The sequence below is a fragment of the Daucus carota genome, chromosome 5, assembly GCF_001625215.2.
Source record: "Daucus carota subsp. sativus chromosome 5, DH1 v3.0, whole genome shotgun sequence".
Taxonomy (NCBI): domain Eukaryota; kingdom Viridiplantae; phylum Streptophyta; class Magnoliopsida; order Apiales; family Apiaceae; genus Daucus; species Daucus carota.
Window position 1 is genome coordinate 43,136,015 of NC_030385.2, and position 66,121 is coordinate 43,202,135.

General features: G+C 34.2%; 10 protein-coding genes across 28 annotated transcripts; 4 read left to right on the forward strand and 6 right to left on the reverse strand.

Moving 5' to 3' along the window:
• Positions 1 to 964: 964 nt before the first annotated feature.
• Positions 965 to 19,204, forward strand: LOC108223384 (isoamylase 3, chloroplastic). 2 transcript variants are annotated; one of them, XM_017397615.2, is made up of 25 exons: positions 971 to 1,327; positions 1,614 to 1,659; positions 1,750 to 1,815; positions 3,911 to 4,068; positions 4,858 to 4,954; positions 5,518 to 5,754; positions 5,848 to 5,883; positions 6,009 to 6,113; positions 7,140 to 7,244; positions 7,805 to 7,939; positions 8,054 to 8,140; positions 9,746 to 9,800; positions 10,659 to 10,722; positions 11,970 to 12,069; positions 13,309 to 13,409; positions 14,264 to 14,315; positions 14,651 to 14,713; positions 14,877 to 14,966; positions 15,056 to 15,128; positions 16,290 to 16,369; positions 16,849 to 16,953; positions 17,027 to 17,122; positions 17,237 to 17,298; positions 17,478 to 17,586; positions 18,482 to 19,204. In XM_017397615.2, exons 1-25 carry the CDS (start codon positions 1,227 to 1,229, stop codon positions 18,593 to 18,595), a joined length of 2,337 nt encoding a protein of 778 aa, XP_017253104.1. In that variant the 5' UTR covers positions 971 to 1,226; the 3' UTR covers positions 18,596 to 19,204. The 2 variants fall into 2 exon arrangements, with proteins under 2 accessions (XP_017253106.1, XP_017253104.1); XM_017397617.2 differs by lacking the exon at positions 5,848 to 5,883 and having other exon boundaries at positions 965 to 1,327.
• Positions 19,205 to 20,341: 1,137 nt separating this feature from the next.
• LOC108222078 (classical arabinogalactan protein 7) lies at positions 20,342 to 20,698 on the forward strand. Its single transcript, XM_017395965.2, has one exon. It carries the CDS (start codon positions 20,342 to 20,344, stop codon positions 20,696 to 20,698), a length of 357 nt encoding a protein of 118 aa, XP_017251454.1.
• Positions 20,699 to 22,152: 1,454 nt separating this feature from the next.
• On the reverse strand, positions 22,153 to 23,107 carry LOC108222391 (zinc-finger homeodomain protein 2-like). Its single transcript, XM_017396308.2, has one exon. It carries the CDS (start codon positions 22,965 to 22,967, stop codon positions 22,374 to 22,376), a length of 594 nt encoding a protein of 197 aa, XP_017251797.1. The 5' UTR covers positions 22,968 to 23,107; the 3' UTR covers positions 22,153 to 22,373.
• Positions 23,108 to 25,535: 2,428 nt separating this feature from the next.
• LOC108219661 (GEM-like protein 1) lies at positions 25,536 to 30,861 on the reverse strand. Its single transcript, XM_017393150.2, has 4 exons — positions 30,371 to 30,861; positions 29,907 to 30,008; positions 28,051 to 28,322; positions 25,536 to 26,032 (listed from the first exon to the last, which is right to left on the reverse strand). The coding sequence occupies exons 1-4, from the start codon at positions 30,654 to 30,656 to the stop codon at positions 25,853 to 25,855; spliced, it is 840 nt and encodes a 279-aa protein (XP_017248639.1). The 5' UTR covers positions 30,657 to 30,861; the 3' UTR covers positions 25,536 to 25,852.
• Positions 30,862 to 32,232: 1,371 nt separating this feature from the next.
• On the forward strand, positions 32,233 to 40,711 carry LOC108219171 (uncharacterized). 18 transcript variants are annotated; one of them, XM_064094477.1, is made up of 12 exons: positions 32,233 to 32,477; positions 32,589 to 32,648; positions 32,751 to 33,048; positions 33,138 to 33,188; positions 33,548 to 33,900; positions 34,001 to 34,202; positions 34,480 to 34,530; positions 34,683 to 34,724; positions 35,540 to 35,583; positions 36,458 to 36,501; positions 37,404 to 37,498; positions 37,821 to 40,711. In XM_064094477.1, the coding sequence occupies exons 8-12, from the start codon at positions 34,688 to 34,690 to the stop codon at positions 37,925 to 37,927; spliced, it is 327 nt and encodes a 108-aa protein (XP_063950547.1). In that variant the 5' UTR covers positions 32,233 to 32,477; positions 32,589 to 32,648; positions 32,751 to 33,048; positions 33,138 to 33,188; positions 33,548 to 33,900; positions 34,001 to 34,202; positions 34,480 to 34,530; positions 34,683 to 34,687; the 3' UTR covers positions 37,928 to 40,711. The 18 variants fall into 18 exon arrangements, 4 of the variants coding, with proteins under 4 accessions (XP_063950547.1, XP_063950548.1, XP_063950546.1 ...); XR_010292386.1 differs by having other exon boundaries at positions 34,480 to 36,501; positions 37,821 to 38,107; positions 39,155 to 39,248; positions 40,156 to 40,711; XR_010292385.1 differs by having other exon boundaries at positions 34,480 to 34,916.
• Positions 40,712 to 45,662: 4,951 nt separating this feature from the next.
• On the forward strand, positions 45,663 to 48,940 carry LOC108219989 (transport inhibitor response 1-like protein). Its single transcript, XM_017393607.2, has 3 exons — positions 45,663 to 46,330; positions 47,083 to 47,596; positions 47,702 to 48,940. Exons 1-3 carry the CDS (start codon positions 45,831 to 45,833, stop codon positions 48,467 to 48,469), a joined length of 1,782 nt encoding a protein of 593 aa, XP_017249096.2. The 5' UTR covers positions 45,663 to 45,830; the 3' UTR covers positions 48,470 to 48,940.
• Positions 48,941 to 50,661: 1,721 nt separating this feature from the next.
• LOC108222424 (uncharacterized) lies at positions 50,662 to 52,802 on the reverse strand. Its single transcript, XM_017396346.2, has 6 exons — positions 52,247 to 52,802; positions 52,037 to 52,126; positions 51,911 to 51,952; positions 51,676 to 51,805; positions 51,167 to 51,268; positions 50,662 to 51,070 (listed from the first exon to the last, which is right to left on the reverse strand). The coding sequence occupies exons 1-6, from the start codon at positions 52,472 to 52,474 to the stop codon at positions 50,970 to 50,972; spliced, it is 693 nt and encodes a 230-aa protein (XP_017251835.1). The 5' UTR covers positions 52,475 to 52,802; the 3' UTR covers positions 50,662 to 50,969.
• Positions 52,803 to 53,776: 974 nt separating this feature from the next.
• LOC135146698 (uncharacterized) lies at positions 53,777 to 55,642 on the reverse strand. Its single transcript, XM_017398682.2, has 6 exons — positions 55,359 to 55,642; positions 55,155 to 55,253; positions 54,998 to 55,039; positions 54,761 to 54,890; positions 54,211 to 54,312; positions 53,777 to 54,117 (listed from the first exon to the last, which is right to left on the reverse strand). The coding sequence occupies exons 1-6, from the start codon at positions 55,584 to 55,586 to the stop codon at positions 54,005 to 54,007; spliced, it is 714 nt and encodes a 237-aa protein (XP_017254171.1). The 5' UTR covers positions 55,587 to 55,642; the 3' UTR covers positions 53,777 to 54,004.
• Positions 55,643 to 56,850: 1,208 nt separating this feature from the next.
• LOC135146699 (uncharacterized) lies at positions 56,851 to 59,863 on the reverse strand. Its single transcript, XM_017398685.2, has 6 exons — positions 58,835 to 59,863; positions 58,555 to 58,653; positions 58,393 to 58,434; positions 58,160 to 58,289; positions 57,290 to 57,391; positions 56,851 to 57,177 (listed from the first exon to the last, which is right to left on the reverse strand). Exons 1-6 carry the CDS (start codon positions 59,060 to 59,062, stop codon positions 57,074 to 57,076), a joined length of 705 nt encoding a protein of 234 aa, XP_017254174.1. The 5' UTR covers positions 59,063 to 59,863; the 3' UTR covers positions 56,851 to 57,073.
• Positions 59,864 to 60,008: 145 nt separating this feature from the next.
• On the reverse strand, positions 60,009 to 65,130 carry LOC108224120 (uncharacterized). The gene is given in 12 exon segments (XM_064094795.1): positions 60,009 to 60,314; positions 60,428 to 60,529; positions 60,818 to 60,947; positions 61,057 to 61,098; positions 61,228 to 61,326; positions 61,445 to 61,716; positions 62,997 to 63,065; positions 63,177 to 63,278; positions 63,945 to 64,074; positions 64,169 to 64,221; positions 64,224 to 64,395; positions 64,526 to 65,130. Coding segments are annotated over 12 exon segments (1,503 nt in total). The 5' UTR covers positions 64,754 to 65,130; the 3' UTR covers positions 60,009 to 60,210.
• Between the last annotated feature and the right edge of the window lie 991 nt (positions 65,131 to 66,121).

Genomic DNA, 66,121 nt, shown 5'->3' on the forward strand with positions numbered 1-66,121 from the left:
TGAATGAGCTCGTAATGAGTGGCTTGATCGAAGGGATTGCATTCAATGCTGCGCTACTGATACGGTATGAACATGGTGCATATCCAGTATTATCCGGGTCGGGTCACATAAATATCCGAAATATCTTTTCATTGTGTTAATTTGAATGAGGAAGAAGCTGGGTCGATCCAGAGCTTAATGGGTTGATCCAAGAGCATGTGAAATTACCATATCAGCCTTAAAAAAATGACTCATGCTTTAAGAAGTATATAGATTTGTGTTAATATATTTTTAATAATTCATAAATCATCAATAAATCATAATTATTCAACAAAAATTTTAAATTTCTAATTTATTACATAAGTCACGTCAAGTTTTTAGTCATAAATTATAAACTCGGTTAAACGGGCTCTAAACTGAAAATGATTTGATTTTGTAAACACAATTGAGCAAAATCGGGTTAATTTTCTCATCGAAAAGGCCCATCTAACAGTGACCATTAGAGCAACTACGGACACGGCCCACCTTTCACCGTTAATGGATCCAGCAGCTGGCATGTCTGCACAAGATTGTCTCCACTCTCGAGAACATCTTAACCCGCATATTTTTTACGGAGTATATGTTATGAACCCGACATCAAAAATTTCCTATCACCCCTATTCTTGAATTCTCTAGTTAATTAGCATATCAAAATTTATTCTAGTCCATGAAGTTTTGATTTTTCGTTTTTTAATAAAAAATTGGCTAGAGCTAGTCAATTTTTTGACAAGAAAATTTTTATTATGCTTTTTTATAATTAAGATATCAGATTATTTTAATTCAGAAACTTAAATAGTAAACCAGGTAACTCAAGAACGAATGAATTATTTTTTCAAAAAAAAAAAATAAACATGTCCGCAGCTGATCTAATGTATTATGAGGAGCCAATGCCATTTCACATGCCGTTGTTAGAACCAATACACGCGTCCAATAGAAGATGCTAATTGACGCTACCCTTCACGTGGCACAACAACAGGAAAGGAGGCATCACGCTTTTCTCACCTCATTTTCTTGGAACCCCAAAAGCGTAACCCCATCCCAAAGTTGCCAAAAACAACTCCACTTTTCATTAATCATTCCCTGCTCTCTACTCCACTCTACTCTTCTCAACTATACATACATTTCACCTGTATGTATATAATATATTTCCCTATCAATTCTCTCTGCTTTTATCCCATCACAATAGTAGAGTGATTTTGTAGAAAGATATGATTCATTCACCTTTCTGTGATTCTGTTTCGACGAAGTTGATTTCTTCTTCCGTTGGTTGTAATTATGCGGATAATTCGATTTTCTCATCGTTTTCGAGGTAATCGTTTCGTTATACTTCTTAATGTATTATGCTGATTTGTGGTTTAGTTTAGTTTATGTAATCATTTGCTGCTCATGTGATCATTTGCTTTGTTTATAGTTTATTGAGTAAATGATGTTAGTTATGATTTCCGAGTTGTGCTTGTTTTGTGTTTGATAGTTTGATTAGTATGATTGTTTGAGTTATGGATTCTAGTCACTTACGTGCCTAGTGTTTTTACTTTCGGTGTAATTATTTGTGAAGAGTTTTGGTTATATTCATTTTAATCGAAAATGTATGACAGGTTGAGGTTGAGTAGAAGCAAATCTAGGCAAAAGAATTCCACTAAGGTAGTGAGCTCTTGATTCGCTTTTACTGAATTTTGTTTTAATATATAGATCATTCTGAGAATTGACATCCGGATACGAATCTTGGTTTAGGTTAGAGAAGGAAAGCAGATAACTACTAGAGTACAAGCTCGTCACGCTGGAGAACGTGTAGTTGAGGTATATATCTTGTTTTGAGTGTTTGTAGTGCTCATCTTCGCCTTAAAACAGTGAAATGTGTAGAACATGTATGATATCCGTACCTAAAATCACTGTGCTGTTCCTCGTTGATAATGGAATACTTCTTTCTTATTTTCATAAAGCATATGAAGACTTGAACTTCTATATAAAAGAAGAATGGTAGACTCTAGGTGGCAATATATAGTTGGTCGTGTATCTAATAAATGGAAACAGGCCCATTTATGCATGTTTACCACAAATTAAAACTTGACGATAACATTTATGAATTATTCGGACCCCTCAATGTTATCAAAAGTGAATCAAGGCACAAAGCGAACCCGAGGCGCAAAACTTCCCGGAGCATAGGCGCCTCAGGCCTAAAACTCCTAGAGCCTAGGGGCAAAGCGCAAAAGCGAGGCGCATTTTATAATTTTTTTCTAGAAATATTACTCGGGATATATATAAGTTTACATCGGTTTATAACATACTCCCTCCACCTCAAAATAACAGTCTTGTTTGACTTTTCAACAGTCAAATTGACCAAATTTTGACCGTAAATAAAAAAAATTATTCTTTTATAACTTATTAACTTTTAAAAAACTGAAAAATACATCTTAAAGTAGATCAAATATGTTTTATAATGATCTAATTTATAAAAAATCTAAATTATACAATACATGTACATTGTGGGTCAAAATTTGGTCAATTTGACCAAGTCAAATCAAAACAAGACTATTATTTTGAGATGGAAGGATATTAAATTACGCTTTTAAGGGTGAAAATAATTTAATATACGCTTTATAATATATTAAATCATACTTATACAGGGACAAACGATACTAAAGTTAAATATTATAATTCAAAATTTAAGTTTTATAGGCTATAAAGTTAAATTTTATATTCAAAATTTAAGTTTTATAGGCTAAATTCCAGGCTCCCGTCTTCCAACGTTATTAGTGGTGAAAATTTCATCCATCATCTTCATCAAAGTCGTGTTCATCTTTAAAATCCTCAAATGCTTCAAATTCATACTCTTGATCCAGTTTTCAAGTCTTGTTCCCCTTCTTCTTTGTCCTTGTCTACGAAAAGGCAATGCCTCATATGTGTAATCTTTCTTGAACCTGAAGCATCCGTGTCATTCTGAACCTTTCTACTAAACATCTATTTGCGGTGGAAATTTATCAATCGCCAGAATGAGGTATTTATAAGTTACAATCATCTTGCTTGAGTATTGGTAGTCCACACAAAACCTCCATGGGCCGTCATTCTTTCCAAAAGGAGTATCGGACTAGAAAAATAACTTTTTGATTGCTAGATTATATTTATGTCTATGTATGCCATGTCTAGTAGATAAAAGCCTTAATCTCATCTTTCTGTGATTGAGGATACCTATAAGGTCGTAAGCTCACTGCTTTGTGCCTGCCTTTAAATTTGATGGCATGTTTATGACCTGGTAATCATCCCCTTCAGCATATAAAAGACTTTAGCATGCTGTTGATGGATTGACACTAAATGTGATGGATCCTTATTAGTGGGTCCCTCACCCGTTAGTAATTGTAGCCATGAGGTGATTACATTCAACCAAGTACCTGTCACTCCCTTTCCGATTTGTCTTCTGGCCTCTAGTATATTTGATTAAAATAATATAGATAACTTCAATTGTAATTACGTAAAATCTACTGGCATGATTATTAAGTCCAAATTAATGTAAAACAAAGCTGATTACTGATGTCAATGGAAGAACGTTAAGAATTTCTCACTTATCAGCAGCTCTTCTAGCTGACAAGAAGGCTTATATGTTACTTTATGCATTGATCAGTTGTCCAGCTCTCATTTCTATAATATTCTTATGTAAACTAAACTTTTCCACCAAAATGGAAGCAACATTGAAGCCCTTCTTACTAGTGACATACTGTATTTTCTCACTCCTATTGCATTTGATGAACCTACAACCATTATTTTCTTACTCATTAATTGTTTTTTTTATAATCTGCAGAGTTTATCATGCCTCGACTTCTATAACTAGCAATTTCAACTAACAAATATTAATTCATTTCCCTTCTCTTTATGTTCTGATGGCTTATGCTTGGTCTAGGAAAAAGCTATAGAAATGGTAGAACCCAGCTTGCAGTTTAAGGTTTCCCCAGGCCAGGCGTATCCGCTTGGAGTGTCGGAAATAGAAAATGGAATCAACTTCGCAATTTTTTCACAGCATGCAACTTCGGTCACACTCTGTTTGTCTCTTCCTGAGAGGTAGATTTACTTTTTATTTTATTACTTGCTTAAAAAATCCAAGTTTATTTTTAATACAGCAAATATGGTTTGCTTCTTCAATTTTGAGTCGTACTGGGTATGGAAGTAGCCTATTGTATTTCTCTACTACTTTGGTAGTATGAATTTCGCAAGGAACAGACCTGGAAGAACATTTGAAAAAAAGAAAGGAAAATGATTGCTTGTTGCAACTTTGATGTGAGGCATACACTAATTTTTATGGATATGACAATGCACGGAAACAATCTCGACCTCTGTGATTAAATATTGATCTACCTGATGAATTTTATACAGTATATAATTTGGTGATACATTTGCAGCAAGGTTAACAGAAGTCAAAGTATTCAAGCTTTATGGAAAACTGAAAACACATCCTGAGAATGCCACCATAAACTAATTAGAAGTCTGAATGGTTAAACAACTTTTATCAGAATTAATGCATAAAAATTTAACAAAAATATAGAAGAATAAAGTTTCAAGGAAATTATTAGCCCAAATTGAAACTCTTACTCTGAATTAGAAGTCTAAAAGCTTAGACATCCATTAATCAAAGGGCGAAAATAGCTAATTAGGTATTAGGCTGCCCAATTATAAGATGATAAGAATAAGACGCATAACTTAAGTAGAGTGTTTTATTGTATTAGGAAAAAAAAATATGCAAATCAGATAAATGTACAACTATTTTCTAATCCTGCATGTAATGCTTTATTGTAGTAGTATTCATTTATATTGATCTCCCAAATTTGTATTCAAGTACCAGTTTTGTTTTAGGCGTGCACATGATTTCCCTGATGATGATGAAATGGTCGAGGTGATTTTGGATCCTCGTGTGAATAGAACTGGAGACATATGGCACATACATGTTGAGGTTATCTTGAGTTCCAAATATATTTTTTCCAAATTTGTTCATGTTATAGTTGCAAATACTATATATGCCTGGCCAAAAAAAATGTTTTCCTATGCTTACAGCTCACCGTTGTAAAAACTTTTGAGCCTGGAATGATGTATATTGAATAAGAAATAGCTGCGTTGCTTGTGATGAAGTGTCTGCAATAACATGATCGTATTATAGTGATTTCTTGTTATCATTATCAACTTTGAAGATTTTTTTTTTTTTTTAATGGAACTTTGAAGGAATTAGTTAAATTACTAAGATGTCTTTGCCATTGCTTTTGTTGTTTATGAAATTCATGTACATTGTGCAAAATGGTTATAGTTACTTATTGTTAATAGACTTTGAGTTAATTTCTACCCATAGTGTTGATTATATTTTGAAAATGCCTCTGCTAAGGAAGTGCATCATTGTTTAATTTTGATGATACATCTGCAGTTGCACTACTAATCTCCATTTGTGTGTGTATGTACATCTTGGGGGATACTTTTGCAAGGTTTTGTAATATTTGCAACACATGGTAATAAATTTTAATCTAGGATCTACCCCGGAGCAACGTCCTATATGGTTATCACATTGATGGTCCTCCAGCTTGGCATCAAGGTCATCGATTCGACAGAAGCTTGTTACTAATTGATCCCTATGCAAAATTTCTTGAAGGACGCCGTATTTTTGGAGATGTTAGCAATAAGATGTCCAAGTTTTTTGGAACTTATGACTTCAGTGGCTTGCAATTTGATTGGGGAAACAATTACAAAATTCCAAACATACCCGAGGTGAACTGCATGATTTGCTTAGTTAGCTTTATCTATATTGTAGTTTAGAATATTAATTCATGATTTGCTTAGTTAGCTTTATCTATATTGCAGTTTAGAATATTAAAAATATCGCTGACAGCCTCTCATGTAAGATTGCAACTCAACTTCATATATGTGTGAGTGTGTGTGTGTGTGTGTGTGTGTGTGTGTGTGTGTGTCGTATAAGGTAATAGGTAATGTAAGTATTAATTTTAGTTCTATTTTCTTTGCAGAAAGATCTTGTCATTTATGAAATGAATGTACGTGCATTTACAGCTGATGAATCAAGTGGGTTGGATCCAAACATTCGAGGCAGCTACCTTGGTTTAATTGATAAGGTAAGCCTTTTGCTTCAGATCTAAACAGTAGTCTAGTTTGAGCACACTCCTTGAGGATCAATATATGAGATACCAACTTTCTTTTTCTCCTTTCTCTTTACCACTGGCATTATATTTCAGAGTATGGTCTTTGTTCATTATTTCAGAATGCTGTATGAAAAGTAATTGCTACATGTATACAATTCATTACCTCGTTCGGCACAGATGATGTAGTAGAATTTATTCTGAAGGAATAAAGGATATTTACATCTCAACTTGATGCAGTTGATTAAACCAAACCCTGTAAGATTACCTCTTCTAGTTAGTCTCATACTATATATTGATTTACTATACGGAATAATATGTATGTATATGTGATACTACTGTAGTAATGTATATTATCCTATACAGCCATCATCATCACCACCCACCATCACCGACACCAACATAAACTAACATAAACTAGGATCATCACCATTTATTGAAATAATTAATTTCGTTATATCTTTTATATATGGTACAATATAATGATCTCTATAACCTCAATGTTTTCTTACAGCCTTCCATTTTTTGTTCAAATGTTTTTTAATCCTTTCACTGTTTATTAAATTTGTTGCATTGTATGAATCTGTTGATTTTAAACCAACAATTGTAACCACATCCGTAAAGGACATCACAGTTGTATATATACATTATGAACTGTCAAAAATGTGGAGATTACTTTTTTGTATTCTTGCGGTATATGCTTTATATTACAAGTATGCTTGCAGTGTATGCTTTATATTACAAAAAACTATGGGGTTGCAGTTGTTTTGGCTTTATCTGTGAAAAAAAGTACCAAATAGTTGGAAATAAAGTAGTTGAAAGATAGATTTTGTGTATCTAACTTTGTTCTATTTGTGTATTCCAAATTAATGGTTAAAATTTCGAAATTCATAAAAGTGTCGATTAGAATGCATCATCTTGTTCCTTTCACTGTGCGACATAAAACCATATAATCTCATTTGTGCATTTATTATTTGTCCTAATGTTCCCAACATTTTGTAGATCCCCCATCTTTTGGAGCTCGGCATCAATGCAATTGAGTTGCTTCCTGTTTTTGAGTATGATGAGATGGAACTCCAGAGACGTCCTAATCCTCGGGATCACATGGTAAATTTCAGATATATTTATTGACTATAAAACTAGGCTAGCAAATCGTTGGTGAAACTGTCAAATGTAATCCTCCCTCCCCAAACACCCAAATCCCTCTCTATCCCTCCCTCATAAGCGGCAAACCACCCATGGTTCCCAAACCTTTTGTCAACTCTATTTTTAGTAGTATAATTTATATAAATGTGAAGAAGGGTGCCATATGATGGGAGATACTTTCAGCTACTTACGGCGTTTTCAGCTATAAGAGTTACTTCTGAATATGAAATTCTTAGATTAGATCTCTTTAGGCAATGTGCTTCCTCAAGAGCTCCCCATTTGACACAACCTTCTAAATCGGAAGTAACCTGGTCCAGAGTTTCATCTCCCTCCCTCTACCTAAAAGTTTATCCTCTCGAAAGCTCCTTGTATGTAGATTTTGCTATCAACCTTATATTCTCAAGAATTGAGCAGACACGTAGATTTTGCTATTAACCTTATATTCTCAAGAATTGAGCAGACACGTGTTTTATTGGAAATTTGTTGTGTTTGCATGCTGGCTTGGATATTAATGTGTAAAGCTCAACACATGGGGTTATTCTACAATAAATTTCTTTGCTCCTATGAGTCGCTATGCTAGTTCTGCTGGAGGACCTCTTAAAGCTTCTCGGGAGTTTAAAGAGATGGTTAAAGCTCTTCATGGTTCAGGAATTGAGGTATGGCGCGCGTTTTGTCAATCTCCATTTAGGAGTTTTTTGTTGCTATATCTGTCTATGTTCCTTTCTAGATTTAATTTTGTGATTCAAACTTCCTTCTTACCACTTCCACAGGTCATTTTAGATGTTGTTTATAACCATACCAATGAGGCTGATGATGCGAACCCTTATACCACTTCATTCCGTGGAATAGACAACAAGGTGAAGCTAAACAACTCGACAATATTTCTTTGCCAGCTAACAAACAATTTAATCATTCCTATGCCTGAGCATCTATAACATGCTTCTAAAGCTTATTACATAATTCTTATTTTATTTATATGTATACTTGTAATTTTTCCTATTATATATAGGGCCAGGTTCCCCTAAGAACCATTTTTCCCTCTTCGAACCAAGTGAACTAATTTATGTTCTAGCAGACCATAGTATGGTGTTTTATCATTTTTTGCATAATTTTTTCTTTTTCATTTTTAGGTTTAATAATAATGAAATAAATTGTGTTTTGCCAAAAAAAACTGATTTACAAAAGACACTGTGTTCTGTAGGAAAATTTTATATACAAACATAAACACTGTGTTCTGCTGCATAATACAATACACTGTGTTCTTTTGCTTGACACAATATTTATTAAAAACATTGCATAATTGTTATTTTTAAGAACAATGTTCATTAAACAATATATAGACATTTATTCAGTTACAAAATATATAGTACTATATTTTTTTTGTGAACCACATAAGAACTAGCTTATAACCTGTTCAATGCACGGGTGACTTATAATACTTGTTCTTTTGTTGTGTATGTTTTAATATTTGATTTTATTCTGAAGATACATATGTGTTAGAATAATATGTGTCTTTTAATTAAAATAGGCTTTTAAGTTATTAATAGGTGTGATTCGATTAATATATTTTTTATTGGATATGTTAAGTAACTTTATAATAATTCAGTCCATCAAAAGAAGACTTGTAAATAAATAGCCAAATAGGTCCCAAAAATATGTTTTGATGAGAACATTCAAATGTGTTTTAGCTATAATAAAAAAGACCCATTAATATATGTTATAAAATAAAGAGGTCTGTAAACAGGCCCAGATACTTGCGGACCAAAACTTTTAATATTTTGGCTTTAATAGTATAGTATGAATTTCTAAAGAACACAATAGAATTTTGTTCTTAAGAAACACAATATTTATGTTAGTTACAAAAAAAATCAGTGTTATGTAAAAGAATACAGTGTATATCGTTTAATTCTAGGTTGTTGTAAGTAGAGCCTGACTCTGTCTCTATATATGGTCTTTCGATAATTGCAATTGGAAGGAGTTCATACCTTAGGAAGCATATGTCTAACTCTTGGTTCTTAGCAGCTAGTTTACTCATCTATTACTATAACCATTTTAATTATGACATACAGGTGGAGTTAGATTCACAGATTGTCTTAAAATAATTTGTTGATTGTGTTTTCTCATTAGAATTCTTTTTAGAATCATGTCCAAGAACTATTGCTATAGTCATCCTGAATTTTTAGATAATTGGAAGTGATATTTTTTGAGAAATACGGACCAATTTTTAGTGCTGTTGATAATTTAGTTGTTATGTATGTTTGTATTAGAAGTATATGAATTAAATAGTTTTTGTAAATTCCTGGAAATTCATTGTCAATATTTTCAGAAATAGGAGAACCATGTATGGCAGGCATATGCTTTTTCGAGATCGAGAAGTCATTTTATTATTTTGCCTGATGATGATTTTTCACAAACCCTCCCCCCTTATAATTACTGATCTTACTTCTAACAATTCCTAATAGGTGTATTACATGATGGATCCAAACAACCAGCAGTTGCTGAACTTCTCAGGATGTGGTAATGCACCCATACTCCTCTTCTATTTTTGGCCAAGTACCCACACTTCTTATTATTCACTAGCCAAAGTGAATAATATGTTATGTAAAGTAAGAGTATTTTCTAATTGAGCCTAGTGTCAAAAGCACTCACAAATCCTATGTAGAATCCAAGGACTATTATTACATTGACTTCAAAGTGCTTGATGGTCATAAGTTAATACTCCCTCCGTCCCTCCCATTTCTTATCAAATGGGATGGGCACGGAGGTTAAGAAATATGTATAAAATAGTGGAAAAGAGGAAGAAAAGTGGATGAAGTGGTGGGAACCATTGATTTTTAATGTATAAAAAGAAGATAGTGGAGTAAAAGTAGTGTGAAAAGGAAAGAAAAGTGGAGAAGTGGTGGGACCCATTAACTATTTTTGGTAAGTTTTGAAATGTAAAGAATTGGATGGGACACCCCAAAAAGGAAAGTGTAAAGAAATGGGAGGGACGGAGGGAGTACTTAATAACCTTGCGGTAGGATATGTTCATCACCTTACTCAGGAGTCCACCGCAATATGTCCCTGACAAACAAGATTGAGTGGTGATCTAGATACTTAAATTTATAACTGAATGTATACTTGAACAGTCTACAAGGAGAAGATGAAAAGTTTGTTGAGCAGCTATTTAACTTTTTAAAACGATGTATGTGTATTCCTCTCACAACTGAATGTCAAATGATTCTCTGTAGACTTATGTTTAGAACATATGCTCTGACAATTCAGAACTTTATCATAATACTGCCATGCCAAAGTTAACTGAAATTGTCCTACTTATCGTTGTTGTTTCTGTTATTTCATGCTGAGTTCTTTTAACATAGAGTGTTTATCATTCAGGAAACACGTTAAACTGTAATCATCCTGTGGTTATGGAGCTTATACTTGATAGCCTGAGGCACTGGTATGGACCTCCTTTAATTTTTAATTTCTTTTAAGCATCTTAAATGTGACTATGACAAAACGAGTATTGAGGTTCTGACTACGACCAACGTGATTTCTATGGAAGTGTGTTTTTTGAAAAGTAGTGGAGGGCAATAGGTCCAAGTATTTTGAAATAACAATATATGTCAATCAAGAAATTTTTCTGCATCTCTGTACTATATAATATACAAGTCATTAGAGACTTCTTGATGCCTGTGTTTATTACGAGTGCCTGACTTATAAAATGCTTAAATTAGGACAGTACACAAATAATGAGTCCAAAAGTACATGAAACCAGAATGGTTGACTGTATTATGTTCCAGAAGTTAAAAATGTTTATAACAAACTTGGAAAAGAGTAAATAATAAATGTATTATATTATTATCTGTGAATTAATTAGCACATGCAATCATATATGGTAATTGGTACTGGATAACTATTTGGAGTTTATCACAATTAGGCATATTACTAGCAGTTCTATATGAGAAAATGTCATCATAATGTTTCTGGATTAGCATAATAAATTGGTAACAGTTAAACCCCAGCCAGCAGCTTCCCGAGAAGATTTTCCCGATGTCACCTGACGACCCAGCAATCCCAACTTTAAGGTCACCCTCCAAACAACAAGCGACAGAAATTTAGAATTTGTTTCCCAATACTTTCTTTTCAGTTGGTGGAAATCTGGACTGAACATATGCAATAATGTAAAATGTACACTAGAAGTCGCACTGTTTTTTGAAATATAATTTGGAATTCTGCTTTGGCTTCTTGGGATCTTATGAATGATACCTCTTCTTAGTGTTTAATTGTATAATATATACTCCTTTATTGTTGCATACTCACATATGCTATGTACGAAATCATGACCTTTATTGTTGCATACTTATATATGCACTCACATATGCTATATACTAAATCATGACCTTAGTCACCAGAAGATTTATTCGTTTTGTGTTCAATAAATATATTTTTGCCTGTGGAAGTAGATTGAAATTTTAGGTTATCATGTTGAAATTTGATATATAATATTTCAAACCTTTATTCTGACACAATCTGACCGTAGGAAATATACAATTTATAACATCTGCTAGGATTTGTTCAGCCATTTTTTGGTGTTGTCGTTTGATCTTTTTCATTATTTCTCCTTTTGTATCTGGAGCAATTATGAAGCTGTTATTGAATACCATATTAAATTTAAGGGGTGGTTAACTGTTTCTCTTACTGAAGGGTTTTGGAATATCATGTGGATGGATTTCGCTTCGATCTTGCCAGCGTTCTTTGTCGGGGTACAGATGGTTCTCCGCTGAGTGCTCCTCCACTTGTTAGGGTAAGTCACTAACATTTAGGATGCCACAGTTAGCTTGTCTGCCAAAAATATTAATATTTGACATCCACAAAGAACTTCGTGCTACATGTCTTGAGTAGAAAGTGTTATTCATATATTATCTGCTGCCAGACTTCCCTTGTAATGGTGAAGCAATAGTCTGAACGTGGCGTCATCAGTTAAGCAGGAAATTTTGACAAGAATAGGACACATCATACATTTATCGCTCAAGTTAACTAGACTGGATAAATTAATGCTCAATTGTTAAGGAGTTTTTTGACTACGAGCTAGCATTTGTGTTGTAGATTGGCCTAAATCTTCCCAACAGTGGTATTAAAGCCCATCCTACAAGTTTCTCCAGGTTTTCTCTTTTTGGCTAGGCGGAGCTCGGTCACATGTTAAGAGGGAGTATTAGATATTAATTGGAAGTTGGGTAAAGGGTGCTAATTTAATTAGTGCGAGTGAAATCCTCATCTTAAGAGAACCTTTGGGTTGAGATAGAGGGGCCCAATAGTACCCAAGAGTATCTTACTACGAACTATTAATAGTTTATCCTGTTATGATAATTACTAGCCTGTCTATTACTTATGTTTAATTTTTATCTGCAAGTCAGTTTTGATCCTGAAAGAAAATAAGGATATACATTTTATGAAACAACTACGAGTTTTTCCTTCCTTTGTTTAACAGTGGACAATCCCATTGAGTACATTCGTGGTGATCAACCAGAGGCCAGGAAATCTGAAAGTAATGGACATAGTTCATAAGAATTGATAGGTAGAAATATAGATTGACATATATGCTTAATACTTCATGTGATGCAAGATTATAAATTGGTAAATAACCCATTTGCATCTTGTTGAGAAACAATTTTATAGTGCATTACTAGAGAATTTGATTATTTTTTATATTTTAGCATTTACACTGTGGTGGTAGAGCTAGAAAAGAGTTGCTTTATATCTAATTGCGGTAGTTGATTAGCATTAGCGGCAGATTACATTTAGGAACTCCATTCGTGCTTTGTTTGTTGTTTTTTAATTGCACCAAGTGCAACCGCCTGAAGACTCCTAGTTCTGGGTCATGGAAGTCCATGGTCTCCATGTGGGTTCATCATGTGGACGCCATGACATTTATTTGCGGGGATAACAATGTTATGTTTATTTTCCAATATACAGTATTGTGGACCTCAACAAAGGAAATTTTTTGTGGTATATTGATGTGTCTAAAATGATTATGTTGGTATAGGCAATAGCAAAAGATGATATACTTTCGAGGTGTAAAATCATTGCTGAACCTTGGGACTGTGGAGGCCTTTACCTTGTTGGTAAATTTCCAAATTGGGACAGGTGAGCTACTATAATATTCCTGTTATAGTTTGTTTTCTGAATAACTCATTGTTCTTTGATTCAATTGCAAATTGCATCCCTTTAGTTCAGACCAATTGTACTTTGTCGCCTAAACTTTACATAATTGCACAATACATCCCTTTACCTGTTTTGGCTCTGCATTTTGAACCCTTTTGGTCTATTTCTGTCTATTTTGACCTATAATTGTGTAAGGGTGAAATAGACTTAAGAATTAACTAAAATGTAATGTTATAGGTTCTTAAATTGATTTATCCTTTTAATTTAACATAGTACTATTTCAAAATCGATGAAAATGGACTAAGAGTGTTTGACATGTGACTTTAAAATATTTTAAGGGGTGCACTTTGCAATTACCTAAAGTTTAGGTAATGAAGTGCATTTTGTTCAAATCAAAGGGATGCGTTTTTCAATTAACTCTTGTTCATTTTATGTTGTGTTTTAATGCAGTACTATCATTCTAGTCACTTATTGCTATTTTTTATTTTTATTTTTCTGTTGATGCAAATTGCTTCACATGAAATTATCGGGTGCAAAGTGCATTTATCTAAAACCGCAAAATGTATATGAGTCTCTTTTTTTAATAGTTTCAATTGTTTGCTAACTGTGTGGAAGCTTATTGTTTGGATTTTCGACATTAGAGCAAGATATACCGAAATATTTTGTATTAGTATAGTCAAATTATATGTTAACTTTGTCGCAGATGTATATTTGGATATATGACGTTAAACTAAATATTTCTTCTGGTTTTGAATCCAATAATCTTAATATTGCTTCTGGGATTGTATATAATGACTTAAATTTTGGCAGTGAGCATCTCTTAATTCTAATTGCAGGTGGGCTGAGTGGAATGGGAAGTATCGTGATGACATCAGGAGATATATAAAGGTGGTGTTATCTGGATACAATTATAAATAATCTTTAATTTAGTTTCAATCTCGTAACTCTCAGAATTAGGTTGTTTTGTCCTTGAATTTATATATGCACTACAGAAATTATCATAGCAACATGATTTTGTGCCCATATACATTGTTTTTAATGTTGAAAAACTAATTCTTATCTATTAATTTTATTTTATTTTGTAAATTATCTTAATTGTCGAAACTCTAATACTCATTTATTAATTTTCTCTGTTAAGAATACCATCTTCCTTTTTTCCTGGTTCAGAAGTTGCATTCATTGTCAAGTTAATTTCTTGTTCTAATTTAATTATCAAACCACAGGGTGATGCTGGTATGAAGGGGAGTTTTGCAAGTCGAGTTTCTGGTTCTGCTGACATGTACAAAGTAAGGCATCAGCAATGTTTTAGTTAACATGTCTTTACTTTTCCTACTACGACTTGCCTTCCATCGGTGACCAAGTTGAGGAAATCACTGCCCTTAATTACCATAGTTTGGGAACTGCTGTTTGTTAATATATGTCTATGGTGGTGCGACTCATTTGTTACAGGTAAATAAGCGAAAGCCATCTCACAGTGTCAATTTTGTTATAGCACATGACGGATTTACTTTGTATGATCTCGTGTCATATAATCAAAAGGTAGTCCCTGGATTTTATTTTTTTGCTCCTTTTTTGTTAACCATAGAAGCCAACTTGTAATGTCAGTATTATGTTTATGTCCGTTGTAGAAAAATGATGCTAATGGAGAAGGTGGCAATGATGGAAGCAATGACAACTTAAGTTGGAACTGTGGCCATGAAGGTAAAGCACCAAATGCTAGTGCTTCAAATTTCTCTTATTTCATTTGGTACAGCATCAAGGGATTTAATTAAATGTCGATTGAGTTGAACCATTAACCAAAAAGAAGTCATATGCATAAATAATAAATTTTAATCTGGGACAGTTGAGGAGATAATATATTGTAGTGTTGTGTTGATTGATGCCGCTGGATGAAGAAAGTAGTCATTAAGACTTAAATGGTCTTCCTTTTGAATGGCGCGTATCTGAAGCCTTTGATGCTTGTAGTCGACCCATAACTCGTTGTGTGTGGCTGCTTACAGATATTTATCTCTAGAGCTGGGACTCAGTTGAGTATAATTTATAAACAACTGGTGCTGTATATCTTTTGAGAATCTGCAACACTATAGAAGGATATGTCTTTTAAACTATGATATTCTCAATTCATTTTCCGTCCCACCACACAGCCTATTTTTATGCACAAGCACTCTTATCATAGCTCAACCCGGCCGGAGGTGCTTTGCCAGGGTTTTTACAGCTCTCCGTTTAGGCCTTACAAGGACATAAGGAGTTATACCGGGGAAGTTTGCAACACCAAACTGGAATCTGCGAGACATTTTGTCCAGAATATAAGCTCAAGTCCAACTACTAAGTGCACCAACAACAAATCATAGTTTTTGAGGGCCTGTGTTGGCTTGTGAATCACCCAACTTTGGTTGCATGTATTACCTTTGTCTTTGACTCTTTGGTCTTTATTGTAGATAATATAGACTAATTTAAATCTCGATGTCTTACTGGCTGAAGCGGAACTTCCTGAAGTGAAGGAAGAATGAGAAACACATAAACGACCACATACATTTGAACATACACAGAAAATATATGTGGTTCATTTGTATTTGAAATAGTGGCGACTATGGTATTTAGTTTTTGTTTCTCTTTTAGTGGGGGTTGGGTGATATAAGGTCTTCCAGAGCTATATTGGTAAATTGGATGGGAAATTTATTTACTAAAGCCTGGAAGAACTTTAGCAACGATGAAACAACTTCATATCAGCCCCAAATCTGTAGCACTAGTTGTATGTTGTGCACTTGTGCTGTACTGTCAACTCCTTTTTTTTCTAATCATGTAGGGTTTGTCTGGTAAATATGGACATTTAATATTTATTTTTCTGTATCACTTGGACAGGAGAAACTACTGATCCACAAATCAAGGCTTTACGCTCTCGGCAAATGAAAAACTTCCACCTAGCATTAATAGTATCGCAGGTACTTCAGTATGCGAAACTAAATTTTGGACTCTTGCATACATTTGCATGAAATTAATGGTACATGCTGATTTGGACCATTTGGTTAACATCCTCATGCGAGAATTAAGCCCCAAAACATCATAAAGATCTTATGTCATCTTTTTTTCCCCCTTGCATGGTATTACTTATGATGTTTATTATAAGCAAGGAAAAAGTAGAATGTTTGAGAGGGCTGCAGTTTCTACGTTGTGCTCCTTTCTAAATCAATGTCTGCACGACATGCACTTTTAAATTTTACAAAGTACCTGGTATACACATGCAAGGTGGTCAGGTTTTTGATGATCTAGCAGTGTGTGTTGGTATATATGTTGTGCTTCAATAATCAAGTGACTTTTTTTTTTCATTTGTTAGTGTCCAATATATATTTCTATCCTTTCTTCAATATCCAACCTCTATTTGACTTCGAATCCTAAAGGGTTTCTTTGGTACAAAATCTAGGGAACTCCAATGATGTTCATGGGAGATGAGTATGGACATACTCGTTATGGAAACAACAACAGTTATGGACATGATGATGCTCTTAACAACTTCCAGTGGAAACAAGTATGTGACATGTTTTTATATATATTTCCATGCCTTTTACAGTATAACATAACTAATGAGCAGATCACTACAGTTGGAATCTGAGAATGATCACTTTAGGTTTTTCTCGGAGGTGATAAAGTTTCGCCTAGCCCATCACATCTTTCGACAAGAAAATTTTGTTGGCGAGGTTTATGTTTCAAACTTCAGTCTTTCGTTTTGCCAGCTTATATAGCACCTTGAGATTTCGTGCAGTAACTTTGTTTTCTCATTCGTTGTATATATTTTTTTTCGTTCTTTCCAGAATGAGGTGACTTGGCATGAGAAAAATTGGGATAACTATGAGAGCAAGTTCCTTGCCTTCACGTAAGTCTATGGATATTTTCTTTTCTAAATTCAGTGTATTTTACTTTAATGCGAATATTTAGTACTTATTAGCCTTTAAGTTATTGGACTTCAAGGACATGTGTTAATATTCATCTACAATTTGAGGTCCCTTTTGTATCAGATGACTTGAATCACCTTACTGAACTTTTCTTTTGCAGACTTCATGATAGTAATGGAGGAGACATCTACTTAGCATTTAATGCACATGACTATTTTGTTAAAGTTGCAATTCCTTCGCCGCCACCAAAAAGACAGTGGTTTCGAGTGGTTAGTACTCTTTACTAACTGTGCATATAATTTAATCTGAATACAACATAAGCCAAAACTGAACTGGCCCGTAATTTCAACGAGTTAGGTAGTCTACAAGCATATATTCTGAACTTTATTATGTTTTGATGTAGGACTGGGGTGTCACAATTTGTATATATTCCCTTTGCTAAATAACAATTTGTAGATTTTAATTTAAAGAATGAAACTATTGTGAAGTTGCGAATTGGATCTTTATTATGAGATGTCTGATGAGTGAGGAGTGATGGCTTAAATTGTATATATTATATTGATTAAGAGTTGTATTCTGTGCATTCTGAAACCACAAAGAAAACTGTAAATCTGCTTACTTAGCATGAAGTTCTCATCGATATCATTGAATTGATATCATTGAATTGTTATAACAAGTGCAAACGTTTAATTTATAAGGTGCTATAGTACAGAAGTTATTTATCTGCCAGGCCCATGTAAGTTACATATGCTCCTGCTTAGCATATTCAATTCAATGGCCAAGTGCATACAAGTCCTGTGTATTATATTTAGCCTTTGGTTATGACCCTACGGCATAGTCAAGCTTACACTAGCTAGGGCTATTTTTTCTCTTGTCCATAGTCAATTGATCAGATGCTGGGACTTTACTAGTCGAATTAAGCTTGCCATTTGACCTGTTGGTGCATTTTCTAAAGATTGGCGCAAGCCTTGAGGAATCTGTTGAAATATTGGCTTCTGCACTAGAATATTTTACTTTTAATGCAAATATAGTACTTATTAGCCTTTAAGGTAAAGGTCATTTCTCGATTGATACTTTGAGATGTCTTTTTTTGGTATTTATTTGTTCATTTGTGATACTTGTTCATCTCTGGCTCCTGATCAGATGTGAACCTTTTTATTTCAGGTTGACACCAATCTCATGTCACCAGATGATTTTGTGCATGATGGTGTACCTGGAATTGGAGATTCATACAACGTTGCTCCATATTCTTCAATACTTCTTAAAGCAAAGGTGTAAAGCATCTCTGAAGCTGCCTACTTTATCCACATTTACTTTGAGACAACCCAGATATCATATACTCAATAAGATTCAGGGGTTATATAGGCATAGTTCTTTCGAATCTACTTGCTTGATTTTATGCTTTCTAGAACTCGGTGGAGTGTGAAGGGACTGATGCTGTCGAGAATTTGTTGTATTTACATCGGATGAAAGCTTATACTGGTCATGTCGGAATAAATAGTTGGTGTAGTCGAGTATCAGGGAATTTCGTGTTTGTTTGGACTTCTGGCCTTTTTCAGCTGAAGATATGCATTTGGGATTCTTTGGTACTTTATTCCTGCTTAAGACTATACAGAATTGGAACCTGCTGCTGGATAGCTGTCCAGGAAGCTACAGAAGTTGATACCCTGTTGTACTCTTCACTCATAAGTATCTTATTTTGAATTGTATCTTTTTCCATTTATTCTAGATCAATTATACGCTGGGGAGTACTTGAGACTCTTCCTTCTTTATTTTATACAGGATAGAAACCTTCTGGCTAGCTGCCCAGGAAGAATGTATAATAATAATTACTATGTAGCGTTCATCACTCCTTATCTTTCTTTTAAAACTTTAATTTTTCTCTCATTCACTGTAGTTCAGTGTATTATTAATGATATATACTATGTCTTATTGGATGACTATTTTACATATGTAACTATGTAAACAAGCAAAATAGGTTATTATTTTCTGTTTTACGTTTTTTTCATTAGGGTATTAATAGCATTTGATTGAATTTTTGGTTTATCTTGCTAGCGTTTAGTTGGATTTGATTGCATAGTTGTGTTTGTGAGCAATTTATAAATTTTAGAAGTTCGTTCACAATGTAAACTTTATGTAAATTTATAAAAATAATTATAAATAATTACTTAAATAGTTAAATGTATCCAACTGGTTTATAATAACTTAAATGCAATAAGTACGGATCCGCGTAAATATTCTCCTTAACATATTAGTCTGTATTTTATACGAGAGTGGTTCTGATATAATTTATTCTTTGACTTTAACTCGAACATATGCTCAGCATGTCTGATGTAGATTAGTTCCAAACGCGTATATTAGCATTTGTATTTGTTAATTTTACGTCAAATTTCACTGATAATGTATCCATTTATTAAAATAGACGCATCTATTGTGCTTTGTTTATTTGGTCAACTTGTTTAAACAACAATTGGTGCTGGTCAAACTTGTATGGTAGTAGAATTAGTCTCTAATCTCTATGTAGGTAGAAAATCCCACCTCTAATCTTTCAAACAACTTGATATAATTAATTAATTTGACAAGTTAGAAAGCATATTTTAGTCTGTTAAAATTACATTAAAGAGATTAGACTCGTCATGATAATTATATGCCAGAACGTGCTACTCATAACGGTAACCCCAAATTTTCCAAAATTAATATATACGTTTGTGAAGCCAAAAATAATTAAATAAATCAAAAAACCCAAAATGAACGCGAATTAAACAGCTGTGGACGGCTCAGATCTCTCTTACCGCGTCACACAAATAACACGGCCAATCCCACTCTGTTTCTGAGTTGTAAATTAATCATTACAACAGAAACAGAAGTGCATTCCAATCAACCCGACTTAAACTCCCCTATATAAACACTTCATTCTTCTTCCAACTCTCCCAACACAAACTCTCTCAACACCTCCAAAACCTTTTAACGCATAAATCGAGCCGAGTCGAGTCTGAGTTTTCGATAAATAAAAAACATACCGCAATGGCACTCTCAAAAATTATTCTCACAATAATGCTAGCAACAATATTTGCATCTGCCATAGCTCAATCCCCCGCACCATCACCTTCCTCCACTCCATCAACTCCCCCGGTCTCTTCGCCACCTCCAATTGTTGCACCAACTTCTTCTCCTACCGCGTCACCCCCTTCGGATTCTCCTTTATCGTCTCCTCCAGCTCCACCTGCCGCGACTCCATCCGCAACTCCACCGTCGGCTATCTCCACCACTCCTAGCAATGCACCTGCCGGAACTCCTGACAATGCTGCTGGTCTCAACAGAGTCACCGTTGCTGGCTCCGGTGCAGTGGCATTATTCGCAGCCGTTGCATTGTTGATTTAACGAGAATATCGGTGATCGATTTTTTGTTTTTTTTGGGAAATTTTTCTTGTAATACTTTGTTCGGATGTTGATCAGTACATGTGGTGATCGGATGTGTTTTATTTAATTTTTGTTAATAAAATTCTTTGTTTCGGTTAATTTTTGATTCGGTTTACTATTACTCGAGCTAGCAAATTGTTGAAATGATCTACCGTGGTGTTAGTGTAACGGATGATTTATTGATTACCTGTTGAAAACGGTACGTTAATTTAGTAGATTATAGAAAAAGTTATGTAGCTGTAACGAAGCATGTGGAACGTGCAGGTTATGAGGTGTTTCGAAACGTTCTAAAAAAGCATGTGGTAAGGTAACATGGTGGGGAACAAATTACATAATAATTTGATTAGATTTAAAGGAAGTGGTGGCTTGGCTAATATTAAAGATTGACGTGAGGAAAATATTCATTTAAACCGTACTATTAATTTGTTAAGGAATTCCGTTCATAATATTCACAATCACATATACTAAAGTAATTTAAGATTTACGGATTTACGCATTTTATGGCAAGTACTGGTTGGGGTCATGTACAATTTTCATTACGAATGTAAAAGAGTTTATGTGCATGGACTTTGACCAGTTCTAACAAATTTGGATTACAATTTAGGTCATTATTTCAGCTTATATATAATATATACCATAATATTTTTCTGATTCGTTATGTTTGCTCTGTTTTTTAAATTTAAAAAATAAAATTGGTGAGAGTATTTTTGATTATTAATTAAATTAATATATTTAGTACTCCATAGTTCAATATTATATATCTACAAAATTGTGATAAAATAAATCCTATTTATCTATTCTCTTATATTTAAAAAAATTCTTCGATGTACAAAATCATCGATACAAAATTTTTGAATATAAATTTATTGATAAAAAATTCATTGAAATCGCACTTATAATCAGTTTTCCACATATATTTAGATAAATTAATATATTTAGTACTCTATAGTTCAAGATTATCTATAATTATCATAAAATAAATCCTATTGATCTATTCTCTTATATTTTCATTAAATTTTAGGTATGTATTTAAATACTATACAGCCTTTATGTATTTAATATTATATAATCTTTAGCCGGTAATTATTTATAAAGAAAATATGTGTAATTAACAACCCCTGAACCCTATTAGAAACCTATTACCATTACTTCTTTATGTTGTATGATTCATGTTAAAAAAATTATATCTGGGAATAGGCTAAATACCTACAAACAACTGTTTTGCCCCAGCATAGCATCAAAGTTTATGTGCGCTTGAAGCAAATAAAACAAATAATCCCTACAATTTGTTATCAATTCTTTTAGTACATCAATCAAGAACATTCATTTTTTTAGTTATTCTAGCTAGTATTTATGCCAAATTTAACTAACAGTACTTTGTAAGTAGTTTAGTTGAATATTTTCTAAGTTATAGTTGAATATAGATTTCAATAATCCCGGTGAAATCAAAACAAAGTAGATTTAAGTTGACAATGAAATACAGATCGATGAACCCTAATTAAGGCTTACTAAAAACTGTCACAATATCTGAATATTGTTTACCAAATGATGTATATAACAAGCCTTAAAGAACCTTAAAACCCTAATTAATAGATCAGATTTATAGTCACCTAGAAAATAAAATAATTACTGATAATTAAGGTCGAGTGTGCTTGTTGTTATGCATCCAAACCTTAAAAACCTGCCGCTGAATCCCACTCTCCTTGCAAAACTCCTCCACCACCGCCTCATCTTGCTGCTGTACGCGCCACCCCAATCTCTCCGCCACCTCCGTCATCCTCTCCTTCTGCTCCCGCGTAAACTTCGTCCTGAATCTCTTCCTCGACGACCCTCCTCCACTGCTGCTAGGGTTAGGGTTTCCCAATTCTTGATCCATCTCCAACTGCGCCGCCACTGGCCTCTGCTGGCTCATCGGGGTCACTAGGTACCCCGATGGACGGTGGTACTGCGGCGGCATTGTCTCCGCCTCGCTTTGTCTGCGGTGAAAGTTTCTGTGACAAGTACAAGCGGCGCATCTGAGGGCATCTAGGGTTCCTTCTTGTCCAGCTGGCATGAACTCTCTGCAGCCATCTACAGCATTGCCGCCGATTCCAATTGCCTGGTTCTTCAAGCACTCCTTGTATTTGTATCCGCCGGCCCTACTCCTAAAAGCTTCTGGAACCGTCGAAACGTAATTCGACGGCGCCAGCTGCTGCATTTCCTCATCTTGTTCTTGCTCCTCAAATTCCATCTCTCTTTTGTCTTTCAAGCCTATCTCTTTCTGCTATATATCCAGATTAATATATTGGGCTTGTTATAAAAAATGTAGGTTTATGTAGAAAAGTGACAATGGTTGTAAAAATTATTGACGCTGACAAGAGATAGTGCGGGTAAAATGCTTGAAATAGTATGTCCAGAAATGTTTGCTATTTTGAAAATATATATATATATATATATATATATATATATATATATATATATATATATATATATATATATATATAATCAAGGGGAATTTGTGCCACTTTACGATGTATACAAAACAAAACCATGGATTATCCCAAGCAAATTACTTCGTTTTGAATGTCGGTGTCCTGGGCTCAAATTGTTATTATTATTTTAAAAATTGATGATTAATTATTTTATATTTCTTAACTTGTTGAACTGATTAAATATTTGATTATTCAATTAGTTATCTAATTAATTTTCAATCGTTTTAGTTGAGCTTCCTAATTTTATTTTATTTTGAAAAAAATTAATCTTTCTGATTTCCTTGTTTCATGTATACATCAAGAGAAGTGCTAGGTAAATAAATTTCTCAAATATTTAACAAATGATATAACATAACACATGATAATTTTTAATTTGGGGACGCATATGTATGCATGTGAGGTCCCATATTATTGTTAAGAAAATTATTTATGTATTGGCAATTCAATATTTAAAAAAATAATAATTGGATAATCTAGCCTTTCATATACGTCGAGTAAGTCCAATTATCATTTTAATCGATAATAAACAAAAGAAAGATAATTGAAATTTAAAAGCTCTGGTGGAGTAATGATTTCGTGATTACTGAAAGATTCTTCATTTTGTCATCAGTGTGGATCCTCATCACTCCCTCACTGTACTGCGTAGATGACGATGGTGACAAGACAGGAGTAAAAACCGGCTGATTCTTACATGAAAAATACTTTGACAGCCTTATGCATTTTCTCTAATCAAACAAGCAATCAATCAATCATTGTCTTTTATCTCTGATCTTTTAGCATCTCTATCTCTTACCTGCAAATCTGCGATAATATTGTTACTGATACTGTACATACAAGGCAAGGGGCCTCTCCACTTGTCTCCAACTATTGCGCCAGGGCTATCACCAGGGGCGGATCTAGAGACAGAATTTAGGGGGGGCACCAAGCAAATTTTCAGAAAACACCTATATATTTTTAAATTTTGGGGGGGCACTTCTGTAATTTTGTAAAATTTAGAATGGTGAAAATATGTAAAAAAAAATTTTAGGGGGGGCACGTGTCCCCCCGTGCCTCTTACTAGATCCGCCCCTGGCTATCACAACCTCACACCACCTATTTCTATTCTTTTGATATGCACAAATAATTTTCTTACATTTTTAAATTAATACATTTAATAATAACGAAGGATTATTATTTGCTTCAAAATATTCTGAATTCAGATATTTTGTTGATTTTGGGTTTATGATATATGAAGGGGTAGCCACTTCAAAAATATTTTGAACTAGGCGAGTTTCATCGTTGCAAACCAAACTCAAACCCATAAATACAAGTTAAAATATACTCTCTCCATCTCATTTAACTCTATACGTTCATTATTTAACACATATTTTAATATTTTTATAAAATATATTTCTATAATTTATTGTTAAGATTTTCTTCTTCTGAATAAGAAATTAATAGTTAAATTGTTATTCAGGAAAAAAAATTAAAAATAAATTTTATACTTTAAAGAAGATTAAAGTGTGTGTCGTACCCCTACATATATCGTGTCCCTACATATACAACTCAGGGTTACGGAGGGAGTATATCTCAAGCCAGCAGGTATAGATTTCTATATCTTGGCACTTAAAATAAGTATTTTCATGAATCTCATCTCTCTTTTAAATATTTAATACAAAAATAAATCAATTATCCAAAAATATATTAAAATAACTAATTAATTGTTTCAAAAAAATAACTAATTAATTCATCAGTCGATAATTTATATCCCCGGATCTAGCAATTGGCTCAACCAACCACATAAATGACACCTGAAACTTATTAACTCTAGCCCGTTCTTAATTACAATACCAAACATGGAGTAACGATTACAATGAATTACAATAGTTTCGAAAACACACCCCCTACTCCCGACCAAGACACCAGGACCTGGAACAGGACAATTAGATTTGTGCGGCCCACTGAGATATTGACAGGCAAGCTGGCCTGACAAATGTCTCAGACTGGACCAAGCAGTCTGGGCCCATCGTTATTCAGATCATCTTTTCACATTTTCATCTACTAACGACCCAGTATGGCCTGCCTCAAATGCCTGATGCCTCAGGACCTCAATGGAGCATTTGAGGCCGGCTAATCTGCTAATGTCATTCACAAATCACAATCGATGCATGATGAGAATTGAGAGCAATACAGTATTATGTATTTATGTGTACCACATAAGACTTTAGTTGCCAATAGACAGCCAATAAAAGGCCTCAAGGTAGGTGATATAAAGAGAGAAATCAATCTGGCAGTCTCACATTCAACCCAGAGAACTAAAAAAATGAACAAAAAGACAACCAGCAGAGTTAGAACAAGGTCCAAAACCAAACTGATATATAGTTACTCAATAAATGAACAAATGTACAAATATTTTGGTTAAGTGCATTACAAATGGGAAACACAATCATCATTTTCTGTCCATCCATTTGCATCAAGTACCAGCACACAACAATTTGACAACCACTTGAATAATTTTACTAGTACACATATCCAGACATATTCAGAGGCAGGAATGTACTACTGCACATTACCTCTGAAAGATCACATGGTATTGTATCTACACCACAACTTCATGACAAATCACAGCTGTTACTCACATTATAGAAAGATTGGCTACAGCATATCACTGAGGGCGGGACTCTAAAGCGCCTTGTAAATGTTTGACAGCATTATCATAATTAACAAACCCCATGAACCAGAATTCGTGATTGTCAACTGAGATAACCTGAATGTATTTTTCGGCTTTGTTCACCTTGCTTGCAGATGGATTTACTGCTTTCAGTTGATATATAGGGATGACCACCTGATTGCAAATTTTCAAGGTGAGAGCAATAAGCATTAGTAGCCCAAATACTAAAACTCTAGAACTTGGTCAATTCATATAAAAAATCACATACTCAGAGGCAGGAGTGTGTAACAATGCTGGGTATGAAGCAGCCCCTTCTATACATACATTATATATATGCTAATACTATAAGCCCAAAGGACAATATATCCATCATAATCACAACGAAGACATAGACGTAAGATTTCACTTCAACATTTCACGCAAAATACAATAAACAACTTTAATTCTTTGATAATTTTATATCGTTCCCGAACTTTTCAGACAGAAGTTGCAATCTCTGTGATAATATAATATTAAGATTTTTGTGAATAATTCCAAATCAAATGTAACACCGACATTAAGACATCACTCCTTTTCCACCAGAACAAGTTCATATTGTAACACCCCAGTCCCACATCGAGAAGAGTGAGGATATTTGTTCAGTTTATAAGCATAAGTACTACTACTAATTGCACCAACAAATCATGATCTTTTGGGGGCCTGTGGTGGGCTTGTGGATTACCCAAGTTGTTGCAGTTGGGCCAGTATATTTCGGCTTATTTTCGGATTCGGAGTTCGGGACTTGACCCGATTTTCGAAAAAGACTCGGGATTTGACCCGGGTTGTTTCAGCTTACTATCAAACATCTAAGTATCTAACTACTGAAACCATAGATGGCCTCTGGACTTTGTGGTCCTCTAGCTAAAACATCTAACAACCTCCAACTTAAAGAACAACGTCAACATTAATTGTACTTCAACACATATATTACCATAAAATTTTAATTATCAATATATAGTAGTAAGAAATTTTGATTATCAATAGATGATAGTAAGATTTAAGCATTTATAGATAAAAGGACTTCAAAAAATTTACACTCAATTACAAAAATAATACCTCCGTCACATTTTCTATTATGTTTGTCCCAAAATATTGGCCGAATTTATTAAATATGGTAAATTAAGTGTTATTTATGTTAACTTATTTGAAAAACAATGCATTTCGCTTTGGCAACTATTAGTTTATTTTAATTTGATTGAATTGAATGTGGAATTTGATTTGCTAGTATAATAAGTAGGACGGAGTAATTATATACATGATGCTACTGCTACAGTGCTACTAGACTCAACCTTCATCCAAAGTTGCTTCACCATAAATACTTACCAACACATATATATCAATTAAAAAGTTTATCTACATCAATAAACAATAATACTAATATTTTACTTGCATAGTAGTTCGTCTCTATATCGAAGTATGCAGGTATGAGCATGCAACTAATAGACTACACTTAAACCTGCATTATCTAATAAGTCTTTCATACACTAGTTCATTTCAATTTCAGATTATAATATGCAACTGTAATGATGTCAACAGCTAGTTTATTTATGATATAATGCAGTGACAGATACAACATGGGGGCAATGGTAGTGATTGCCCCCACCAACTCTCAAACTCATGTATATCTACAACTGCATTAGTAGAGTTTACAAGGTGATTGATAGCTAGAGTTTGTTAAAGTGCATGTGAGCAAATACCCATTTTCAGTCTAAGTGGGATGACAGGGTATGATATCGTGTGTGTGTGTGTGTGTGTGTGTGTGTGTGTGTGTGTGTACATATATATTTGACACTTTTGTGTAACTTTTATACCCCGAGTCCCCAATATTTATTAATTTGTTTCCAGTATCCTCAGTAATACTACTGACCCATCATTATTTGCAGTTGTTATTTTAGTGTTTTTATGCATCACTGTACACAGTTGTCCAGCAGGGATACACCAAGTCACAAGAAATTTTACACCTAATAACTGCCTATGCAATTATCATTCAGAATGTTGTTATTAATTAGCAGATGCATGTTGAAGAAGTCAAGGCTAGGACTCATATACACCCCACTATTTACAGAAGAAAGGCAACAATGATGTAAAAAAGCCCTACATGAAAGTCTATTAATTGGATCAAGAGATATAAACATAAGTACAAACCAATGTACCTTGTAATAACTCCACTGCGTTTCCTCGCCATTTTTGTAGGACAGAGGATTGTCACTACAAAATGCCAGCTTTGCAGTTGACAGGTACATTACCCCCATGACTGGACCAGCAGATGTAGATAGATAGCAGGCATAGGACTTCAAAAGTTTCTCTTCAGGGACAGTTTCAAAGGATTGTCGGAAAACTTTTTCATAACCTCCTTCAGCAATAACTTTTGTACTTTGAGCAATTCTTCCAACAGCGGCATCAGTAACACTAGGGGCAGTCTTCACTGATTTCAAAATTAGATTTAAAATTAAATCACAAGCTAAAACTGAAGAACGTATTTCTGCCAAAAAATAAACAGTCAAGGCTATGAGCCCGTTAGGGTAAACTTAGGCTCCGTTAGAGCCAGTTAGGGTAAACTTAGGCTCCGTTTAGTATTGTTGTTGCAGACAGCAGCATTTTGCTGAAAAGCATGTGAAAAACTACTTGGTAAATTTAAAAGCAGTTTTAACAGATATAGCTAAAAGCTGCTTTTAGGAAAAGCATGCCCATCATACTTTTGAAAAAAGCTACTTTTTAGCTTTTGCATGAAGTTGTTACATATTTTACTATCAAATCTCCCCGAAAACATTATTTTTTATATTATAACTCAATATATACAAATATGAAAAAAAATACCAAATAGTTTCAATTATCTTATATATGTAAATCTCAGCCAAAGTTTTATCAATTTCACTATAAAAACTCAAACAATACATATAAATTAGGACGGCGGGAGTACCTACAGGCTACAAATAAAAACCTGGTTTGAACTCAGTTTCTACCTTATTTGAACTTGAACACGGTTTCGGATTTATTACACGAACATATACTTTTAACTTGGGTAAAAAATAACTTTAAACTCTCAAACAAACAGGCTCATAGTCACATATATACATACGTATATACAAGCAAACATTGAAGCGAAAACTAATGTGAAAACCAGAGATCCTAACTTCTAACACTATATACATTATATTATTATATTTACAATAATTAAAATATCTTCTGTTTTTTGCATAAATATAATTAAATTTTATAAAATCCCATTATTACAATGTATCATTGTGAAACGATACTAATAATAAACCAACTACTGCAGAACTGCAAAAAAATTGCAAAATCGTAAAAAAAATATGATTCAATTGTTTAAAGAGAAGGATTCACAATTGTGGAATCTAGAACATATTTAGAATGAAAAAAAATTTATAGCTTTTTTTTGTGACATGGTCCATAGAGAATTCCTAACTCGTATTGTTATTATTTCAAAAAAAATCCCTGGTTCTGAAAAAAAAAAAATAGGAAGCAGAATTTGATTATGCAATATAATCATATTGCTTTTGCAAACCAACAAACTGATTTATTATGCATCTTTTCTTCTTTTTTTTCTTTATATTGTAATATTTATTTATTTCATATATATAAAGTAGTAAATATCTTGGGGACTTTTTAGGTTTGCAATGCAAGGGACTTCACCCCGTAGTGTTACTATGTGTGTGTGTGTAAAACAATAATTAAATTAATATTTCATTTTAAGGATCATTTATTACCACCCTAGCCCTCTCACTACCTCTTACAGTTCTATAAAATGAACCAAAAGATTATAACAATTTAGACCATGAGATAATTGCCCTTTAACAATAGAGTAAATAAGCTAAGAATCCATAGAATATAATCTGTAAAACAGACATAAATTAATTAGTTACACTGCTCACTATTAGCTAACAAGTTAAATGGTCAGTGATAATCATCTAAATATTATTACTTATAATAAACATAGAAACAAGTAGACACGCCAGTAAAACAAACAGAGAACAAACGAAACACTTACAGTGTTGCCATGTATTTCCAGCAAGATCTCCGGCTTTCTTTGAAGCCTCAGCAGCCTTCTTTCCCCATTTCCCGAGCACATCCTTAACAGTATCCATCGATTCTACCAAAAACAATCAAATCACTAACGTCAATAAAGTCAAACCTCGATAAATCAACAAACTAACCGCCCACTCTCGCACTATACAGACACAGTAACTTCTAAACCCTACAAGTTAACAATCTCAACTATCACAGTAAACACAGCCACAGTCAATTTGCAAAACTCGATATATTAACAATCTCAACAAACTAAGCGCGATCACAGTAAATTCTTTAACTCCCTAAATTGACAATCTCAACAAACTAAGCGCGATCACGGTAGATAGACGGTAAATACAGCCGCGGTATATATTTTACACTCCATAAATTAATAAAATTCTCGGATCCGACAAGTATAACATAATCAGGGATCGAGTGACTCACTCTTCACCGAAGAAGCCGGGACGGGAGCGGGGGACACGTAGGGGTTCGATTCAGGAGGCATCGTAGTGGCGGTAACTTCGGGCGCGGCGGAGGATCGGGGAGCGTCGACCGGCGGCGGCTGAGAAGTGACCGGAACGGAGGTCCAGTTGTCGGAAGCGGGGGGAGGGGGCGGAGCGACGTCGTTTGGATCGAGCTTAGGGTACGGAACGTAATCAGCCGAGTGAGGAGCCGTTTGTTTTTCTGGTTGGGCTTGTTGCGATATATTCTCTTGATTGTTGGGATTCATGGCGAATTTTTCGAGGGAGTTGTGTTGGGGGTAACGGTGGCGTGGATGGGTTTTGAGATGCGCGGGTTTGAATTTTTGTGTGATTTTTGTTTGGGGGTTCTAGAGATGGATTAGAAATATTTATCTCGAAGCTGGTGTGTATTTTAATTTAATTTTATTACTTAGCCACTGCAGTTAGGAACGCTGGCACACGCGTGATTTGATTATTTTCCTTAAGATCACCTGCTGTGTTGATTAAGACTTCCTGGAGCCTGGAGGTCGGTTCATGTTATCAGGAAATAATTATGAGATCATTTCAAACTATTAGTATCTTGTTTTTTATTAGAAAATCTTGTTTTTTTTGAAATATATTTCTAGATCATTTTTTTTTTGACTAAATATTTCTAGATCATTTAGATACATAATTAGGATTATTATTTCTCAAATTAAATAAATAAATATGTGATTAATATTCTAACTCAAAAAAATGATAATAATGTATATATTTTTGATAATCATAAAAATAATTTTTTAATTATGCGGTCAGAGATATCAAAAATAAGTGATACTCCCTCCGTCCCGGTCATTTGTATACAAATGGCTGGGACACGGAGACCAAGAAACTGGGTAAGAAATGAGTAAAGTTGGATGAAAAGTGGGTATAGTGGTGGGACCCATTTATATTTAATAATAAATTTGAGATAGTGGAGGAAAGTGGTGGGTGTAATAGTATTTATATTATTATAGAAGGGAGATAGTGGAAGAAAGTAGTTGGTGTAATGATGTTTTATATTATAAAAGTTTACTATTTTTGGAATGTATACAATTGATGGGACGTTCCAAAAAGGAAACTGTATACAATTTATTGGGACGGAGGGAGTAGCACTTAACTAAGGGTCTGTTTGGGCTGCTGTTGGAAACTGTCGTGCTGTCAGGAAAAATGCTGGTAAAAATGTGTTGTTGTAGAAATCAGATAACTGTTTGGTAATTTTTTGATACGTGCTTATTTTGAGTTATAATATAGAAAAAACAATGTTTTTGATGAGATTTGATAGTGACATCTGTAATTCTGGCAAAAGCTGAATAGCAGCTTTTTCCAAAAGCATGGGAAGACCTGTTTTTTCTAAAAGCTGCTTTTAAATTTACCAAACAGTTTTTCACCTGCTTTTCGGGAAAAAAAAAACTGTTTTTGCTGACAACAACACCAAACAGTACCTAAGATGAAATCTCCAGGACTACACCACACCCATGTAGAATTGAAATTATTTACTATAGTAAAAGACAAATTTTTATCTCACACAAACTTGAGGTTAAGGGATTCACATTCAAACAACTTAATATTTTCAAATTTTTTAACATGATATCAAAAATGTGATTATAAGAATATTGAGTTCGAGTCTCGTAATAATATTATTGATTATTATTTGTTAATTTAACAAATATTATATTATGATAGTCGGAAAAGAAACGAGATCCCAATTACCATGCCAATATTGTGTACTGTGATGAACCTAAACTTAAACAAAATTCCCAACTATCTAATTATTAAAATGAAATTATTAATTATAAGGGGTCCATACAAACACGAAATCCCACATGTCTTCTACATCTATCTATTCTTAACGAGCGCAATGCCCATTTAGCTCTTTACCCACGGGTTATCCATATTTTACCCGATTCCTACTATAAAATACACATTTTACTTGACCCATTTAGTAAACTAAACCGGAATATAACCGACTCCCCCAGCTAAAGTTCTGCGCTTGCCTTCTTCACGGAAATTGATTGCTGATTTATTCCTTTGTCTTCTTATTTCGGCATTCACCTCTTTCATAATAGAAAGTGCGTGTAATCAGGGTATCTTATGCTATGTCTGTTTTTTTTTTCAAATTTCAAACTGAAGTTCTTTGTTTTCTATCAAAGAGTTATTTTTTGGTGAATGATTTTGGACAGGAGACTCATCAGCGATGGATTCACATTCGCAGCAGCCGATGACTAACCGGTCAAGCACAGGTTTTCACTCGAGAAGCCTGCACTAATAATAGTCTTTTTCAAAAATTGAACTCTGCTATCTGTGAATTCGACTCTAATGTATTGGCTTTGCTATCTTCTAAGGTGTAGGTCGCAAGAGAAATCATGAAAATCAAGAAGATAGTTCATTTGCTGGCATCAGCTTAACCATGGCCTGAAATTCATCAATCCAACATTGTACTTGCTGCTGTGTTATGCTTAAAGTAGGAACACCACGTGTTTGTTTATTTAATTCACCATTAGCATGATATAGCAGGTAGCCGTCGCCAAGTATCTGGTAATGCGTTATGTTTATTTCTTCAATGATGCACTGAAAACATTAAGAAATCCAAGAAGATTAGTACTTCGTCGGCCTTTGATAGTATCAGCTCATGAAAAAATGGTATTGACACTCACTCACTATAATTTGTTTCTGATTTGTCATCGATGACTTACACCCATTCCATCATTCATCACTTTTTTTTATTGCAGCCACGAATCGTATTCCGCTATCAGCTGTTGATCAGAATGCATCCAATCAATGTATGTTCGATTTTACTGTCAAATGTACAAAATGTACACAGTTGCAGGTATCATGAATTTTCTTACATATTTCTTAAAACTGAAAAGAAAATGGTGAGCAAACGATGCTAAAACCGGGAAATCAGTTTAAAGATCATGATACCTGAAGATTTTTAAATTTTATCTTTTCCCGGTGGTGTGGTAGTGGTTCAAGGCATTTAGAAAAATATTTTACTAATTCTTTCTCAAGAACAGGGTTTAAAGGCTATGGAAAGAATACAATAATGAACGAGTTCCATTATGAATAAGTTCTTTACGCGTCTGAGGTGCTTTGTTTAATTATTTCCTTAACTTTCTGTTGTTATTTGTGTTTCTTTTAGTGGAATAGACTTGGGAAAGAAAATGAATCATGTTACTCAAAACTCTGGATCTCAAGACTTAGAAAATCAGCTTATTGGTTCAAATGTCTGGTACACAAGTGAGGGCCAAAGCCAGCAACCATTTCTTCAGATCAGTCTCCTCTTGCTACAGAAACACAGGACTGATGAACAAATCTCGCTGGTGCGGAGGCCCCTCTATGGCAAGTTGAAGCAAAGCAGTTCCACCAGGCTGCGAATCCTGCACCAGAACCTGAAATGCTCTCTGGGCACTAGAGCCGCCTCTATGTAACCCCTGTTCGAAAAGTCTTGACGGTGTAGAAATGTTTGGTTTGACTTCGCCAGCTGTTGTGCAGGTAAAAACTTCTGTTGGAACTCTTATAACATGGAATTTTAATGTAATTTTCTAATATATTAGTTGAAGTATCTGATCTGGTATCCTGTTTTCTTTACAAGCTTTCTGGCTATCAAATGATCATTGCACTCCTGCGCTATTTATATGATTGTTGAGGAGAAGCCAACATTTCCCAACAAACTCTATCCAATAGATCTGCCAGTAGGAGTTCTACTCAAAAGCGGCACGACCGTGGTCCGGGAATGCACAATATCATAAAGAGTCTTCAGACTACCCCTGATCAAACAAGCGGATTTGCATCAGGTATTTTGTTGAACAATGAAATCATGTTGTTGTGTGATTTGAATGTTGCAGCCATATAGTCACTACCATATAGCATACCTAAATGTTAATTTGTCATAGTTTCGTATCTTTTAAGACATGAAATGTATATTTGTTTGTAAGACATGTCCTTTATCCCCTGTATATTTATTTGCATTATTCTACAATTACTATCTTCTCCTGATCAGCTCTTATGCCTTATTTTTCGCATTTGTTTATATTTTTTATGTTTCTAAATATCTGTGTTGATGATATGTAGGTTCTGGGATGGATTATAACACGGGTTCAAACGAGGCATAAGTTCTACATGGTTTGCCGCCAAATCTCTAACTATGCAGCATCTACTTTGCTTACTGTTTTAATGTTTTTCGTAGTCCGTAAACACTGTTGGACTGATTTAGAAGACGAAAGCACGCAAGGTATTATTTTACCACAATCTAATGTGGTTTCCACCATTTCCAGGTCTTATGTTGAAGCATCAAAGAAATACTTTTGTTTCAATTTGTAAGAGCACTACTTGCCTAGATATTCACCATGTATCTGTTGTGTTTTATTTTTTGAGGTAGCATGTCATATACCTAGAGCTCTTGGTACAGCTCTACATCAATTTCTGAGCAATAGGGAGGAAAGGATTGAAAGACAAAAAACTGATTATCAAAAGCAAGATGCCCAGTCAATAGCAGACCATAAATTGCAGTATGGTTAATCTTTTGGATTTGTTAAAGACTACATGTGAATTGTGATCGTGTGATGAAGCTATATTTGGGTAGTATTTATGAATTCTAATGAAGTTATAACTAAAATGTTTCAATCTGCATATTAGAAGAAATGATATAGGAACTAAGAGAGTGAACAACCTATTTATACACATCCAAAGCTAACCTTGCACCTGGACCCTGCTAATTTCGGAGCCTTGGCTATGAACTTGAATTGTGCTGCATTTGGTCCTTGATTAGCATATTTTCTGGCCTTGAGCGGTAACTAATTAGGCAGATAAGAAAAAATTACTTGCGGTTATAGAACTACAAGAGCCTATTCTTAGCTTAGCTTTTTTAGTACAAAAACTTCACATGGATATATTACATTAAAAATGTGTCAAGTATTGGACCCTTTAGATTGCAATCAGACACTCTCTCACAAATATAGCATTTTTAAAATCTTTTAGGGCAAATAAAAATCTATTAAAATAAAATCCAGATGTGCCAAAGAAGAATTTGGTAAATTGTAGACTGTGATAATTTGCAACTGATTAGAAATTTTAGGCTATAATGATTTGGTTTATGATGCATGATTGCCTGATATATAATGACTGTTTTCAGATACACATACTGATGGATCATACAGATACAAGATTATTGACGAGGTAACTGAAATTGAGATCATAGTGCAGAGAAACTGCAGATAAATTATTGTTACAACCTTGAATTTGTTTCTATCAATTTTGTTAGTGAAGTACTTTCTATATACACACTTTATAATTTAAAGTGCTTTCTCTTAATAATGTGAAAAGACTCCGAGGCTTTTGAAAATGGTTTTATCTTTTATTTGATACTTTTTCTTTGGTAATAAACCTATAGCAGTTTACCCTCTAACTACACCAGACCATAAATTGCAGTATGGTTAATCTTTTGGATTTGTTAAAGACTACATGTGAATTGTGATCGTGTGATGAAGCTATATTTGGGTAGTATTTATGAATTCTAATGAAGTTATAACTAAAATGTTTCAATCTGCATATTAGAAGAAATGATATAGGAACTAAGAGAGTGAACAACCTATTTATACACATCCAAAGCTAACCTTGCACCTGGACCCTGCTAATTTCGGAGCCTTGGCTATGAACTTGAATTGTGCTGCATTTGGTCCTTGATTAGCATATTTTCTGGCCTTGAGCGGTAACTAATTAGGCAGATAAGAAAAAATTACTTGCGGTTATAGAACTACAAGAGCCTATTCTTAGCTTAGCTTTTTTAGTACAAAAACTTCACATGGATATATTACATTAAAAATGTGTCAAGTATTGGACCCTTTAGATTGCAATCAGACACTCTCTCACAAATATAGCATTTTTAAAATCTTTTAGGGCAAATAAAAATCTATTAAAATAAAATCCAGATGTGCCAAAGAAGAATTTGGTAAATTGTAGACTGTGATAATTTGCAACTGATTAGAAATTTTAGGCTATAATGATTTGGTTTATGATGCATGATTGCCTGATATATAATGACTGTTTTCAGATACACATACTGATGGATCATACAGATACAAGATTATTGACGAGGTAACTGAAATTGAGATCATAGTGCAGAGAAACTGCAGATAAATTATTGTTACAACCTTGAATTTGTTTCTATCAATTTTGTTAGTGAAGTACTTTCTATATACACACTTTATAATTTAAAGTGCTTTCTCTTAATAATGTGAAAAGACTCCGAGGCTTTTGAAAATGGTTTTATCTTTTATTTGATACTTTTTCTTTGGTAATAAACCTATAGCAGTTTACCCTCTAACTACACCAGATTTTTGGTTCAATCTTTTATTCACAGAACTACAAGCAACAAATTAGATTTTCCCTTCATAATTTTTGTGACAGGGAGGCGCATCCCTCATAAGTCATAACAGGATTTGCAGGAAATTGGTTTGGGTACTCTGGATTACTGGCTGAGACAGTTTTAATATTAATTTATAATATTGAATTAATAATATGCCACTAAGCTATTTACAAAATATTACATCTGGCATCCTTATAAAACTGAAGATTCACATATCTTTTACAGCCCGTCTTCCCCAGATCAGAATTAGGACACTCTGATGGCAAACATTTATATTAACTTTATTTTTGTTAACATTTCTAAGATACATTAAAAATAAAATAAAAAATTCCAAATCAATATTTCAGGTGCTTACAATATCATAAAAGCAGCTCTAATGATGCACTTTACTATATTTATCATGGGTGTAAGACAACTTACGAGATTAGCCACTATATGTAACCTGGCTCTGAAGTGCACGGAGGTTTGAAGTTTACTCTTAGAGTCACAGTTTTTAGATGGCCATTCATGATTAGTTTTTTAGATGGCCATTCATGATTGATAGGGTGATGAATATTATGTATAATTGACCTGTCATGAGCATAATAGGCTAAGACTAAATCATATGCTTCTCTGTTCATTCACTTTTCAGAATCAAACATGGCCCAGGTGTGGAAACTATCTTTAGAAGACAGAATATAGTCATGTTTAGCGAATCTAACAGAGGAAGTACATTGTTAGAGACGGGTAAGGAGAATTACACAATGAAACTTTGTAATCTTGCACAAAGTTGGAGTACTATTATTTTACAATTTTGGTTCTTGATGAGAGTTTGATTAATTTTATTGGATATCACTACTTAAGTATTCTTCCATGCTACTTATACTAATATTAATTTCTTACATTATTAATGTTTGTAGTATATAAGGTAGGCAAATTGTCCTATAGTAACATTTAGATAATATCATTACCAGTATGTAACATCGCTATATATTCGTTACAATTTACATTTGATACCTGCAAGAATTCTATTGATTTTTTAGTTGATATTCTGTCATTTACTATCCAGGACGAACTCCTCACACTGTCATAGATCAGAATCTCATGGATCAGACTATGTCATCGCTAGACAAAGGAACACGTGGTAATTTATCACTTTTTGTCGTGACATCTTGATATATTCTAAAAAAGTTTGCTAATGTTAGGTGCAGATCTATGAATTTTTGTGACGTCTTGGATGCTTTACACAAGGTTCATAAATAGGCATTGTCAGCTGATACGGCTTCTAACCCATTGCCTCCATTACTGACAAATATAGTTTTCTGTAAAACCATGACATTGCTTAATGTCCCCAAGGTAAGCAGGATCATGATCATCATCTTTGATTTTATTATAGTAGTAGGTAGAATAGCCGTTAAACAAGTGTCAAAATCTCAGAACAAGATGAATATATTTGATTATCTATTTGACTCCCACAGGCAGACTTCCTAAAGAAAAAGTTCGCGTTCCAGAACTATTTTGTCACAAGGATATTAAACTGGCGTATTAATATCAATATTTTAAGTGTATTCCTTTTCCATCATCATCTCAATTCATAGGTAAACAAAGGCATGTAAATTACTATAAACATAATGTAGGAAGGGGTATAGAAATAGTATTTCACCTTACTACACTCATTCCCCTGATTACATATTATCTCTTCGGCCTGTCAAGGGAATGCCCCTCATAGTTCAACCTTTGAATTAGGTTGCCAGATTAAGATTGATTTCCGACCGTGTGTTCTTTCAAATAAGGTGCACAACTTGCTCCAGACATATCCTAGACATTTGACGGTTTTGTTGTTTAATGGCTTGAGTCATCCTTTTGGTTTGAGAATAATATCAGTAAATTTATGTTTACTCTTAGTTACTCATGAAAATAGTATGATAGGATATGTCTGGGGTAAATAGATAAGCTGCTCCTGATGTTGATTTTAGCTACTGATCTGAGCTAGCTGCAACATCAGGAGCAGCCAGGATATGTTGCTGCTAGCTCAGATCACAAGAGTCTGTTGCAGCACAGCCTATCTCATTGCAGCATAATGTTGTGTTGGTGATAAACTTTTTTGGCCATACCACAAGGTAGTTTCGCAACTATTCTTTTTCTACTGTAATGCACGTGCAGATCTATGAAAAGCTCCAATGATTGAGGGATATCACGTTTAAAGTAGCATAAGTAGAGTGAGAAACTGCATGGCCTAAGAGATAGACTTACATAGTTATGTCAATGCTAGCTGGTGATTCACATTACTTGGATATTGGACAATATCAGCTACAAAAAGAGCAGCATAATTATCATATCATGTGAAGAAGCCATCTGTAATTTCCATCAGCATTACAACTTTCCTTTACCTTTGCTGTGCAGGCTCTGTCTCTACAACGATTATGACAACTATATTTTCTCTGGAGAGCAGCCTATGCTTTATTGTCAAAGGAACATCTAAGTTAAAGAGGAATAGGTGTGTTTTCTTACTATAAGGCTACATATATTTGCTCTGTGCACATTATGGCTAATGTTGTAGCTACTCCAGCAACTGAGATAGCTGAATAGAGAGCATTTTCTATCGAGAAATACTTAAATCTTAACCTCTATGTTTACTTCAATATTTCTCTTATATACATAACTGATATAAAAGAGAAAAAAATCTTTATCTATTACGGATTATGCCCGGATAAAATAAAAGATAATTTCAATGAATTAAAAGTCACTGAAACTCTAACTACATATTTTGCTTTTGGTTTTATATTCCTAAAATGATCAACTTCTTTATATCCACCATTAGCTTGCTACAGTTGAAAACCAAAGAACCAGTTCAATAAATGGGAGATTGAATGCAGGAGTAGTGCTGTAAGCCTGTAACACCCTACATCTCTGTTTTAATTTAAATTAATACTGCTGGCTATGCTTTTTTTGTATTGTTATTAGTGGCTGATAACAATATTACATATTGTACAGAATCTTAAAGAAACATTAAAATGATTTGAGGATGCATCTAATTACTAGACACTCATAACTTCACTAATGCTTGATTCTAATTGCAGAAATTGCATGTTTTCTGCGTGTCTACATTCTTTTAGTTGATTTTTTCTTATGGAGTGCATTGTTGTCTTCATGTGAGATACCAATGGAGATTATAAATATCCTGAAATCTGAAATTTTTTTTGCCCATGGCAGCGTGTTCATCCGAGGCCCATTAATACAAATTCTCTAGCATTTTATAAGCATTTTTTATATCATAGTGTTTGATGTGGCATACTTTTGATTTTTGTATGGGTAATGCTACATACCCCAAAATCCAAAAATCTTTACCAAATGATGTGGCAAACAAGTGGCAAATTATGATTGGGTGATTGATGAATCTGCAGGGGGTCTCATTATTATGGGACTGAATATAGCCAATCAGATTTCACCACATCATTTGGGAAAAATATTTGGGATTATTTTTTGGGGTCCCTATCATTTTCCTTTTTGTATAGCTTTGGGTAGTTCTGGGTATTTTCTTGATGGCCAAGCTCATGCCGCTGCCGCCACTGGTTTGTTAGCTCGCACTGAATTTCACCTGCACATGCCACCAGCTATAGCTGTGACAACAAGAGGGAGATTAAAAGGATTGAGACTGCAGCTATCACTTCTTGACCGTGAATTTGATGATCTAGGTTTGTTGATACTTAGTAGTAAGAGTTCACTTATACACAAAGGATGCAGTTCAAAAGCATCTTCATTGCATTCACATGCTTGCAATCAAATTCTGACATAATAGCTCTGATACTTTCCATGTTTGGCGTGCGGGTATACAGAGTCAGTGTTTTATTGTAACATTGTTTGTTTTTCCTGTATAACTTGACCATAAGATTTTTTATGCGGCAAATTAAGTTGATTGTACCTATCAAAGAGTGGCCGTTAGTTATATAGTTTGGTTGACATGTTTTTTCTGACATATATATATATATATATATATATATATATATATATATCTTTTCTTCTGCTTGGCCGTTTTAGGTAGAATTAAAAAAAAAATTCTCCATATTATAGTTAATTTATTCTAGAATGTCAGCATTTTTTAAAATTTAATAATTTAAATTTGCTTATATTTATTATTATTCAAATAATGTCTGAAGAACTCAAAGTTTTTTATTAAGATGTAAAAATTAAACCAGGAATCTAGAATTTTAAAAACATGATGTAATATATAAAAATTAATAAATTAATAAGAATAATAAAGATACAAATATTACCTTCACTATATTTCGTTCGCATAAATCTCAATTTTTCATAGTGTATACCACATATCCTAAATAACTGATTTTTTGATGATGCAATACCTGTAAATATAAATAATATGCATAATAAAGATAAAAAATCTAATGTTAATATTAATTTAATTTATCTTCCAACCTCATTTTAATAAAAATTTTAATAATTTACCCGCACGCGAAGCGCGGGCATAATTCCCTAGTGATAATTAAAACTGTGTATTATGATGGGTCCAAAATAAATTTTTACTTATTCTGTTTTAAAATATAAGTTGTATGATTTTTCGACATATATTTTTAGAATTTTTGACAGAATTGCTAAAATTAATATATTTGATTTTTTTTCCTCAATTATAATATTAATCATATAGTTCTGTTCAAAAAAAAAATTTAAAAACAATTTTAACCATGCGGTTAAAATTTTAGAAATATGTGTTAAACAATAAACCATCTTCCTTCCCAAAAAAAAAAAGATGTGTATGTCAAAACGGAAAAATTACCTCGTATACTTTATGTTAAGGAATTCGGAACAACTTAAAATTCCGACTTTTTTCAAAATAACACAAGCATTGGGATTGCGAGAACACTTTGAGTCATTAAACATCGTACATTGTGGGATTACCATAAATCAAATTCGAATAAATTAAGAGATCATTTGGCTGGGAGTTATGAGGAATCAGCTATATGGGTATGAAATCAGTCAAACCCATACTTAGTGTGTTGGTTGGATTTATTTTTATCTTCATACCCATACCTAATCCCCATATTATGAGTTTTTGAAAGTAGTGGGGAGACAGGTATGAGATGATGGTATGAGTATCATTATTAATGTTCTTTTTTTAATTTTCGAAAAAACATTAATAATATCAATAAAATATTTACATGTACAAATAAATGTCATTAATAATAATAAAAATATTATAATTTTTTATTTAATAAAATAAAATAATTTAATCAATAACATGATAATATCTTAAATTAACTAGATTCATTCTAATACCCAACCAAACACATGATATCATATATGACACCTTAACCTCACACCACACCGACCCGATTCTTAATTCCAACCAAATACCTCTACACCAACCAAACGACCTCTAGAAGGTTTTTTATGGTGTGCCCATGCACATATGCTACGCACTAAAATTCATGTATTTAATTCATTTTGATTGGTTATTATTAATGGTGGACAAAAATTTTACCAATCAAAACAAGTTAAATATAACAAATTTAGAGTTTAAAATGTGCCATGGTGCACACTAACCAAACCCTAAATTAAAATTATAATTATGTATTTGTGATTGATTCAGACGAAAACAGAATCCTGACATATAAATAATCAAAATTGTGTACAATATACGGTGGTCCAAATTAATATCAAATCTTTCCTATCTAATAATTGTGATGCTACCAATTTCATAGGTGATGTATGCAGTGTTGTAAAAAGCGGGAATCGGACTTAGTCGGTGAAGGCACCGTCCAGCGATTAATCGGATAATCGGAGATTAATCGGAGTGATTAATCGGATCATTAATCGTAATCAATTTAATATTATTTTTAAAATTATATATATATTTATATAATTATATATAATATAAATTTATAGTCTTATAAAATCAAATAAATTGATGATTTTTTATAACACAAAACATGATACAAGTCGAGTCATCTCATATATAAACTTGAATTTGATTGAATTTGCGAAAGAAGATATTGCAAATTTATGTAATTAGAGTTTGGGAGCTAATGAAAGAATGAAAGGTAATAAAAACAACTTTAATTTATGTGTCATTTCCGTGCCTTTTGTTTTATTTAAAATTAAATTTAAAATTTTAAAAAAAAATTACTTTTTATTTAATTTTTTTTAAAATTCACCGATTTTTGACCGACTTTTTCCGATTAATCCCGACTTTTAACCGATTAATCCCGATTTTTAGAAAAAACGATTTTTTCACCGATTAACGCTTAATCGAGACGGTAGCCGACCGAACAGCGATTAATCGGCGATTAATCCCGATTAATCGCCGACTTTTAGAACACTGGATGTATGTTGGATTGCTCGATATTTTATTGTATTACTTTTTAGATCAAAGAATTTTAATATTCTATGTGTTAAGCGATCTGAAAACAAAACGGCTATTTGTGTAGCTCGTTCCTTGTTTCACAATCAGATTGTAGTTGACAGTTCGGGGGTTTGTCCCGGCTGGATGAGTTCCGATGAGTGATTTCTGTTAATAAAATCATTTGTTTGTCAAAAAAATAATTAAATAATTATATATATTATGATAGGGCATAAATTATAATAAATTATCCTCTAATAATCAATATACTTATATAAAGGAGAAGCGAGGGGCGTGTAGGTGGCGCCTCTCACATCGCTCTGTTCTATTTTTCTAATTTTCTGAAATTTTTGGATAAAAATATCAAAAATTATAACTACTTTTTTTAGTTTCGAATATATTAGAAGCAAGTTTCAGAATCTGATTTTATTTCAGATTATTTATGGAATATAGTAGCGTGAAAGTTTTAATCTGATTTTGTTTCTATATAAAGGAGAAGCGATAGAATTACCTTTTTTGTTTCAGATATATTAGAAGCAAGTTTCAGAATCTGATTTTGTTTCAGATTATTTATTGAACATAGTAGTTTGAAAGTTTTAATCTGATTTCGTTTCTATATAAAGGAGAAGCGAGGGGCGTGTAGCGGTGTATGTGGCGCCTCTCACATCGCTTTGTTCTATTTTTCTAATTTTCTGAAATTTTCGGATGAAAAATATCAAAAATTATAACTACCTTTTTTAGTTTCGGATATATTAGAAGCAAGTTTCAGAATCTAATTTTATTTCAGATTATTTATGGAATATAGCAGCGTGAAAATTTTAATCTGATTTTGTTTCCATATAAAGGAGAAGCGATAGAATACCTTTTTTGTTTCAGATATATTAGAAAGCAAGTTTCAGAATCTGATTTTGTTTCAAATTATTTATTGAATATAGTAATTTGAAAGTTTTAATCTGATTTCGTTTCTATATAAAGGAGAAGCGAGGGGCATGTAGCGGTGTAGGTGGCGCCTCTTACATCGCTCCGTTCTATTTTTCTAATTTTATGGAATTTTCGGATGAAAAATATCAAAAATTAGAACTATCTTTTTTAGTTTCAGATATGTTAGAAGCAAGTTTCAGAATCTGATTTTGTTTCAGATTATTTATGGAATATAGCAGTTTGAAAGTTTTAATCTGATTTTGTTTCACATTATTTAATTATGGGAAAGAGTAGCACACAAGTCTCTCGACACCTATAAATACTCCTATACGTTGTAGGGTTTTGGATCATCTAAACACAACCTACTCTCTCTATATACCACAACCCTACCTCTCTCCGGTGAGAGTTCTCTTGCTCGATTTCTAACTCGGTGGTGCCGTTCTTCTGCAACGATAAGTGAATGCTGTTTATACGATGTTAAAAAATTAAAGATTGTTGCAAACAAGGTAGTTATAGACCGCTATGTGGGAGTCTACAAATCCAAACACGGGAGAAAAATATAGCCTTGACATGATATTGATGGATGATATCAAAAAATTAACTATTAGTGATGTATGTTTGTTGGTTATTCTTTTATAATATTTGTTTTGTTCATCGAACATGTTTGTTGTTGTTAATTTTTATATGATTTACTTTGTATACATGAAAATATTATTCAGACATTATCTGTTTGCTCCGTTCAAACAACTTTTAAGTGAAGGCTGTTTATACAGTATTAAAAAAAGGTTGTTACACGCAAGGGTAGTTATAGACCGCTATTTCACGAATTTAAGTCAGATGTTTTTGTGCACAATCAATCCAAAAAAATTGGAGGAAGATGACAATGTAAGAACATGATTACTTTAAAAAAAAAACTCAAATAAAAATAAGATTCGTGCTTTAAGATTTTTATAATATAAAATTTATTTTATTATACAAATATTAATTTTTAATCATTAATATACTTTTTATAGACATCCACAAAAATATTGTACTCTACAAATATTAATATTGAATCATTAATATAATTTTTATAGACCGCCGCAACGCGCGGCTTCTCAACTAGTTATATTAACTAGCTATTCCCGAAATTGGTAAGATTTTTACTGACCCCAGTAGGTTTTCACCAAAACCATTTTCAGAGAATAAAACTCAAAAAGCCCAAATTGAGTAAAATAATCGAAGCTCAAAGGGAAAAAAAGTTTAGAAAATACCATAGCAATTAGCAAGGACAAAATGAAAAGACGAATGCCTTTAACCGAAATAATAGAAAGGAAAAAGCGTGGGCAGAGGGTATGTCAGGGCCGGCAATATCAGACAGGGTCGGCAATATCAGACACGACCCGAACCCGACTCGAACTCGTAACCCGATTTATTGAGACAAAATTCTAAAATGATCCAAAATTTACCCGTTTGACATGAAATGGATCTGAAATGATCCGAAATTAGAATTTCATTTCTAATAATTTCAATTTTCAGTTTTATTTAATTTCAAATAATTTTATCGGCGGACACGAACACGACCGTATGTATGGGTGATAATCCCAATGAACACTACTAGACTGTACTACACATCCCTCGACATATAAAAACAACATCGATAGCGATTGTTCTAGACTTCTATAGTACTACTGTTCAGACACCAACTCTCAACTCACTCCATCTCAGTTCACCCCGATTCCTTAAACACAACACCCGTCTCTCTCTCCATCTCCCCTCTCCTGTCCTAATCCAGACAACCAAATTCAAACATCAGACACAAAGATGTCAGATCTCACGCCCACCACTCTCCGCAACAACGTTCCTCTAAGCCCAGACGAAGTCCTCGAGATCGCGCTCGAGAGCGTGCTCGAGTTCCTCCCCTGCCAGCGCGACCGCAACGCCTTCTCTCTGGTCAACAAATCGTGGAACCGCATCGAAGCCGAGACGCGATTCGAGGTCGTCATCGGGAACTGTTATTCCATCTCGCCGCAGCGAGTGGTGAACCGGTTCAAAGCAATTAAATCGGTGGTTCTCAAGGGGAAGCCTCGGTTCGCTGATTTCAGCCTCTTGCCGCCGGACTGGGGGGCGCGTTTTAGCCCCTGGGTTGTGGTGTTGAGCGGCGCTTATCGAGGGCTGGAGAAGCTGTGTTTGAAGAGGATGTATGTGAGTAATGATGATCTGGTGGTTGTGGCGAATACGTTCGTGGGGTTTAAGGAGATTAGGCTTGTTTGCTGCGAGGGGTTCGGGACTAGTGGCCTTGCTGTTCTTGCTGGCAAGTGTAGGTGAGTGTGTCAAATTCTCTCGAGTTTTGTGATTATCGCGTAATTGAGATGGTTGAATGCTGATTGGATGTTTAATTGTGATTGCTGAGTATAATGTTGATGTTTAATTCTTTGGATGTTGAATGCTGATTGGATGTTTTAATTGTGATTCTCGGTATAATGTGTTTGATTTTGTTTATGTATGCTTGATTTGTGTATGTTTGTTAGTTTGCTTGGTTCTTGATTGTTTATTTGTTTGTGATGTGGGATGATTGTTTTGTTAGCGACGGTGGGTTGATATAGGATGTTTTGTGCTTTTCGCTTATAAAAATGTGTGTATTTCGTATCTTGAAATATTGTTATGTTGTATATATTGTGATTGCTAAGTGTTTGTTTTATTTATTTATTATTGGGCTTGGACTGTGTGCATAACAGTGTTTTGTAATCTATGTATATTTTCGGGGACTCTTGATAGTAAGGTAATATTATTGAATGTCTTAAGTTGGTTGATGATATTTGAGTTATTGTTTCTGGGTAAGTGAAATGATTTATATGAGGGTGTGATGTGCAAAATGATTGATATGGGCTAAGTGGAATCTTGTTTGTTGCTTTGAGCTTAAGTTTTTATTATGTTATGATTGATGGACTCCTTTTTTAAATTTTAGGCAACTTTGAGTTCTGATGATGTTAGAAATATTTATTAACAAGGCTGCTCTAATTTAGGCAAGTATGAGTTCTTCATATTGTTACATACATGTTTTTCTTTGTTTTAGGCAACTTCGAGTTCTTGAATTGATCGAGGATGAAGTAGCAGATGATGAGGAGGATTGGATTTCTTTCTTTCCAGGAGGTGCTACTTGTCTTGAATCTTTGATGTTTGATTGTGTTGAGTGCCCATTAAATTTTAATGCATTGGAGAAACTAGTGGCTAGGTCACCATCTTTGAAGAAGCTGAGAGTGAACAGATACGTTTCACTTGGGCAGCTTCGCCATTTAATGATTATTGCCCCGCAGTTGACTCATTTGGGGACGGGATCATATGGTCCTTTGGAGGATTTGGAGGATCCTCTTCCTGCCAACGAACTACGAGATCATGTCTCTTCTGCATTCGCGGCTTCAAAATCATTAGTTTGTCTTTCTGGGTTTAGAGAAATTGTACCATATTTTCTGCCTGCTGTATATCCAGTCTGTGCAAACCTAACTTCTCTCAACTTAAGCTATGCAAACATACTTGTTGAGGAATTCAAACAAGTTATAAGTCATTGCCATAAACTCCAGATTTTATGGGTAAGTTTACCCAAACATTCACGCTCAGTACTTCAATCTTTATTTTTGCTTGGATTTGCTCATTTAATTTTAAAACTGAAGCAAACTTCTTTCTTGCCTTTGCAGGTACTGGATTTAATAAGTGATGGAGGATTAGTGGCAGTGGCTGCCACTTGTAAGGATCTTCAGGAGCTGAGGGTTTTCCCTATGGATACTATAGAAGATAATGCTGGCCCGGTTTCTGATGTGGGTCTTCATGCAATTGCCGAGGGATGCAAGAAATTGCAATCAATTTTGTTTTTCTGTCAGCAGATGACAAATGCTGCTGTGATATCGATGTCAATTAACTGTCCAGATCTCATCGTTTTTCGACTTTGTATTATAGGGCGATACCGACCGGACCATAGTACTGGAGAACCAATGGATGAGGGTTTTGGAGCAATCGTGAAGAATTGCAAGAAGCTAACAAGATTAGCTGTTTCTGGTTTACTTACTGATAGGGCTTTTAGCTACATTGGACAGTATGGGAAGTTGTTGCGGACCTTGTCGGTTGCTTTTGCTGGTGATAGTGACATGGGACTGACATATGTCCTTGAGGGTTGCCCTAAACTGGAGAAGCTTGAGATCAGGGATTCCCCTTTTGGAGATATAGCTTTGCGCTCTGGTATGCATCAGTATCATAATATGAGATTCCTTTGGATGTCGACTTGTAAGGTAACTCGCCAAGGTTGTAGGGAAATTGCCCGTCAAATCCCGGGTGTTATTGTGGAAATATTTAATTGGAATCAGGTTGGGGAAGAGGGTGAGAATTCTGATCTCGTCGACACATTGTACATGTACCGATCTCTTGAAGGTCCGAGGGCTGATGCACCAAGATTTGTGAATATCCTCTGATCTTGTAGGATTTGAAATGTTCCAGCGTTACTGAGTTCTGATAGTGGCTTCTAGCAGTGAGTGGCTTTTCTCTGCAAGGAAATGTAATTGCTGGATATTTGTACTTTTTTGCATATCGATCATTAATCTTTTCTTAATCAGTGCACTACATGGGCCATTAAATGGGGGAAGCCCAAAAGACTGATGGGATGACATGGATATTGGTGTATTGGTAAGGTTAGTTATTTCAGCTAGGTTTTTTTAATTATTAACTTATTGGCTTTGGAAATTACTGAGGGGAAGTCTTTTTCTGTTATTCAACTGCTTGACTGCTCTAGGCCGAGTGTGGTACACATGTGTTGTTTTACATGTATGCCATTCACCGATAGAATGTTGGTGGTGGAGATGATGAAACCATGTGTTTTGGTCTATATACTCTATTTTCTGAATGCTTTGAAATGTTGAAAGACTGATGAAGTCTGCTTTTGTTCAGATTTAGTTTTCATGTTCTACATCGTAGCTGGAAAAGTAATGTGATGCCCTATTGCCCTGCTTGTTGATTATAAAATATTAGTTACAGATTTTAGTGGAAGCAAGTGATAACATTAATAATGCATTTTTTCTGTCTATATAGACCTTCCTTCTTTAGTTTTCTTTTTTCAAGTAAATCTTTTCTAGCTGTAGCAAGCACTTTCCCTAATTTCTGATTTCTAAAAATGCATGTAGACCATATAAGCTAATGCGTATGCGCCTCCCTTGCCTTTTACATGTTGAAATAATTAGCTTGATACCGAGGGCCATTAATAATGTATGCAAAGCATTACCCCAACAGACATTGTAAGATCCTCTCCATCCACACTCTGTGGGTTCCATGTGTTAGGTATTTCATGAGAATTTTCAGCACTTAACAGGCAGTGCATGATACCCTATGGATCTGAGATGGAGGGAGGGAGGAGCCTGCATGAAAAGAATGGTGCATATTGTTTTGATAATTTGAATGGATTTCTCTTCTAAGCCAGCATGATGTGTATGTATGTAATGCTTGATATATTATATATATGCATGTGTGTTGCATCAGGTAGTATCCATATTTATGGACTATATCGATCAAGAGGTCCATTGATGTCATACTTCGTTTTTTGCCTCTGAAAGAGGGCAGCAGGAACTTTGTCAGTCATTTCTGGTATAGAAAGAGTGCGGGGGAGGGGGTAATAAATGTCACTTATATTTCTCTTTTCTGAAAGGGTGGTTGTTATGCTAAGCAAACTTGTTAGTCCTGTATCATCTATCCAGTTATTATGATTGGCCGAAACCCTAACCATTTCTTCATTTCGCCCACGAAATATTTGGCTTTGATGACCTTTTGAAGGCTATTATTTATCTTCTTAACAGTACTAATCGTAGCACTTGAATATGCATTTCGTTATTTTAGACGTAGTTGAATGAATATATGAACTAGGTGTTTTTGTTCCTCCTCAATCAGTAGCAGCCATTCTACAGTCTCATCACTTCCAAGTTGGGCTCATCCTCAAGCTTCAGCACTCATTGTACCCTATCATCAACCTGGCAAACCCGCTCTTTCAGCATCGCCTTTGATCCTGATCCTCGGTAAGTAAAAACCATTCTACCATCTCATCATATATCAGAATACTGTCTTTTGTCTTCAATTAGTAGCAGCCATTCTGAAAGTCAATGCTGCACTTCATCCTCAATTTTTAGAAGCCATTCTCAAACTTATCATAGCATCATATTGTAGCCATTACCGGCATCTCATTACTGCGGCCACCCTTAAACTCTTTCACCACCATGTTTCAGCCGAGTCACTCAGGAGTTGTGTACTCGACATGAGAAAATGTTCAAAATTGTATGTTTACTTTTAGGGTGTTTTAGCTTATCTATACCGCTTACAAAATCACACTGTTCTTAGTATAGGAGAATCTGATATACGTAAAAATTGGTAATATAGAGGGGTGGAATAAATGGACCAGCATTGGCTGATTGGGATGGAATGAATGGATCAGTCTAGGTTAAATCTTCGGCTTATCTTCAAAAGTGTGATTTTTGGGCTGATTAGGATGGAATGAATGGACCAGTCTAGGTTAGATTTTCCGCTATCTTCAAAAACGTGTAGTCAATAACATGTTAAAAATAATCGCGGTATTTTTGGAATTCTGATCTTCAAAAACGTGATAAAAGTCAAAAAAAATGTTATACTAGTCGCTAAACGATAATATTATAAAATTAATCAAATTTCAAGTCATGATACTGGGAAATAATCCTGGTATATATGTGGGTTACAAATGAACGGAACCTTATCTCCCACAAGCTTTTACGACGGTGATCCTTTCCTCCTTCAGTAGTACAAGTGTTCTATGCATCTCTAGGGACATTGTTTTCTTTTAACGGGGTAAAGGACTTTTTGGAGCTCCTACGATTACGTTTGCCTCTATTCCGAATCGTGTTTTATCTGACTGAAACTTGAACTCTTGATCTCTCTGACTCCCAAGAAAACTACAGTTTCCTAAAGTGCACTACGTAAATACTTTCCTTGATCTTCTTGGTTGGAAAGTTCCTTTTGTATTTTTTTAAGGAAGCCCAGCATCAACTCCAGACCCTTTCCATCTGAAACAAAATCAAACAATTTAGTTGCAGATAATAATACTCGCCGTGCCAAATAAACACTACAGTTTTACATACAGCAACTATCTGGAAAATTACCAAGTCTTGGTATTGTATGCCCCTGGGGATGACGGATCACTACAGGATCTACAAATGATTCTAGGAGCACTTTACCCTGTGGTTTCACGACGTCCATCTCGCCTATTAAAACAAATAAAAAATAAAAAAAAATTGTCAAAGCGTATGATCTTACAAAATTTCAGTTTCCTAACTGTTTTCTTATCATTAAACCGAGAAAAATAAATTATTCTGTATTATGTCTCACGCGGAAGTAGGGTTTGAGGAGGGTAAGGTGCACCGCTCCACATTCATTGCTAAATATAGGATTTTCTCTTCCTAAAGGTAAATGTTACATGATAGATGATACTACTACTGAAACTACCTAATAGAGAACCAAAGATAAGACTTATAAATTTGTATGTGTGTTTTTGCATCATGTAGCAGCTAGCATAGAATATACAAACAACCATGTAATCCAACACGGGTCCGGTCCCTGACAAGCGATCGATCTAACCATCTTATCCCATATACCAAAACCGGATATTTACCTAAAAAGTGCAGAGAAGGGCAACTAATTGCATCTGAGAATGCCTTCACAGACAAAGCTTTATTCTCTAACTTGCCGCCACTAATTATTATCAGAAATTTGATTTTTGGTACTTTCTTGAGAGCCAAACCCTACACAAAATTTTAAACAGCACAACAGATTTCCATCGTAAAATGTCTGATAATACTGCAAATAACGAAAAGACAGAAAGGAGTATAAGAGAATCTATTGCAGACCTTAGGTTGTAACCCAGGCAGTGCAGCTGATAAAAAGGATCCCTAAATTAATCAAGAATCGAAAATAAAGTTTGCAATCATCAACAAATCTCTAAATGAACTAGAATTCTGAAACAGAGAACGTACCTGTGAAAAACCTAGCAGACCGTCGATAGGTCCATGCTTAATCATGCATTCTTGTATATACTCAAGACACTCATCAAAATTAGTAAATTCCTGTAAATTTAAACATAGATGAATGCAATGAACTCGTATTAAAATAAAAACAGTCTTTTATATACACATTTTAAACTTGTAACCCTAAAGCTTGCAGAAGTAGTAGATGATTAGTTTGACCTTGTCAGGTTGGTACCACTCATAATAAGGAGGATCAAAGATTCCTTTAACGCCAGATTTTCCTGTACAAGGAAAAGGCGCGTCTGGGAATACTAACTCAAGTTTATCAAGAACAGATGCAGGCCATTTATGGAGCTGAGTTTTGAGTATATGACCACTGGTTCTGAAGCCATGAAGGCACAAGAATCTTGGTTTTCTTTGCTTTATAATCTCAACCTCACCACCCATTTACTCTTGATGCTTTGAATTGTTCGTTGTCACTAGAAAGATTGCTATAGAAAGAAATGTGAAGCGGTGATTAATTATGATATGATAGTAATGTATGAAAATAGTATGGTCTATTTGTACATATATCATTCATTTGTAGGAACTTCTGGAAGATGCTAAGCAGTACTGTCTGATGATGTAGTTGAGTCATTAATGTGGAAGGACATTGTAGTTAAGACTCCAGTGTATTATGCATATTCGAGACATGTTTGGTAGCTGAGAACTTGGATGTTGAAGCAACTAATATCGGAGCCTGTGCTACCCTCTGTATCACACATTCTCACGATTACAAGCTTAAGCAATGGTTCGCAACTAAAAGATCAAAAAATGAGAATGTTAACTATATAGCAGAACATGGAACTGTTCAAGTGCACATAATTGCAGGTATGTGTTCTTTAAATGTACAATTTCATACTAATCTATCCGTTTCTAGAGTACTAACAAACTGTAACACTTTAGACTGCGTTCACTTGGATGGAATGGAATGGGGGAGAAATGGAAAGAAATTTGTACTCTGAATTGGGGGTGATCGGACAAAATGTTTATCCTTCAATCATTCCATTCCAAGCTATTTGCACTAGAATTCTAAGCCGCATGTTTTGGAAGGAATGCTCATTCCACATTTTTATCATGTTTCTGTACAAGCTTCAATCATAGAAAATTCAGACTCACTCATATTTAGTCACTTTTTTCTCATATCTTCTTCTTTCTCCATAAACCTTTTTATAATTTTTCATTACATTCACTCTTCATTCTATTCCATCCAAGTGAACGCAATCTTAGTCTATGCTGAAACAGACACCAGTAACGCAGTAAGTATCAAATTTTATCCATTTCTGTCTAGCGGATTCTAACTAACTTCCAGTTGCCTCGTGTTTTCTCCAGTCACAAACAGAGCTCATCGCCGTACATAACAGGAAAAGCTACCAAGCAACATAGGAAAAGATGGAAAAGGTGAACTAAATCATATCAGGGAACTGAAGGGCATGTCAGTCCCAACTTCAGCTTTTTATACTTCAACAGTCTGCCAAAAACCTTTTTTTTTTTTTATCTCAAATGGCCTTCAATTGTTTGATAAACTACATCGCTCCTATGTGGAAACATAACCATTTAGCGAAGACCTTGATACAACAACAGACAAGAGTACAAACACATTTAGCGATTTCTCTTTAACCACAATCAAGACTTAATAACCAACGTCTCCACGACACTGGCACAGGAACAGAGGGTGACATCAGGATATGTATATGTACAAGCTCAAAATAAACAATAAATCAAGACAGATTGCTCCCATTAATTTAACTAATAAATTTATTCTGGAAACAGTTCCAACAATGCAGCTAAAAATTAAATACATTCACTTATCATAGGCTGCTGCTTATTCATAGCACAGATTAACCCATTATTGTTGACATCAGCTGAGAAACATATATAAATATATAAGTTCCGGACTCATACAGACAAGCTTTCAGATTAAGCTCAATGTTATCTTTAATTATTTTCAAGAGCATTCTCTGAACACTTTTCTTCTTGAGCTTCCTGGTCGGTAAGTTCCTTTTGTATCTTCTCAAGGAAACCAAGCATCAACTCCAAATTCTTTTCATCTGTCAAAAAAATTTATCAGTTCAGTTATCAATAATGGTACGTCGTACCATATAAACAAAAAGAAATTTTAGAGACGCTATTTGGAAAATTACCAAGTCTTGGTATTGTATGCCCCTTCGGATGATTAATTACTACAGGATCGACAAACGAGTCCAGGAGTGTAATCCCGTGTGGTTTCAGAAAGTCTGTATCGCCTGTTAAAATAAAAACGAATGACATTTTTTTCTCATTTCCTCAACTGTCTGATGATCGAACTGTTAGCATATAATATACAATTTTATAATATTGCCTAAACATAAATTGTTAATAATGTGAGAGGTCTAAAGTTCGGAACTCATCCTCCCTTCCGCTATAAATAATTAAAAATCACCTCCCAAAAAGACAAAAGTAACAAAATACTGTGAACAACTTCAGGTGGAACAGTAGAGGTCCTTGTATAACAGTGTAGTTACAACTTACAATATCTATCACATTAAGATTCAGTTTTTCATGTTGATCCGCAGATCCCATATTAATAGATCAGCTTAGGTTCCTTTTAACAGTTTTTGAATCAAGAAAAAGAGATACCTGTCAGTTTTTCTCTTGCATCAAATTCATGGACTTGTATATAAGCTAAATTCTGTAGTAAAACCAATGATTTACCTAAAATATGCAGAGACGGGAGAGCAATTGTATCCGCGAATGCCTTCTTAGAAAAAGTTTCATTCTTCAACTTAGCACCACTGATTATAATTAGAAACTTTATTTTTGGTACTTTTGTGAGAGCCAAACCCTGCACAAAATTTCAAACACCTCAACAAATTACCATTATAAAATTTCTAATAATACTACAAACTATAACAAACTAAAGAGAGTATCAACCAGAACTCTGGTGCATACCTTGGCTTGCAAACCAGGCAGTGCAGCTGATAAAATGGCTCCCTAAATAAATCAAGATTCAAACTTCTAGTAGTCAATAACAAACAGATATTCTTGTGCGTAAATTCGAAGGAAAAAAAATAAATTATTCGTCTGAAACAAAAAAAAAAGAGTGTACCTGGGAAAAACCAAGTAGGCCATCAAAAGGTCCATGCTTGATCATAAATTCTTGTATATACTCAAGACACTCATTAAAATTGGTGTACTCTGTGAATTCCTGTAAATATAAACATATAAGATATATAAATAAATAAATAAAGATTTCATTCATTTTTCAAATTTAATGGACTCATATTAAAATAAACAGATGCTTAGTTTTGACCTTGCTAGCTTGGTACCACTCATAGTAAGGAGGGTCAAAGATCCCTTCAACACCAGATTTGCCAGCACCGGGATAAGGGGCATCTGGGAATACCAAATCAAGTTTTTCGAGAACAAATTCAGGCCATTTATGAAGCTGAGTTTTGAGTATATGACCACTGGTTCTGAAGCCATGAAGGCACAAGAACTTGGGTTTTTTTTGCTCTCTGATCTCAACTTCACCACCCATTGCAGTCTTGATTGTTGTGAATTCTTTTTTGTGTTATATAGTGATGTTTGGCAATACCAGGCAGGGGCAGTTGGATATTTAATAACTATAGTTGAGACATCAATGTCTGTTTCTTTTGTTTGGTCATATACAAATGTTGATTGGTAGCTGGGACATTGGATGTAGCAGGTTAATTTATTCAAATAGATCACTCAGATTGCCGGCAAGAGTATAATATTATTGTTGTAAATATTGTTATGCGCAACATCAATAAATTTGCAATATGTAATATATTTTTGTAAGAATATAATATAAGAACACGTAAAGTCAATTCCTTAACTTCTGGGAGAACTCATACTTAAACAGAGTATTAGAGCTCAGGTTAGCAGTTAGCACATGAATCGAATTCGACCCTGTGACACCAGGTGATAGGATAGAATATAATATGATCCTTGTAAGCCCTCTTCCCAACACCTCGAGGGGGAGAATTGGTCACTTAAAATGGTATGAGAGCTCAAACTCACAGGATACTCGGTTTCGACTGTACATGAATGCAGGTATGTGCTTTTTACTTTTTTACCACTTACTCTATCTGAACTGGAACAGGCAGTAACTGCCATTTTCTGCCCAATTCTCTGAAGGTGATTCTAACTAACTTTCAGTTGCTTCATTTCCCCTCAAGTTAGAAAGAGAGCTCATCACAGAACATAACAGGAAAAGCTAGCAAGTAAAATAAGGAAAGATGGAGAAGACGAACTAATTTATAACAGACAAAAGAATAGCATGTCATTCCAACTTCAGCAAATAAAACTTTAACCGTCTTCAAATAACTTTTCCACACGAATCTACTTTAATCGTTCAATTAACTTAATCGCCCACACCACATAGGACTAATTTGTGTTTCAACATAGTTTCATCCATATAACAAAACATCAATGCAGGTGAAAACATGGATACGACGACAGACAAGAGTACAAACACATTTAACAATTTATCTTATAATCACAGTCGATTGTTACACTCACTGTTGAAATATAAGTATAAGATCCATAAAAGGGCCTCCTCTAACATCTTAAGGTTTTAGAGGGAATGGTTCTCTACATGGTATCAGAGCGAGGCCTTAAGGTGTTAGAGGAGGCCCTTTTATGGATCTTATACTTATATTTCAACACTCACACACAGTTGACAATTATCGATCTAAGATAATATCCAGGAAATGTACTTTTATTCCATTTAAGTATTAGTTCAAGTCAAAACAATAGCACAGAACATAAGACAAAAAACGGCAGCATAACAAATCGAGAAGGATTGTTCTCTTTAATTGTAATGATAAATTTAGTTTGGAAACAATTCATCTAATGCAGCTAAATCAGATACATTCACTTCAGTATCATCAATTGCTGTTTATTCTTAACGCAGTATCAGATCGTTGATATTAATTGAGAATCATATAAAAAGAAAATCAGAAAATAGTTACACAAGCTTTCAGATTAAGCTCAGTTGCATAACTATAGAGTATTATCTGAACACTTTTCTTCTTGAGCTTCCTGGTTGGTAAGTTCCTTTTGTATCTTTTCAAGGAAACCCAGCATCAACTCCAAACTCTTTTCATCTGTGAAAAATATTTATCAGTTCAGTTATCAATAATGATGCGTCGTACCATATAAACAGAAAGATATTTTAGAGACTACAATTCTACAGATAGCGACTATTCGGAAAATTACCAAGTCTTGGTATTGTATGCCCCTTCGGATGATGAATTACTACAGGATCGACAAATGAGTCCAGGAGTGTAATACTGTCTGGTTTCAGAGCGTCCGCATCGCCTGTTAAAATGAAAACGAAAGACATTTTTTCTCATTTCAACTGTCTCATGATAGAACGGTTAGCATATAATATACAATTTTATTATATTGCCTAAACATAAATTGTTAACAATGTGAGAGGTCTAAAGTTCGATACTCAAAATAAATAACCAAAAAGACAAGAAACAAATACTGTGAACAACTTCAGGTGGAACAGTCGAGGTCCTTGTAGAACTTTATAAAAAAAGCCCGTCAAGGTTTACTAGAACACGAACTACTACTAATTAAGGCTAAAGTCTGATATACAATTTGCGAAAAATAACTAACTATCATGTCCAATTTGAAAAATTAAGCTCTGGAAGGTCAGTCGGCAACTTAGCTTTGCTTGATGCTTTTCACAACATAGATAATCAAACCAAACAGCCATTCACGCCCTTCTTGTGAGTTTAATTGCTATTAAGAGACTGTTTATAGTTAGGCTAATCTATCTTCCATTCTACGTTCTTGTCTCCCGGATAATCTACATTTTCAGACTTGTCTAGTTGTTTTACATGTTTAAATCTGAACTTGTTTGTGCATGTTTCAAAACAGTGTTGTTACAACTTACAATATCTATCAGATTCAGATTCAGTTTTTCATGTTGATCCACAGATCCCATATTAATAGATCAGCTTAGGTTCCTTTTAACAGTTTCCGAATCAAGAAAAAGAGATGCCTGTTGTTTTTCTTTTGCATTAAATACATGGACTTATCTATAAGCTGAATTTTGTAGTAAAACCAATGATTTACCTAACATATGCAGAGACGGGCAAGTAATTGTGTCCGAGTATGCCTTCTCAGAAATATCTTCATTCTTTAACTTAGCACCACCGATTATAATCAGAAACTTTATTTTTGGTACTTCTGTGAGAGCCAAACCCTGCACAAAAGTTCAAACACCTCAACTTACCATTATAAAATTTCTAATAATACTACAAACTATAACAAACTAAAAAGAGTATCAACAGAAATCTGTTGCATACCTTGGCTTGCAACCCAGGCAGTGCAGCTGATAAAAAGGCTCCCTAAATAAATCAAGATTCAAACTTGTGGAAGTCAATTACAAAAAGATATTCTTGTGCGTAAATTCGGAAGGGGGGGAAAACCATATGTCTGAAACAAAAAAGAAAAAGAAAAGAGTATACTTGGGAAAAACCAAGTAGGCCATCAAAAGGTCCATGCTTGATCATACATTCTTCTATATACTCGAGACACCCACCAAAATTAGTATACTCTGAACAATCCTGTAATTTCAGACATATATTTCAAATGTAATGAACTCATATTAGAATAATACATATAAAATTAGTGTACTATGAATAATCCTGTAAATTTAGACATATAAAACAAACAAATAAATAAAGATTTCATCCATTTTCGAATTTAATGGACACATATCAATAAAAACAGATGCTTAGTTTTTACCTCGTTAGGTTGGTACCACTCATAATAAGGAGGGTCAAAGATTCCTTCAACACCATTTCCGCCAGAAGCAGGAAGAGGGCCATCGGCGAATACCAAATCGAGTTTATCGAGAACGAATTCAGGCCATCTATTAAGCTGAGTTTTGAGTATATGACCACTGGTTCTGAATCCATGAAGGCACAAGAACTTGGGTTTTTTTTGCTCTCTGATCTCAACTTCACCACCCATTGCAATCTTGAATGTTGTAGATTCTTTGTTGTGTATATATAGTGATGTTTGGTTTCAGGCAGTGGCCAGTTGGATATTGAATAACACTAGTTGAGACATCAATGTATGTTTCTTTTGTTTGGTCAATGCATATGTTGATTGGTACGTAGCTGGAACATTGGATCTAGTAGGTCAAGTTGCCAGCAAGAGTATATTTTATTGTTGCATTTATTGTTATAACTAACATCAGTAACATGTAATACATTTTTGTAAGAATATGATGTAAGATCACGTATTCACATGAAGTCATTTCCTTAACTTCTAGGAGACCTCGTAGTTAAACACAGACAATCAAACATGACTTGAGTTCGACCCTCTGACACCTACGTGATCCACTGCTGATTTAGAAGAACGGGTCACATAACAATTTCTGCGATTTCTCTGGAGGTGATTCTAACTAACTTTCAGTTGCTTCATCTTTTACCTCAAGTCAGTAAGAGAGCTCATCACAAATCATAACAGGAAAAGCTAACAAGCAAAATAAGGATAGATGGAGAAGACGAACTGGTTTATAACAGACAAAAGAATAGCATGTCATTCCAACTTCAGCTAATAAAACTCAAACAGTCTGCAAATAACTTTTACTTACGAATCGCCCACACCACGCGGGACTAATTTGTGTTAAAACATAGTTTCATCCATATAACAAAACAACAATGCAAATGAAAACATGGATATGACAAAAGACAAGAGTACAAACACATTTAACAATTTATCTAATAATCACAAATCACAATCGACTGTCACACTCACACACAGTTGACCAATTATCTATCTATGGTTGAGGAACAGGAGCGGTGGCTAATTTCCAGGAAATGTACTTTTATTCCATTTAACTATTCATTCAAGCCATACCAATAGCATGGAAAATATGTAAAAAAACAGCAGCATAACAAACTGAGAAGGATTGTTCTCTTTAATTGTAATAATAAATTTAATTTGGAAACAATTCATCTAATGCAACTAAAATCAAATACATTCACTTCAGTACCATAGGTTGCTGCTTATTCTTAATGCTATCAGATTGTTAATATTAATTGAGAATCATATAAAAAGAAGATCAGAACGTAATTACACAAGCTTTCAAATTAAGCTCAAGTACTGCATAACTATAGAGTATTATCTGAGCACTTCTCTTCTTGAGCTTCCTGGTTGGTAAGTTCCTTTTGTATCTTTTCAAGGAAACCCAACATCAACTCCAAACTCTTTTCATCTGTAATAAAATTAAATAATTTAGTTATAGATGATATTACAAGCCATACTATGTAAATAAAATGAAATTTTGGATACTGCAATTTTACAGATAGCAACTATCTGGATAATTACCAAGTCTTGGTATTGTATGCCCCTTGGGATGATGAATCACTACAGGATCTGCGAATGATTCTAGGAGCGCTGTTCCTTGTGGTTTCAGGAAGTCCATCTCGCCTAACAAAATGGAAAAGAATGACATTTACTCATGTGTTTTTCTAGAATATTTTCAAACTTAGGTTCTTATAAATATTCAAATGTCTCGCAATTGAAGTGTTTTCTTATCATGAAACCAAAAGAAACATTACTTGGTATTTCTCACTTTTTGTAATTAATGTTATATGATAGAAGATACAGAATTAGTACCTATCAGCTATCAAGCAAAAAGTATTTACCATGGTTTTTGTTGCATCAATTCATAGAGTTATCTATCAGCTATACTATATACCACAATCAATGATTTACCTAAAATGTGCAAAGATGGGAAGTGATAAACGTCTGAGAACGCCTTCTGCAATAAAGCTTCATTCTTCAACTTACCACCGCTAATTATAATTACAAATTTTATTTTTGGTACTTTTGTGAGAGCCAAACCCTACAGGAAAAAAATTAAATACCACAGCAATCTTCCAATGTAAAATGCCTAATAATATGACAAAATATAAAACACAAAATAGAGTATGAATCAGAAATGTATAAAATACCTTGGCTTGCATCCCAGGCAGTGCAGCTGATAAAAAGGCTCCCTATAAATTAAGTATCATACTTGCAGTTGTCAGTCACAAACAGATATTAATGCAAATAAATTTGGAAGAGAAAAAGAATCAAACAAAGTGAAACAATAAAAGATAGTACTACCCCATGAAAGAGTGTACCTGTGAAAAACCTAGCAGCCCATCAAAAGGTCCATGCTTAATCATACATTCTTGTATATACTCAAGACACTCGTCAAAATTAGTAAACACGGTAAAATCCTGTAAATATTAAGACAATAAACAAAGATTTTTCATTTTTCGAATTCAATGAACATATACACATGTTAAACATATAATCCTATACAACATCACAGAATTGCTAGATAATCAGTTTGACCTTGTTAGGTTGAAACCATTCATAATAAGGAGGGTCAAAGATTCCTTCGACGCTTGATTTTCCAGTACAGGGGAAAGGGGCATCTGGTATAACCAAATCAAGTTTATCAAGAACAAATTGAGGCCATTTATGAAGCTGGGTTTTGAGTATATGACCACTGGTTCTGAACCCATGAAGGCACAAGAATTTGGGTTTTCTTTGCTCTACGATCTCAGCTTCATCAGCCATTTCACTCTTGAATGTTGTAAATCCTTTGTAGTCAAGTGAGAAGACTGTTTCACAGAGAATATTTTTAAATCAGTAATATATAGTTCTTTTTGGCAAAAAACAAAGCAGCGCTGTTGGATATTTAATGCTAATGTTGACGCGTAGCTGAGACATTAACATGGACTGACATTGTTGTTGAGACATCAGCGTATCATATTCATATCGGAGACATTTTGTGGTGGCTGAGCATTAGTTGTAGTAGCAAGTAATATCTGTCTATCTGATAGTGTGTTGCCTCTGTATCACATAATCACAAATTAAGCTATGGTTCAGCTACCACCACTAAAAGCTAAAGTCATATAACATGACATGGAAATGTTGAAGTTGAAGTAGGCACTATTGAACGTATGCGTTCTTTAAATCAGGAAATTTTATCCTTATCGGATTTTAGAGTTTTAACAAACTGTACCACTTACACATCTAAACTGGAACAGACCCTAGTAAGGCAGTAACTGTCAGTTTCTCTATCTAGGCTATTCTAATTAACATCCAGTTGCTTCATATTCCTCCAGTCACGGGTAGAGCTCATCACCAAACATAACAGGGAAACTATCAAATAAAATAAGGTGGAAAAGACGAACTAATTCATAACAGGAAAATGAAGAGTGTGGCAGTCCCCACTACAGCCTATACTTCAACTCTCCACCAAAAACTTTTTCCATCTCAAATTGATTTCAGTCGTTCAATTAACTGCATCGCCACAACATATGCCTGATTAATTCGTGTTATATCATATTTTCATTCATATAACAACACAACAATGCAAGTACCAACATAAATAAGATAACAGACAAGGGTAGCAATTTCATTCTGATATTCACGATCAACGCCTTATTAACCAATTATCTATCTGAGACAGGAAGGCTGATATCCGGGAAATGTACATGCATCTCCTTTTAAATATTAGTTATAAGTCGAAAGTATAGCAGAGAACAATAAGATAAAAAGGAAAGAACAGCATAAGTAGCTTATGCATTACCTTAATATAGAAGTATCTTTAACTTGTATGCTACAAAACTCAAAGAAAATAACGAATCCAGAAGGATTGTTCACGTTAATTGCAATAATAAATTTATTTGGAAACGATTTGAATAATGCAACTAAAACCAGATACATGCACTTCCATAACACAGGTTGCTGCTTATTCTTAGTGCAGTAACAAATTGTTGATTATAATAGAGAATCATATAGAAATAAGATTCGAACTCAACTACACAAGTTTTCGAATCAATCTCAACAGCATAATTTTAATCATCCAAGGCATTATCTATATACTTTTCTTGACCTTCCTGGTTGGTAAGTTCCTTTTGTATCTTTTCAAGGAAACCCAGCATCAACTCCAAACCTTTTTCATCTGTAATAAAATTAAATAATTTAGTTATAAATATTATCATGCCATAGCATGTAAACAAAATGAAAGCTTAGGGACTGCTGCTTCACAGATAGCAACTATCTAAAGAATTACCAAGTCTTGGTATTGTATGCCCCTTGGGATGATGAATCACTACAGGATCTACAAATGATTCCAGAAGCGCAGTTCCATGTGGTTTCAGGAAGTCCGTCTCGCCTGATAATATGCAAAATAATGACATATTTCTGTCAAGGTGTACTAGATTGCGAACTGCTAGTAGTTAAGGCTAAAGTAGAACATATATCACTTGCACAAAACAATTAGCCATTTTAGAGACTATGCTCACAAATTGTATCTCAAATTCGGAGGGAAGCTAGACTCTGATGTGAATCGTAAGAAGGTAATTCTGAATTAGAAGTGAATACCAATCAAGTTATCCTGCTGTTTCACTTTTTAAAATTGTTTCTCTTACTTAATAATACCTTTTACTATTACATATAAAAATATACTATATGAATATTCATGTTTTTCAAAGACTTTTCTTGAATTCCAGTGTTGGACTAATCAATCATCTGCTAGAGCACTACAAGGTCCTCTATTGATTAAATTTTTTAACAATTACGCCACTTAATATTTATGGTGTTCACCTACACGTCCAATTGAAACATTAAGTGCTAGAAGGTCATTCGGCAACTTGGCTTTGTTTGATGCTTTTCACAGCACTGAGGAAAAATAAATCAAACAGCTATTTAGGCCTTTATTGTGACCCTAATTTGTTATTTAGAGAATGTTTATTAGTTAAGTATTTGTCCCTGCTTTTGTTGCAGCAAGTTCATAGAGCTATCAGACCAGCTAAACTATAAATAAAAACTAAAGAATTACCTAGAAAGTGCAGAGACGGGCAAGTAATTGCCTCTGAGAATGCCTTCTCTGAGAAAGCTTCATTATGTAACTTACCACCGCTAATTATAATCACAAATTTTATTTTTGGTACTTCTGTGAGAGCCAAACCCTACACATTTTCAACACCGTAACAAATTTGCATTATAAGATGTCTAATAATACTACAAATTATTAAGTGTATCTATAAAAACTCTATTGCATACCTTGGCTTGCAACCCAGGCAGTGCAGCTGATATAAAGGCTCCCTGAAAAATTTAAAGAATCTAACAATTGACAATCACAAACTAATATCATTGTACATTAATTTGGAAAGAAATTAGTGTATTTGTACCTGTGAAAAACCAAGTAGGCCATCAAAAGGTCCATGCTTAATCATACATTCTTGTATATACTCGAGACACCCATCAAAGTTAGTATACTCTGTGCAATCCTGTAATTTCAGACATATTTTTCGAATGTCATGAACTCATATTAGAATAAAAATACTGTCTTATGCATGCACATGTTAAACATATACTCCTATAAGATATAATGCAGAAGTACTAGATGATTAGTTCGACCTTGCTAGGGCGATACCACTCATAATAAGGAGGATCAAAGATTCCTTCTACTCCAGATTTTCCGGTGCAAGGCAAAGGGGCATCTGGGAAAACTAAGTCAAGTTTTTCGAGAACAAATTCAGGCCATTTATGAAGCTGAGTTTTGAGTATATGGCCACTGGTTCTGAACCCATGAAGGCACAAGAACTTGGGCTTTCTTTGCTCTATGATCTCTACTTGACCGCCCATTTCATCAACTGAAAAGATTGCTGTGAAGAAGAAGGTGAAGGGGTGATTGTTAATGATCTGATGTTAAAATTTCCGCGACTATATGTAAATGTTTGGTAATTTATGGGACCCAAGCGCTGATCTCTACACACAAAAAAACAACTACTTATTGGAGATGACGCAACTATAACCTGTGTAACATTTTTCAGGACCCAGACGTTAATCACTACATCAAAAACAGTTACTTGTTGGAGACGACGTAACTATAACTTATATAGCCATGTTTCAAGGAGATGCTAGACACCCCAACAGTAATACTTATCGATTCTCCCAAAACCTCAATCTCTTGTATCATATGGTCCGCGCGTGTTCTCCTAAAACTTCGAGCTGTCGTATATTGGTTGGTAGTTGGGACGTCTGTGTATATACATCTTCTTGGATCATATGCGTACCTTGATGGGTAGCTGGGTCATTGGACGTGGTAGGTCAAATATTTTTGAGATATTATCACTCAAATTTTCAGGATGAGTGTATATTATTGTAAAATCTTTGACGTCACATCAATAAATTTGGGATAGGTGATCGGTTTTAATTCGAAAATGACTTGAAAAGTTGAATTGCCTTCGTTTCGCACACCGTGAACAAATTAACATGACATGTGAAGACATAAATGCGACGCTGAGAGGGCAAGAGTACAGGCACAGTTTGCGATTTTCTTGTTTATACGTTGAACACACAAAAATCATGTCTAACAGAGGCCGGGTAGATGGAAGTAACAGAGTGAACAAAAACATTGAGTGAGATCACTGAGATGCCCAATACATAGAGGCTCCGATAAACTGGTTTTTGACTAGAATTTAGTACTTTGAGCCCGGCGACCTTGGTAATCTGGAACCACTGATAGTAAGGAGGGTCAATGATTTTGATTTTATATGGATTTTAGATAAATTATTGCAGAGTTGATAGAATTGAAGCACAATATTTCAAAATCTAGATGAGATCTCAAAAAGTGTAAAATAGACCGAACAATCTGACAAAATCTATCATTTTATGAAATATAAAAAAATTCAGAAGCATTTAATGTTAATATATTTTAATAAATTTTAAATATTTTCAATTGAGTATTATCGAATTTGTAATCATTATTTAAAATTCTGTCATAACTTAAAATTTCAATTAAATATCTCAAATTTTAATATACTTTTTAAAATTTCAATTGAATATCCTCAAATTTTTAAAAAAAAAGAAACTAAAATGTCTGTCGCTTAAGTGCGGTTTACGTGGTTTGCAGGCCATTAGGTGAGCTCGCTCGTGGGTTTACCCGGTGCGCACCCAAAAGGTAGCGGCTGCGGGTTCCTACGTTAAAAAAAAAAAACAAAAAAAAAACCA

Coding starts and splice junctions, on each gene's coding strand:
- LOC108223384 (XM_017397615.2), top strand. CDS start 1,227: ATGATTCATTCACCTTTCTGTGATTCTGTTTCGACGAAGTTGATTTCT. Junction 7,245..7,804: donor CTAATCCTCGGGATCACATG/GTAAATTTCAGA, acceptor TAATGTGTAAAG/CTCAACACATGGGGTTATTC. Junction 9,801..10,658: donor GCTGAACTTCTCAGGATGTG/GTAATGCACCCA, acceptor TTTATCATTCAG/GAAACACGTTAAACTGTAAT.
- LOC108222078 (XM_017395965.2), top strand. CDS start 20,342: ATGGCACTCTCAAAAATTATTCTCACAATAATGCTAGCAACAATATTT.
- LOC108222391 (XM_017396308.2), bottom strand. CDS start 22,967: ATGGAATTTGAGGAGCAAGAACAAGATGAGGAAATGCAGCAGCTGGCG.
- LOC108219661 (XM_017393150.2), bottom strand. CDS start 30,656: ATGAATCCCAACAATCAAGAGAATATATCGCAACAAGCCCAACCAGAA. Junction 28,323..29,906: donor TGGAAATACATGGCAACACT/GTAAGTGTTTCG, acceptor TTTTGAAATCAG/TGAAGACTGCCCCTAGTGTT. Junction 26,033..28,050: donor CGCAGTGGAGTTATTACAAG/GTACATTGGTTT, acceptor ATTTGCAATCAG/GTGGTCATCCCTATATATCA.
- LOC108219171 (XM_064094475.1), top strand. CDS start 34,528: ATGGTTTGCCGCCAAATCTCTAACTATGCAGCATCTACTTTGCTTACT. Junction 34,640..35,539: donor AGAAGACGAAAGCACGCAAG/GTATTATTTTAC, acceptor GACTGTTTTCAG/ATACACATACTGATGGATCA. Junction 37,499..37,820: donor AAGTACATTGTTAGAGACGG/GTAAGGAGAATT, acceptor TTTACTATCCAG/GACGAACTCCTCACACTGTC.
- LOC108219989 (XM_017393607.2), top strand. CDS start 45,831: ATGTCAGATCTCACGCCCACCACTCTCCGCAACAACGTTCCTCTAAGC. Junction 46,331..47,082: donor GTTCTTGCTGGCAAGTGTAG/GTGAGTGTGTCA, acceptor TCTTTGTTTTAG/GCAACTTCGAGTTCTTGAAT. Junction 47,597..47,701: donor ATAAACTCCAGATTTTATGG/GTAAGTTTACCC, acceptor TTGCCTTTGCAG/GTACTGGATTTAATAAGTGA.
- LOC108222424 (XM_017396346.2), bottom strand. CDS start 52,474: ATGGGTGGTGAGGTTGAGATTATAAAGCAAAGAAAACCAAGATTCTTG. Junction 52,127..52,246: donor AGTGGTACCAACCTGACAAG/GTCAAACTAATC, acceptor TTAAATTTACAG/GAATTTACTAATTTTGATGA. Junction 51,806..51,910: donor TGCCTGGGTTACAACCTAAG/GTCTGCAATAGA, acceptor AATTTTGTGTAG/GGTTTGGCTCTCAAGAAAGT.
- LOC135146698 (XM_017398682.2), bottom strand. CDS start 55,586: ATGGGTGGTGAAGTTGAGATCAGAGAGCAAAAAAAACCCAAGTTCTTG. Junction 55,040..55,154: donor GCCTACTTGGTTTTTCCCAG/GTACACTCTTTT, acceptor TGATTTATTTAG/GGAGCCATTTTATCAGCTGC. Junction 54,313..54,760: donor CCCGTCTCTGCATATTTTAG/GTAAATCATTGG, acceptor TTATTTTAACAG/GCGATACAGACTTTCTGAAA.
- LOC135146699 (XM_017398685.2), bottom strand. CDS start 59,062: ATGGGTGGTGAAGTTGAGATCAGAGAGCAAAAAAAACCCAAGTTCTTG. Junction 58,435..58,554: donor GCCTACTTGGTTTTTCCCAA/GTATACTCTTTT, acceptor TGATTTATTTAG/GGAGCCTTTTTATCAGCTGC. Junction 58,290..58,392: donor TGCCTGGGTTGCAAGCCAAG/GTATGCAACAGA, acceptor ACTTTTGTGCAG/GGTTTGGCTCTCACAGAAGT.